At 36.4% G+C, this 72089-nt stretch overlaps 2 protein-coding genes across 4 annotated transcripts; one reads left to right on the top strand and one right to left on the bottom strand.

Moving 5' to 3' along the window:
* Positions 1-15393: 15393 nt before the first annotated feature.
* On the top strand, positions 15394-65318 carry LOC146001326 (uncharacterized). 3 transcript variants are annotated; one of them, XM_083138639.1, is made up of 3 exons: positions 15394-15484; positions 54038-54443; positions 63746-65318. In XM_083138639.1, the coding sequence occupies exons 2-3, from the start codon at positions 54097-54099 to the stop codon at positions 64839-64841; spliced, it is 1443 nt and encodes a 480-aa protein (XP_082994765.1). In that variant the 5' UTR covers positions 15394-15484; positions 54038-54096; the 3' UTR covers positions 64842-65318. The 3 variants fall into 3 exon arrangements, with proteins under 3 accessions (XP_082994765.1, XP_082994766.1, XP_082994767.1); XM_083138640.1 differs by lacking the exon at positions 15394-15484 and adding an exon at positions 32023-32123; XM_083138641.1 differs by lacking the exon at positions 15394-15484 and adding an exon at positions 34510-34594.
* Positions 26414-31323, bottom strand: LOC146001325 (uncharacterized). Its single transcript, XM_083138638.1, has 3 exons — positions 31023-31323; positions 30072-30210; positions 26414-27475 (listed from the first exon to the last, which is right to left on the bottom strand). The coding sequence occupies exons 1-3, from the start codon at positions 31023-31025 to the stop codon at positions 26754-26756; spliced, it is 864 nt and encodes a 287-aa protein (XP_082994764.1). The 5' UTR covers positions 31026-31323; the 3' UTR covers positions 26414-26753.
* Positions 65319-72089: the final 6771 nt, after the last annotated feature.

The following is a 72089-nucleotide window of genomic DNA, read 5'->3' as shown; positions in this document are numbered from 1 at the left end:
GGAGTGATGACAATTTTTTCATCCCCTACTGCAATTGTGTTGTTGTGGTGTGTAATATTAGGGATCAGGTACATGCCGTAAAATGCTCTGAGAGCTATTGTTTTGGGATACACTATATCATCATGTAATTTGAGTTTCAATATTGAATTTTGGCTGGTGAGATGGAATACCCCCATGATGTTTCACATACCACAAGGCTTTTTGAAAATCTTCAATTGATAGTTTATTTATTTGAGACATGTATCTAAGAACAGATAAACACAAATGTCCGCAATTAACATCTTTGAAGTTTTGAACACGGGCATTATTGTAATAAAGATTAGCTGAATTTAGATATTTTATTAAATTTTCAGGTGGAACACCTCCAAATGAATCAAATACAAATGCCTCATCTTTTAAATATTTAAGATAACAAATCCAGTGAGTGCCCTGATTTTTGTACTCATCCAAATTAACAATGCCACACTCTTTGTTGAGTGGTTGTTCCGGTAAAGAATCAGACATGTACACACCTCTAAAATGTTTGATGCCCAGTGGCCTGATTAAAGCTTCAATATCTTGGTTTGTAAGCGGCTCTTGTTTTTTTTAAACTTATTCATGGCTCTCTTAACACCTTTGCCTTGTTTCTCCATTGCCAGGTTATGGCGCTTCTGCTCATCTAATTCTGCCCTATTCTTCTTGGCATCTATTACTGTTTTTGCTATGGCGGCTGATCCCCCGGCCAAGCTCCCCACAGCCCCGAGAGCAGCTAAGATGGCAGGGATGGTAAATATAAATCCCCCCACATGTGATTTTTTTCTTGATTGCTGTAATTTTTTTAATTGGGGGTTACTAAGCAACAATTTCATACCATGCCCCTTTGCAATACAAGAATTTTTTTTCTTGCGCTGCTTTTTGGTCAAAAGGCTATCAATAGTTTTAAGAGATTTGAGACCTGCATAAGGTACTTGATACATAACACCCTTAGCCTTCATTGTAGGTTTATTATATACATATTTACAACCCCCACCCCAGTTTTTGTTTGGTGCTCATAGCTATGGTGGTCCCCAATGCTGCTATTTTTTCACTCAAAGATGCATCTTTGCTTACAAATCTACCAAATGCAGCCTCTTCTAATTTCTTATCTGCAACATGTCTCTTGTCAAGATCAGAATGTGTGTTGTATGCAATATCATGGTCTCTACAAGCAGCATCTAAAGGATTAACACCAGGATCCCCTCTGTTTAATCTATGATCCAGTTTTGTGCCTGGACCACAATACTGATAGCCTGGAATATGTAGTTCAAATGGCAACTTGTTTATAATGTCATTAACAAGGCCCCGACCCTCAGAAATATTCCAAAATTTAGGTGGTAGAGTATTAATAATTTTTATGAGATATCCAATCCCCTTAGTGTCATTCACTATAAAATTAGACAATTTTGTGCTTATCATGTCCATAATTCCAACCTTTTCATTGTAAAAATTGTTGTTCCCAGCATTTTCCTCCCCAGCTATCACCAACAGCCTATCTACAAGTTTCCTGACATCATCAACCCACACAAATTCTTTAGGCAGGGTGTTGTATTGTCTGATTCCACTGCCAGTCTTAATTTGTGACCATATGGGCTTGATTAAATTGTTGTATTTTGCCCCACTGCTAGACTTGACTCTTTTTTGTGTGGGATCATTGTTCTGGTATAGAGCATCTGATTTTATTAATATTTCTTTGTAATCCTCATAATCTTGATCTGTATAGCTGCCAGGTCTCTTCCTAGTCATCAGTTCCCACAATCCAGGTGTTCCGGAGTACTTAACAAAAGCACCTTTTTCTCCAAGTCGAGATTCTGAATATACAATTATATCATCTCCCATAAATGTTACTCTGAAATTGCCAATTCTATGTATGATGCTGCCATCAAGCTCTGTGTCAGCATATAAGCCAAAAACCTCATCTTTATTGTCTTTGGGTGTGGTTAAATATTTTTGAGCAAGAAGACCCAATTCAATAGGATCCTGACTAGCCTCAATTCTTCTAGGAGCAATAGGACTAGGTGTATGAATACTTGAAAGTGGGGTGAATGGATAATCTAATATGTTCCTTGCAGCTACAGGTACAAGCTCTGTGAGCAAATTTTGATTTTGCTCTGTAACAGTTTTGATATTCCTACCTAAATTATTAATAGCATCAATTACAGGCTGTTCTGTTTTTTGTGTTTTTCATAAATTCCACGGTTCTCTGATTTCCATCCCTTAAATCTTTTTACAAGATAATCTCTTAACTTAAGATCATCAATAATTGGCCTTTTCATGTTTATTTATATACGTCTCTACGTCTAGAAAATTGTTGATTTTATTTCTGTATTTGCCACTATTGGGTGTTCTTGTCATATCAATTGTGACAAACCCATAACTGTCCTGGTTCCAGCACTTGCTGCAAATCTTGGAAAAATCATTGTAGCTCAGGTCCCCACCTACATATTCATCATGTATGTGTTTGAGTTTGGTATGGTCTTGATGAAACACACATATAAAATTGCTATTGTCCCGGATCAGTTGCTTCGGAATTTTTGAAAAAGTCTGTGCCAGGTAGAAGCAATCAATGTTTTTGTGTCTGCCCTGTGTAAAGAAGTTTCTAACCTTGTTTTGATTATCCAGTATAATATCATCAAACACAACAACAGAATTATCGAGACATTCATCAAGTGGCTTAACATCTGGTTCAAAAGTGGCAATATCCAATCCATCATATAGCTTCATCAATTGCTGATATTTTAATTGTTCCAAGCTCTTAGAAAAAATATACAAGTGCCTGTTTTTCCAGTCTAACCAGTTGGGTGCCAATAAAAAATTATCAACCAATAGTGTAGTTTTACCACAAGCAGATGGCCCAACAATAAGACACCTAATATTATCAGGTAGCAGCACTCCATTTCTCTTATTCTGTTGTTCAGGTTCTGGCAGCCTTTTTATAACATCCCAGGTGTTCATATTATTATTTTGTTTGCATCGATCCAGCTGTTTTCCGGATGACCCAGCCATTTGACAAGTAACTTGTTGCCTTTTCTGCGGATGATTTTTTCTATGAGATATGTGTCAGGCTGTTTAGTTTTGCTGAGCTCTTGTTCATAGAACCTGCCTTTGAGAATTTCTCCTCGGTGATCCTTTATTATATAAGTGTTAAGGGTCCCGGGTTTAACTTGAACCACTGTAAATAATTCAGTGCTCCAGTTTCTTGTAAAGCCTCTCTTGAATAAGTGCTTATATTTGCTTATTCTTACTTGATCCCCCACCCTGTATTTGGCCTTTCTTGTTGTTGGCTGGTATCTAGGATAATAAACAGTGCTGATCAATTTTTGCTCATCAGATGAAGTTACTTCGGAGGGTTTCATGTTGATTGTGGAATGGACCGAGTTGTTATATTTATGTAAAAGTTCTGGAAGAATATTAATCCATTTATAATTACCTTGGAGGGTAAATTGTTTATACATAAGATTTTTTAAAGTTCTGTTGAATCTCTCTACAATTGAGGCTTTGAGATCACTGTAACTCGAGTAATGTTGTATTGCCTGGCTTTTAATAAATTGTTGAAACACTGAATTATAAAATTCTTTGCCATTATCTGTTTGCAAATAGCGCGGGGATCTTCCACTCTGATTGATGATTGTCCTGAGGGCTTCTATAACACATTTTCCAGTCTTGGATTTGAGTGGCACAGCCCAGGCAAATTTTGAAAATGTGTCTATTACAGTGAGTAGATACTTGTAGCCCTTGTTGATTTTGTCTAAGTTTTTCAACTGCCCACTCGACATTTCAATCAAGTCGCTTTGCCATAAATCATCTATGCCTTTTGTGACTACTGGGAGTCTCTTAAAATTATGTCGGGCTTGTCTGTGTAATTCATCAACAATAATTTTTCTAGACATAATATGTAAACAAGAATATTGCAACTATAGGGTGTTCAGCAGCTGATACTGCAGGATTTTCTAAATATAATTTGTCCCCTATCTGTATTTTAAATTCCAGAGTGCCATCATCTTCAGTATAGGCTGTTTCTAATGTATTGGGGTCTGTAAAATCCTCCAATTCCACACTGCTGATTTTCACTTTGTTATCAGCATTTGTTATTGATAAGGTGGGGTAGTGGTGTGCCTGTGGTTGAAGCCAATATTTGATCTTGATTGGTCTCAATGTGCCCCCAACAAAAAATTGGTAATAAAATTGTGCAGGGGACAGCATATATATTTTGCCGCCTGGTGTAAATGGAGAATCATATTCTTTGTTGGGGATGCTGTACAATTCAAGAATTACTGTATGTTTTGGATTCTCGATTATGCCTGTTATTTCCTTTTCTGCTGTGAGCAATCTGCTTGTTACAGATTCAAGGTGCTCATTGATGGTCCTAACAACATCATCATGGCCCGACTTTATTTTTATGTCCACAGCAAGTCTCTTGTATTGCTGCACAATTTCTTGTAGCTGGGTGGCAAAAACAGACAGGGCATTTGCTTGATTGGATTCCATGGTCCCTAGCTGTTGCTTGATATTAGCTACAATTTGTTGCAAATTTTCAACAACTGCCAATTTTGAATTTTGAGCAGTAAGATCATGGACCTGTCTTCTGATATCCTCAAACAGGGCATGCAGTTCATTAATATGTTGATTGGTTGGAAGAGTGGCTACTGTCTGAGTGAGATGTTTGATCTCTGCTTGGATATTCTTGATATCTTCTGATTTCAATATCCTATTAACTGCCCTCTTAATATTTTTAAGTTCCTGTGATGTAGGAAGATTTGATACTGTATTTTGCAAAAATGCAAGTGCCAATTTTACATTGTTTAATTCAGAAGCATCAGCCACATTTTGCATAGCATTTTGGAGCAGGGCTATATCTGCCTGAGAGGGTGTGGATTGTTGTAAAATTTCAAGTTTTGTTTGGATATCATCGATCAAATGATGAAAATGAGACAGTTCAGATTCAGTGTTGAGGTTTTCAAGCTTTGTGATTTGTTGCTGGACACTGACAAGGGTATCTACAATCCCGGGCAGGCGGGATTCTAGTACATTTGCCAAATCACTTTGCACTGCTGCTATTGTACCTTCAAGATGGGTTATGGAACTTTGAATTTTTCCAAAATCTTCATATGTTTCAAGTTGCAGCTTAATATTTGCTACACTCCGAGTTATTGCATTCAAAGCTTCAGAAGATGGCAAATTGTTCATAAAATTTTCAAGTGTCTCAATTTTTTCTTTAACCTCGGCTATGGCATTGTTCAGAGGATCCAGATTAGGTATCTGGAGTGACTGAATCTGTTCCTTTAGAGTGGAAATCACTAGATCAAAATCTTCTTGTGATTTTATGCTTTTGACAATTGTTTGGAGCTCTGTCTGGGCATTATTTATTTGCTCTTCCAATTGCTGTTTCAATTGCTCAGAGTTGTTGGCCTGGGTCTTAAATTTGGCTTGAAGAGCTGCTACAGCTTCTTCCAAACTTTGAAAATTATCCAATGTCGCCAGATCAGTATATTTCTGAAGCAGCAATTTAAGTTCAGAATCAATTTTAAGAAGAGGGTCCATGCATTGTGATTGCAAATTTGTAATTTCTAATTGAAGACTGGCATTGAGTGTTGTTTGTAAAGCTTGTAAATCACTTCTTAATTTCTTGACTCTGACATCAAGCATCAAAATCTCATCACTGTGATCTTCATGTCTTGTATGGCCAAAAATATCATTAGGCATTTTGATTTAGTAGTTATTTATTATTGAATACCTGATTCTTAATTCTATAAAAAAAGGTATAAGCTTGTCATAAGATCCAGGGACCTCAATATATAAGCAGTCACCAGCAGAAACAGTACAAACAGTGCCAGAAACCATGTTTGAGTGCTTAATTCTGTAAATATTTCTCCCTACTGAAATTTTAACATCACCCTCAGGGGTTGTAATAAATTGTAATTGCCCACCTACAGGTAATTGGTAATGATTTAAATTATTGTTAAATATGTACAATGTTTTGCCTGTCTCATCATCAACATCTGTAAATATGCTGTTCAGATGAATAATTAAGAAACCACTCAGTTTAGATATTATATCAGAAGAGGGTTGTGGTGTTGGCAGGTCCATAACAGTCCGTTTTTTGAACCCAAATAAGTTCATAGGCATGTTTATTTATTTCAAATCATGCTCTGTGTTTGGGCATTGTTTGCCATTTTTCAAATAACAATGACCCCATGGTAGAGTATGTATTCCACATGATAAAATGCATCTCTTATCATCATGTGGGACCAGGGCCACTTTTCTTACAACATTTGAAGTCAATAAGTGATCCACACTCTGAATTCTGGATTCTGATGTTTTGATTAAATTCTGGGATTTGAGGCAATTTTTATAATCTTCAAATTTAAGCTCTTTGTCAACAGTCACTCTGCCAATGCCCTTGGCTTTTTTGACAACAGCACTACATGTTTTAAAACTATACATCTTGGCACTTAACCCAGCAATTTCCACAATAACATCACCAAGTGTCTCATCTTTTAACTTGCCGGGCACTTTTTTGTTGTGGTGGTGTTGAATCTCTTTATGTTCACTGGTATCAAAGTATTGAAACAATTCAGGCTGGGTCATATCTTTATAAACATCTTCTGTTTTAATATCAAGAATAAAACTATCCGTGTCCATGTACATCAGTTTTACATTATCACCATAAAAAGGTTTCAACACATCATAATACAATGTTAACATATGTGATTTGGCCAATTCCAATATTGCAGCCCCTACATAAATAGGTTTATCAAACTTAATCCTTGTTTTTTTCATGTTGAAAAGTGCCATATTTTCATCATAAATTCTTCTGTAATTGAAATTAGGCTTTGCAACCAATTTTTTGCTCCGGCTGGGGTCAGTAATTATTTTAACATCGGTATGTTTTCTGACATTTTCAATTGTTTTGCCATATACTGAATTAACCATCAATTTAAAAAAGGTCTTATCAAATTGGCTCTATGCAGATGTTCGAAGCTCCGTGTTTGTATCAATATATGGCTCCAACCATTTTGAGTGCCTGAACCTCAAAACTTTTCCAAGTTTGGTCACTTGGACACCATGTTTCATCAGGAACTGGAGGTTTTTGTAATATATGACATAGCCTTGTTTTGGATCCAGTGTCATCATGAGCTTCTTCTGTTTAGAGCCAGGTGAGCACTGAACCTCGGGAATTGGGGGCAGATCAGAAAATTTATTGTGCAAATCATCAGGAATTGTCAGATCAACCTCTAAGAAGAGGCCATGTTCACGGTCATCAAAATCCTGAAGATCCTCAATATTGAAATCTTCAACCCATTCAAGCCCTGCATATGGCAGTTTTTGCATCATGGCATGACCATAGAGGCTGTTTGCATCCACATACAATATATAATTTGATGGCCGTGCTGGATCATAACCAGGAATATATTTGTTATTTGCTCTGGCATATCTCTGAGAACATTGCACCATGCCTCCTCTTATACGTTGCTCCATGAACAGATACATATCTTGATCTTGGATCAGATCCAATTGCATGTTAGTGTTTAAAAACATTGCAGACCATGCTAGGCCCGGGGCACTGAAAAAATACACTGGGTCCAGTCTATAATTTTGCATAGAAGATTTTCTGAATGCCTGCAATATATCAGCTAAGAGGGTTACATCAAGTTTTAAATATGCCATGTGATAATCACCAAATGTCCGGCATTTGAAATTGTTCCACATCAATTGGGCATGGTGATAATCTTCATCAGTAATTCCAGATCCTCTGATTTTGCTGTAAAACTCATGTTGTGGAGGCAGGGAACACTCATCAAATTTAGAAAAATCTGTAACATAATCATATGGATATACACCCTTCCGCCTAATTAATTTCAGATCCTGATTTGGAAACAATGCACGTGTGATTTTGAATTGATCATCAGATAATTGAGAGGCCAGTGTATCCAGGCTAGCAGGTAAAAATCTGTAAGAATCAAGAAATCTCATGTGAATAGAAACTCCATTAACTTTAATTGTTTTGCTAATAGATATATATTTCTCATCATTTTCAGCTAAAATATTTAAATTCTGCTTCTCAAACCCCTCGTACCTGATCAGATGATGGAAATCATAATTGGATGCTCCATGGCAAAATATGGGGACAAATCTTGGTACCTTGATCTTAATATTACAGCTATTACACAGGGCTATTAAGAATTTACCATCTGTATGAGAATGGTGTTTCACCTTGATATTTGTATCTGAAAATTCACAATCACATACCGGGCATTTTTCTGCATTGTTGAAATCTTCAATCTGTTTCTCTGTTAAAGGCAACATGCGTTTTGATTTTAATAAGATGTTAGATGCTATGTCTCGGCACTCATTTTCTATTTTATGTGCAAATATTTTGATGGCATCTGGCCCCATGTATGAATATTCTTTACTAGCAACACCATCCTGTACAACCACATAACAAAAACTGGAAGGTTCATGTAGCTGGTATGGTGTAATAGAAGATTCTTCAGGATCTGGGCTACAAAATGCAAGAGATTTGAGGTTTGATTCAAAATCACAGACAATATATGCTGGGTGTTCCAACAAGGCTTCAAACTTTTTGAATTTGCAATTTTCACTTGGATTAGGCATCACCATATGAACAGGTTTATGGCTGCCACAGTATTTCCGATGTTCAATTAACCTGTTTTTTGCAATTTCTGCATTTTTTTCCCGAACCCCCTTCACCATTTTTTGACCATCAAGTACAGTTAAACATCTTCTGCATATTCTGAATATTCTATTAGATTTGTCTAGTTGTGTTCTGACTAAAGCTTCAAAATTGTGTATCAGTGTATAATGATATTTGCCATCCCCTTCAATTAAGAGCAGATTAATCGGAACAGCAGAATCATCATCAAATGCACTGATTCTGAGAGGATCAATCAAGCAATTGCCAGTGGAGCAAATATATACATTAATAGATAATTGTTTGCCGTTCATATCCCTGGCTTCTTTTTCAAATTTATCAATATTCTGAACAGACATTGGATATTCTAAACCCCTCATTGCATCGTCAAAATCATGTTCATGTTGTTTGTAATAACTTATTCTCTGAGGATTCCTTAAAACTGGAAACAAAGCAGCTAAAATACACCACAAAAAGCATTTCTGGTCGGTATTTTCAATATTAACCACGGCTCTTTTGTTTTTAATATTGTCAGGTAATGGCAAATATGTAGAACCTTGTAATGGGCTGTATTCAGAAATATTAACATATAACTTGTGTGGAGATCCGCATAGGCTCCATCCAGACTCTTTTGCAGCAAATTCAGAGTGTTCAATATTCAATTGATCTATCAATCTGCTTATTATTTTGTCTGAATTTGCATTTGAATATACAGGTACAGTTGCTGTTATGTGGGGCTGTGTAAATTTAGTGCCGTTTGGTTTCTTATATTGTGCAAACAATTTGAGGGACAGCTTATAAGAGCCATTTTGTGCATTTAAAATTGCCTGTACATCAGGTTTTACACTGTTCAAAAAATTCTGAATGCCACATCTTGGCTCTGATACAAACCGATAATCCCTAAGTTGGGCATTAAAACTGCTATGGATGGGTTCATAGCGTGGCTGCTTTGCTGCTCTGGCATTAACAGGTGCTTCATGCTTCCTTTTCAGACCAGATGTAGATGGTTGTGGGGGCAATGTTGATGACTGTACATAAGAATTACACTTATGCCTTTTGTAATATGCCTTGCTTAATATTTTATGGCATCTTGGACACATTTTCATGGCCTTTCTGCATTTCCTAGGCTTACAAATACGGCAATGCCTAGCCCAATGAGAACTAGATATATTTTTATTACACTGATTGCAATATTTTCGTTTTGACATTTTTTTTTTGTTGTTTATTATATAAGATTTTCTGGGCTTCAATTCAAAATTTTATACTTAATAAAAATATCAGTTGGGTTCAGCAGTTAATGGCCGAGCTGGTGCTTTTATACCTAAACAACAGCAGTAACTAGGTTTTGGTGATAGTTTTGCTGATGTACAACACACTTCACCAGGTTTAAAACCTCATCTCTATATCAACTAAATACAATTCAAAATTGGATTTTGAATTGTGCAATAAATATTCTGTAAGTCTCACTTGTGTTTATATTAACAGAACAAGACAAAACCAGAATTGTATTCAGGATTGAATGTTTTCATACAAAAAAGCCATATTTTTGACAAGTTTATAAACAACATTCACACAGATATAGCTTTTACACACATGGCCGAATCTGTCTGAGCAAAGGAGGGAGGAGGTTTTCAGATTTGGGGGCTATCAACTAGCAGTAATTATTCTCAAAATCTCACTTGTAGAAATATTATTTTGCCACATGTATTTCAATCTATCAGGACTCGAACCGAGAGCCTTTTGTTTACAAGGCAACAATATTATCATTTTGCCTTCAGAGGAGGCTTCACATTTTATGAGGACTTAAACCCGAACCTCCACACCTGAAAAATTGGGGTATAGGCCCCTTTTGGCATTGTTTCAAGTATGGGTAAAGCTATCTGTTGAGCCCTCGCCTTTCCTACACTAGAAATTCTGAATTTCTTAAAAATCAGAGCATATCACACCTAAAAAATTAGGGCATAGGCCCCTCTTGGCTTTGTTTCAAGTGTAAGCAAATCTGATTGTTCAATCAAATAGCCTCGCCTTTCCTACACTTGTAAGTTGTGCTTGCTATAGCATCAATACCACTACTAAGAATGATCATTACAAAGCATAGCATTCCTTTCTCCTATCGCTCCTTCTTCCTTTATTTAAATCGGTACAGATTTGTAAAACTGCTGCACGTGTTCGCTCACCGTGGGCTACCCATCCGGAACTGGACGCTCGAAGCAGACGACAAACGAGCTCTCCCTAAGGAGTGACGTAGTAACATGGCGGTGGCATGTTTTCAGCGCAACGCTAGCCTCCCAACTTTGGAAGTCTCGTTTCTGCCTTAAACTGGACGCAGAGAAACACGAGAACTTGCAGGGGTCATTTTTCCAGGGTGTAGTTTTTAAAATTGTTGTAAAAAAATTGAGTGGAAATGTCCATGCTCTCCCAAAAATATATCCAGCTTTCAAAGGAAGGAAGAAACGAATATGAGGTAAAGTGTAAGGTGGCTGTTACTTTCCCCTGCTGTTGAAAGACTGCTAGAAATGTTCCTGGCATTAAAATGATATTTCTTGACCCAATCTAAACTACCTAAAAATTAAATTAGGTTTTTGGAAATAAGTTAAAGCGAAGCTTACTTGTTACATTTGCATTCACTTATGAGGGTATTGCATTCTAATATCCAAGAATTGGAAAAATAGTAACATTCTGTGCTACAAATTATAGATATTCTTATTTATGATTGTCATTTGTTAAATAGCAGATTAGGGGTTTGCTTTCGTTGCTTAAAGGTAAGAGGAAATTATTGAGAAAATGATCAGAATTATCTGTGAGCAAAGTGTTGGTATTCTTTTTAATATTGATTAAATTGTAAGTAATGGCAAAATGAGTTGCTATTTTTTGGGGTGTCCTCTTTTCTATGACTTAGTCCTCCTTTTTAACTATGCTCTGTCCTCTTTTTTTAATGTATGTGTCTGGTCACCTTAGGAAGGGTGGCAAATACAGTTACTTTCTCTTGGTAGCTATGGTTTAGCATAGTGCGGGGGCAAAAGTAGCAAAAAATGCCCCCCACCCCCCCACACACGGCAACTAATAGCTGCAACTGGCACTAAATATTGTCATACTCGTTTTTCATTTTCATCATGTGGTGGGGTCAGCTTCACGTGACTCAAAATTCCCGTCTATGAATCTAAATTATTGGTCAAAGTAGAAGGAAATATGACACTGTGTTACATGCAATTCCATTGTTTGAGCTCCGAGGCAAAAAGCAGGTGCAGGTCTATTGTTTTGCTGTCGCATTGAGCGCGGAATGGACATTTTCACTCAATTTGTTTTACAACAATTTTAAAAACTACACCCTGGAAAAATGACCCCTGCAAGTTCTCGCGTTTCTCTGCGTCCAGTTTAAGGCAGAAACGAGACTTCCAAAGTTGCGACGCTAACGTTGCGCTGAAAACACGTCGCCGCCATGTTACTACGTCACTCCTTAGGGAGAGCTCGTTTGTCGTCTGCTTCGAGCGTCCACTTCCGGATGGGTAGCCCACGGTGAGCGAACACGTGCAGCAGTTTTACAAATCTGTACCGATTTAAATAATGGAAGAAGGTGCGATAGGAGAAAGGAAAGCTATGCTTTGTAATGATCATTCTTCTATGAAATATCCGTGCTGCTCACGTGCAAGATAAATGAAAGGGTTCAGCTGCGTGTGTGTTCTCAGGCCATGCGAAAAATATTGCTTATAAAATTGGTTGCTGACAAGACACTCAAATATATTTTTTAAACTTATATTTATCTATATTTACCGTAACCTATGTAGTGCAAAATAGGAATTTTCACATTCTTCACTTTATTTATAACGCCTATTTAACTTTCTTTTCTATAAAGCAATTTCAGTTTGTGTTCCATTTCTGTTGGCCAAATTATGATCAAATATTTTTGTGCAGATAAGAGAAAATACACAGAAGATTACATTAGTTGCACAGTACACATCTATACTTGGTTTATGTATAATTATTACAAGGAAATAATGTGTATAACCATGGGCGTATTTAAGGGGGATTCAACGGGTCCGACCCCCCTCTTTTTTTGGTTCTCTAAAATTACCAGTTTCCTTGTTCTATCCGCTTGTTCATGAAAAATTCCTTCGGACTTATTTAATTCTCTTAAATTAGAGATGTATAGGACGGGATACGGATGGGATACGGATGGGAAGGAAATTTCGTAATTCCACACACCACATGGGACTGCAGACCAATATCTGCAATTTCCTGATAGTTTCGGAATTTCTGCGATAAGAAACTACATTGAGACTGTCAAATCAGTTATTTTTCCCCCTCGAATCATATTAAAGAAATTTAGTTCTTTAAAAAAATACTAATAAGTAGTGTGACTACATACACACAACATTGTCGGGTCCAGCACCCTTCCCCCCCCCCTGCTCACCAACAAGCTTCCGGCCAGCAGTGTCCTGGATTTTCACTTACGAAATAAACCAACCCTAATCATACCAAAGGTTGATTCATCCCTCCCCCCCCCCCCGTGAACTATATATACGCCCATGTGTATAACAATATCCCATACTGAAATGGTACGATATAATTATTTTGAATTTTATACTGCGGGAAAAGCCGCCTCATCTCGTTACCTCTAACGCATTAATTGGTTGGTTCACAACTTCACCACTAAGGATCCTATCGAGACGAGACATGGCAGCCTTGGTCTCGTTCTCATTGAGAGTTGTAAATGTCTGTCTCGCGTTTATTTGTAAATGTCTCATTCACAGTCTCGTCTCAATTTATAAACATTCGTCTCGGTTTGGGAGGGCAATTCTCGTTCTCGTCTCAAGTCTCGAAAAATATAGAATTAACAACGGATGGAAAGGCTTATCATTATAAATACAAAAAAAACTTTCTTAATATTTTTTATTATTATTATTACCTCGTATGTACCTCGTTTCGACGGTACAGCCCTCGAAAACTGAATATTATCCTGCTTATATATGCAAACCAATCTCCAGATTCAGAATTAGCAGGAATGAACTGGCATTGTAATTATTATGCACAAAATTCATGATTTATCTGAGGAAGTCGCATGTTCCAGGTTTGACTCTCGACCTGGGCATGACTGTTTCCTTGTGATTGACATTTCATTGAACTGGAAATTGTTACATGGGAGGATGTTTGCTCGAGACTTTGGGGACAGCTAGGGGGATGCTTCTATTGTTAATGTTAGTGTTGCTCACGAGACGAGGCATCCGTCTCGTCTCATAAAAGGAGATGGGACAAGTGAATGATTTCGAAATGAGATGGGACAGAAGAAAACGTTCGTCTCTTATCGTGACAGGTTGGGTGATACTTAGATTGTGCAGTTGGTGGTAGTGTGTGTGTGTGTGTGTTGGGGGGGGGGGTGTACTCCTGCACTCCGACTTCGAATACTGCTTGTAGTTATTCATCTTCATTGTAGCGATTAGCCAAAAGTGGGAAGAAATGTGATGTTAGAGATGATACATAATAAATTAACCATGCGTTCTCATCGTTGCGGTTAAACAAAGTGAACGGAAAAGCGACGTAAAAGTAGGCTAAATACAAAAATTTGCAATATATATTAACTGAAGAAAACTGTCATTTACTGCACGAAATTTAAAAACTCACCGTACCTTTTTATAATTTATCACCTCTTATATTGCAGAAATTGGCGTGTAAACCAGTGTGTTCTAAAAGTATTATCTTAAAATTTGTGAAGAAAATATTATGACGAAAATAATTGTAATTCCAGAAAAGGCATTCCTATAACATTAAGTTCTTGCCAGTCAGAACTAACCTATGTATTCGCAATGAACAAGACTGTGTTCATCCATTGACTGTTACAAGGTTTGCTTTGTCACCCTAATGGAAAAACCCTCTACCGAGTGGCTGAATTATAGTAAATACTACTATACTGCTAGGGCATAATTCATCTCCAAGAAATGGAGCACAGATTTTTGCACTGGAAGTTGTAAGATACTTGTTTTACACAGTAACAAGTGAATTTTCTGTCGCTTCCGAAGCTCGTGCTAGGTTGACGGGACGAGCAGAAGCCCCGCCTCCACGCATTTCTAAGCGATGACGTCAGAGGACCTCCTGTCTGTGGAGAGAACGTTTTCAAATCTGTGACGTAGGAGGTGAATTTCAGCTGTTTTTGAAGGCGTGTTTCTCGAGAACCGAAACAAATATCGCCGAGATATTTTGCACATCTCATGTTTGTGTCATTATCTGTAAATTGAATGGATTTAAAACGTTTTTCATGTCAAAGTGGAAATGTCCATTGTCGAATCAATGAAAATACCGCCCTTGTGCAACAACTATGGCTGATAAGAAATCTGGAAACAACATCTAACAATGTGGGCAAGTTTGGCCGAAACAAAGAACATCTGTAGCTTCATGCTGTTGTGTCAACACTAAATCCCATTGCTTTCGCAGAAGCGAATCAAGATAAATCATTTTTTTTTAGTCGATACAGGTAGATATTGGAATGTGCAATTGCTCATTAATATGTGTGCTGCCACCTACACACCCCTAATGCCAGAGAAGACGCAACAAAGAGAACTGGCAACGTTGCAGATCTTCCGCTTATTTGGTACAAAAATAATAATTATAAATCTCCGCGAGAGAAAATTATAATTTATGATTTTGAGATGTGGTGGAAGAAATTTAGTGAAATCCTTACTCAAGATAGTAGGCGATGATCTGTCTACATTTCCTGTACCGAGAACAAATGTTCGCAGTTCAAAGAAGAAAAAGTCTTTGTTTTGCTTTTCAAATTTAGACACAGCTTAATCTATGCGTGGAAAGCAACTCAAACAAGATAAGGTAAGAGTCTGTATTAGATGATGTTTTTCCTAAGGGATATGTTTCATATATCGTTGGAAAGCTTATTGTACAAGGAATGAAAAAAACATGAATCCTGATGCGAGGAAAAGCAACGATGTACGAGGAAATCTAGAAAATCCGTTGTCCGGATATGCAGAATTGAACGTAAGGAGGGATTTTTTGATGAATAGAGTGCTAATGGAACCTAACCTAACCTTGTAGGCATACCTCGTCCCCATGCATGGTTCGTGGTGCTACCCGTGCATGGTTTTTGAGGCTAGCGTGAATGGTTCGTGGGGCTATCGTAAGCAGAAACCGGAAAGAAGGAAAAAAACAAAAGGGTACTACTTGACTATACGTGAGACACCTATCAATGATTTATTTCGCAATTTTTTACATTGCTAAGGTACTTTTCTGCTTTGTGGAACATTTCTTTAGGTGAAATAATGAATTTCTAACGAAAATAATGTATATTTCTTAGATTAACAAGTACTTACTGTTGTTCCTTATTTCCACACACAATATGGCGATAGCTTACCCGTTCGTCTTGTGTTGTTCCAGTGTTTTGTCGATTTGGAGTGTGCATGCAGTGTTGTAACCTTGTTCACCGAAAAATACCTAAATTTAAAAATAAATAAAAACATTTCATGAAATTTTTTCACCAAAAAAATTGAATTTTTGACATAGAGTAATTATTAAACCATTGACCTTAGCCCCAAAAAAACATTGATGTTAGCCCCACAAACCATCCACGGGTAGCCCCAAAAACCATTGACGTTATCCCCACAAACCATTGACTTTAGCCCAAAAATTCACGATAGCCTGACGAACCATCACGGGGATGAGGTATGCCTACTAGGTTAGGTCTGTTAGGTTACGTTCCATTAGCACTCCTTTTGTTCAATTTAGCATATACGGACAACATCGGTTTTTCTCGATGAAAGAAAATACATGGAGTTCTTTTAATTTTAACCTTCCATGTCCTGCATTCCACTTCTTTCTTCAAGATTCCATGTTGAATTACAAATTCCACGACATCTTCCAAACCTGGCAACAACTTCACGACGCATCTTTGACACGTCATCTTGTTGCGATAACACAGTGTGGTTTGAAACGCTTGACTACGTGGTTTACGCATTGTGCTCTCATGCAGAAAGCAAATGGCAGCAGCAGCAATAGCACGAGGGAAATAGATTTTCATAGAAAACCACATGCATTCGCATTAAAATGGATAAAAACTACATTCCCAAACATCAACAACGCTACAGAAAATGATTTGTGTAAGTACTTTCTCCTGTAAATTTGAAGAAATCCATCTCCGGTAAAATAAAGTGTTACCAAAAAAAGTACTTACCAAAAGAAATGTCGCAGTCTGGAAACAAGTGGAACAATAATGGTTTTCAACGATGCACCAAATTGTTACTTGGGATAAATGTATTTTACACTATCTATAAGTTTTTGGAACTTCTTTTTTTTTTTTTTTTTCCAAATCCATACTCCTTTTCCATTAGAACTCTACTAAGTGGTCCGCAAGAGAATCTGAAGGAACTTTTTTGTTTTGGAAGAAAACCTTAGCCACTCGCCAAATGGAATCAATCCGTTGTGTATTTATTCTCTGCACAACATATCCTGTACCATGCCCCGATTTTTGACATTGAAACCTTCCTACAACTCCATAATTTACTTCCAGAATCATCTTGCACAGTGGCGCAGTAACGGGGGGTTACAAGGGTACATTGTACCCCCTCAAATTTTTGAAGGGGGTACTGTACCCCCTAAATCTGAAAATCCCGTTGTACCCCCTGTACTCCTCTAGATAATTTGACAGACGCAAGGTGCTACTGTTGAAGGAACATATTTTCAATTCGCTCAATAAAAAAGGTTCAAGTACCTAGGTATATTGTTTATAACTTACAAGCATTATTTAATTTATCTTACTTAGCTACCACAGAAATTCAAGCCATTGTAAACTTATTCTACTACATTGTGCTTGCTACTATGTAGTTAGTTCATTGACCTGTGTGGAATCCTCCTCACCCCCTTTAATCTCACCCTGCATTAAAAATCAATAGCTGTATCTTTGTTCACAATTTTCACATTTCAAACTCCTGATATTCAGTTTCGTTAAATTCAAAATGAGCCCATGAAAAAGGTCCAGAGCTTTATATTTTTCAGAATTGTTATCTGGTTAAAATCTGTTTTTAAAATGACCATAAATACTAAAAAAAACAAAGAAAAAAATATTTAAGCCAATTTTTAATTTAAAAAAACAATAGGAAATTCGTGTGCTGTTCTAAAATGGAATATTTTCGATGCCTTCACATTATACCTATAGGTACTACCTTTGAAGTAGTATAAGCGTAGTATATACATGCGCACACGCGTTAGTGTGTGTGTGTGTGTATATATATATATATATATATATATATATATAAATAAATCCCGGTATCATTACGGCAACCACTATACTCTGCAGGAGTGTGGCAACCACTGGAAATCTTTGAGTATACTCGTTTTTTAACGTGTATATTTATATATCATATCGTACTGAGAAGCCTGTTTAACTTTATTTGTAAAATTTGGATAAATCTCTAGTAAATTCACTCCGATATCATTGTGAAGGCCATTCGCACCACTATCATTGTAACACCCAATGTATATATTTGTTATTTTGCTATCATTGTGGAACCATTGCAGCAACACTGCTACCAACTGTTGAATATCATACTTTTTGTCCCCGGCTTTGGTTATCAGTTGACATCACGTCTGTTCGTAATGAAAGACAAAGCAGCTTGACAAATATATTGTAATGATGGCCACGAAGAAGGAGAAAAAGAAGAAGAAGAAATTAGCTGAAAGATGCTCGTATGATTTAATGTGGTGTACTGTTGTGTCAATGAAACCTTTTGAGCTTGCCTTTTGAGCATAGCTGGAGTGAGTTGAAGGATGATTTGCGAAATTATTTCCCTCGCACTCGAGCATTGGAATTTTACATAGCATTAAATCGGAACAGTTCCGCATTGTGTATTTCAGGCTTGTATAAATACTGAACTTGTGTTGCAATTTGCAGGAATAAGTACCAATCGTCATGAAATGGCATATCTTATGGTGTATGGTACCTCAACGAAATCAATATCAAACATATTCAATACTTAAAAGGTCATTGTGTGGTATGTAGAGACTGTAATGTTCCTACAAATTACTTATGTTTGCAACCCACGAAACTGAAAAAGTGCCATATATTTGCAGAAAATAAATATTCCGAGTGAAAAATACGGTGAAGTGCACCACGAAAGTGAAAAAGTGCAATATAATTGGAAAAATAAATATTCCGAGTGAAAAATAGTGAAGTGCACCATTTACATTTATTATAGAATTGAGAAGGTATGTAGTAATTTGCACAAGATAAGCATGTTAATTGCAAACAATTATGCGCAGCAATTATAATTCTACTGTACAGTTTTCGTTATCATGGTTGATTCATTCTTGTGGTTTTCATGAACGGTATTTGTACTCGGTGTTATTGAAGATCTCTTGTTCACGAAGTTTTATTAAATTATGTGCTAGTTATTTCAGAAGAAAAGGAAAATTTGTAAACATCCAAACTAACTTTTTTTAAAAAATACATATGGAGGATACTCACTGCTAAAAATCTGTAGTTTCCAATCTGTAATTATATTTATCTTGAGACTTTATCTTCCTTAAAATCCTAAATAAACTTAGTGAATTTTTTCATCCACAGTTGCATTATTTTCTCTTGTAATTAGTTCTTCTTCATGCAAAAAGTATGACAATAATACACTAAAAAAGTGGGAATCAAGTGGGAAAATGTAACATTATATTTCATGTCATGTATGTAGCTGAACGTTTAAGGGAAACGTGCCCTTTCAAGGATGTTTTAATTTTGAAATCATGGTAAAATTCTGTCCCATAGGAGACGCCTGGAAATCATCGAATTTCGCATATGTTACATTTGTACTTACTTATTATGCATTGCTAAACGTCGTCTGCATGTTTTTTTTGCTGTATTCACTTCAAAAACTTCGATTTCTGACAGTATTCTTCGATGCGTTTTCACTTACGTTACGCAGAACATAGCGACCAAATTTTGACGACCGTTGTCTGTGATGGACCACAAACCATTGGCGCTAGCTCCACACACCATTGGCACTAGCCCCACACAGCATTGGCATTAGCCCACAAATCATCTACAGGTAGCCCCACGCACCATTCGCAGGAATGAGGTATGCCTATGAGGTTAGGTTAGGTTCTATTAGCATAAATACAAAACAAAAAAATTCCCGTAACCCCCCCCCAAAAAAAATTGGCACTAGCCCCACAAACCATTGGCGTTAGCCCCACACACTATTGACATTAGCCCCACAGACGATCCACGGGTAGCCCCACGCACCATTCACTGGATCGAGGTATGCCTACGAGGTTAGGTTAGGTTCCATTAGCATAAATACAAAACAAATTTACAGATTTTCGTGTTAATCAGAAAAAAACACACAGACTATGTTCAGCAATGCATAATAAGTAAGTACAAATGTAACATACATGAAATTCGATGATTTCCAGGCATCTCCTATGGAGCAGAATTTTACCGAAATCATTTGTGAAAAACTGGAAGATTTTTTTTTAAAATGGAATTAGATGGAATGAAGGTGTTTTGATATTTTATACCGTTGACCTGTTTTGTTGTGTGTTTATTTTAGAAGGGCACATGTCACAACACCCTTTTATTTTAAAATATTCCTTTGGTAAACAATTTCAAAGTTTTACATTCTGTAAATACTAGAAGAATGCTCAACACTACTCAGCTGGCTTATGTAAATAGTATGTGTGAACACAAATGCCCAAAAAGATGAGATACGTCCTTTTTACCAGTAACTGCACACTGGACCAGCATTGGAATTAACTTTTTATCTGTATTAGCACTTTCAAGCAAGGCTTTGAACTCAATTTAGCCAACACTGGACTTATACCACTTTCCCTTCTCTTCTCTCCCCCAACATGATAAATTTTTTACCAATTCTCTTAGCAGGAAGACTAATTTTTGTAGAATTTTGGCAATCATTGTTACACAAAATTTGAACCTTCATCAAAGTAGTGAGCACTGTTTGGATTTCTAAAAATGGGTAAAATTATCGCAAAGTTAAAACACTTTTCAAAGACATTCCTGTACAGTTTTTAATGGTCATTGATATTTCTTCTTGTGAAAGAAACACATTCCCAGTTAATTACGATGTGTTTCTAACGCCAGAAACCATCTACGGATAGCCCCACACACCATTCACAGAGACGAGGTATGCCTACGAGATTAGGTTAGGCCTGTTGGGTTAGGTTCCATCAGCATAAAAATACATTACGATGTGTTTCTAACGCCACAAACCATCCACGAATAGCCCCAAGCACCATTCACGGAGACGAGGCATGCCTACGAGGTTAGGTTAGGTTCCATTAGCATTAAAATACATGATTTTCCTCTTAAATTAAGTTATTTTGCTTCTGAAAGTTTGCGTTCGAAAAGAATACACTTCCATAAACATAGGAGAGTCCACAGAAATGTGTTAAGGTAAGTAGTTTCTTGTGTAAAACGTAAGAAAACTGTTTTAACTCTGCGATAATTTTACCGAAAAATGTTATTGGTAAAATTCTTGATGACGGCGAACACTATTTCTACAGAAGAAATTACTTAGCAAGTTTCTGTACCATTTGTGATGTTTCTTGATGTTATTCCTGTAGAGTGTATTGTGTTTAACATGAAAATCGGTATATTTGCTTTCTATTTATGCTAATGAAACCTAACAGGCCTAACCTAACCTCGTAAGCATACCTCGTCTCCGTGAATGGTGCATGGGGCTACCCGTGGGTGGTTTGTGGGGCTACAAAATCGATTCTTGTTTCGCGATTAAACGTGATTCCCATGTTAAAGAATGTTTCGCAATGCATAATAGGCGAATTCCGATGGAAAAAAATAGAAAACTAACGTGGGAAACGTGCTCACCGTCATCAACAGTTTTAATATGTTATTTATGTTTTAAAAACTTATAAATTACCGTATTCAAGTATGCACGCTTCCCATGGAAAATGTATTTTCCGTTGACAAGTGACTAAGTAATTTTTACACATAAAATGTTTCTGAAATTGAAACGTGTGTTTATTTTTAACTTCAGGCAAGCAACCTAACCACACTAAATGAGCATTGTAAGTGTTAGATAGGGATGCATTCTGACTTTAGCGCTACAGAAAAATCTTCAAACACTAAGGGTGCCGTGAAACCATGCTCTACAGCTTGTTAGTCTATGCCTAACGATTTATTATGTGTATATTTTTTTATCAATATAATGTTCCACACTTTTGCGAGTATTGGTAAATGCATAATTATTAGATTTATCATCATATGCAAACAATTTTAGGCAAAAATGTTGCCCCACCTGTAAAGTTAGTGTTATTTGATGCTACGTGCATGTTGTGCTGTACTTTACAAATGCTTTCTTTTGTTTCATAAAGTGGCACACATTTCCACTGCTGAACTATATAAAATGTGCGACATTATGTGAACAGGAGTGTACCAAACACATATGCTTTGAATTTGAGATTTAAGTCCACTTTTATGTTCAGTTAAACTAATTGGGACTTGACCAACAGTTTAAATTGGGAGTGGGATCTGAACCATTTAAGACTCAAACGGATATCAAGCCCTTGATTACAAAGTGACGGTGTTACCAGTATGCCACTGACGAAACCCTTACATATGCTTTGATCAATGAAAATGTTCAGTGAATGAAACAAAAGAAACCTAACCTTTTCATTTGTACATCCAGTACTGTTTTGCATTTAAAATATAATTTTCTATAGTTTGACGAGTGTTGACTTTTTCCCCTCTGCGACCTTTCAATTACTAATTTAGTCAGCAATACAGGGTTATTAGAACAATGGTTGCAAATTTGACTTCATGCTGCGACACCTTTAAGGGTCAGAGTATGCCTGCCAAGCAGATTCTTGTTGGTGACACATGCATCAATTTCTATACAGGTTGGCATGTTTAAAACTACTTGTTCTAAACATTTAAAACACAAAACTTTGTTTTCTTTTAAAATACTTTAAACATTTCAAGCACACTGCTGTAAGCATGTTTTTTCAACTTTGTCTTGTTTAAAACATATTTTGAAACTTGATATTTGAAATTTTGTTGTTTTACTTATCCTTAATCTCTGTTATTTAATTTACTGTGCACAGACATTGGCCAAATATGTATCCATTTCACAAAGAAACATGCCATTATGACTACCTGTAGGTTACATTTAAACACGTGAATAGTGTTGTTCCGCACTCATTGTTTATTGTTGTTAATGCGATTTGTTTGCATCCACAATAAAATGTGATATTTGGGAAAACAGTAAAACAACTACAGAGATTGATTTGCTTTATTTTAATTGCTTTCATGCCACTTCTGGCTAATTTGAGAAGATGAGGGTGAGTGACGATATGATGAAGGGACACTCACAAACATCCATGCCTAAGCTGGGATTCTAACCCGGGACCCCTGGTGTCGTAGCACGATGTGCTAATCACTTCAACACACGTGTCGGCCACTAGAGTTAGAGTGGGGACTGACAACCGTGGATTAACTAAACCTTGAGCCTACATGTAAGATTTAAAAGTAATGTAAATAGATATTTTAAGAAGTTCTTCAAATGTTTTCCGTGTAACTAGAAATGCAGTCCTTCCTTGCATGATAAACATATTACTTATCAGAAATGTATTCTTGGCACTCTGTTTAAAACACATAGCTATTTTTTCTTTTACCAAAGTTTAAAACACATTTGTGGGACTGATACATGGATGAACAGTTTTGTTCTGCACTCAATGTACATTCCCCTTCCTGTAAAATGACACAAACTTTGTAGGGTTGTACAGTTAATGAATGTGTCACTTTATCTGAACTGGAATGTACATTATTGTTAATGTTTTTTGTTTTTTTTGCATTCACAATAAAATGTGTGGTATTTCCGGCAACAGAGTGGCTAGTACAGGGATAGAGTGGATCCTGGTAACTGTGGATTAGTTGAACATTCTCAACAGCCAACATGGAAGACTTAAAAGTATAACGTAAGTATTTTAAGAAGATACTCGGGTGTTTACATTATAACTAGAAACACAGTCTTTCCTTGGATGATTAACCCTAAACAGCTAAAGTGGAAAATCAGTAACAGTAACGCTAAAGCTAAGGCATTCTCATTTTGACGACCTTATTCTTTGGCTTTATTGGCTACCAACATAATTTATTTCCGATAGTAACAAACAAAAAAGTTTTGACATGATTTAACGTTCATAGTTGCATTAAAAACAGCAATTTGTTTGGTATTTTCCACATATTGCTTTGGAACAAAGACTGCAATACATTTTTGTTGTACCCTCTTTTCCTTTGATGGTTATCACAGGTTATTTGGAAGATTGATACATTGATGCTGTGGTGTGAGTTGTCTAAAGCAACAAAACACATATTTTTAGTTTTGTTCTGAAAAACAATTTTTTTTTTACCTTGTTGAAACAAAAAATAGATATGGCAAATTTGGTTACATTAAAGCCAATGCCTCGTCACAATGACTACCCACATAAAATAATATCAAATAATTTGTCAACTAGACAGAAATTGAACCCAGACAGTATCACTCCCTCTTTCAGAGTTTAAGGTCAGTTGAAAGTATCGAGGGTGCCAAGTATATCATGTGGTAAGAAAAGGTGGAAGGGGGGATACCTTTTTGTATTTACTAGTCTTCATTTTGATAAAGCTTTATCTTTTTGGGTTAACAGATAATTATCTGAATATGTTTTCTTGGCATTATGTTTTAAACATTATTTTCTTCATGGTCAAACGGCCTCCCCGATGGCACAGTGGTAGCGTCATTGCCTTGTAATCAAGGGGTACCGGGTTCGATACCCATTGCAAGCACATAGTGGTTCAGATCCCACTTTAAACTGTAGGTCCAGTCCCGATTAGCCTTACTGTGCATAAAGTGGACTTAGAGCACCAAATCAACCAACCAACCAATCTTCGTGGTTTAAAATAATTTAAGAAAACAAGGAAAGTTGTTTCTTCATTAAAAAATGCGAACCCTGCTTTTATAGCTGCAATTATCTGGTATTCTTGACTTAAAAATGACAATTTTTGTTAACTTTTCCACTTGGAGTTTTTAAGTCTAGTCTATGTATAGTACAGCTAATTGGGACTGGACCTACAGTTCAAAGTGGGATCCAAACCACTTGTGCCTCCGCCAGGTATCAAACAACTTTAGCACTTATTGAAAACATTGAGTTACATAAAAATATGTCACTCTGTCCTACCTGTAATTATTAAATTGCTGATGGGCAATTGTTACTTCTTGTGTATTTCACAAATAGTGATTATATCGCTAATATTTGAAAAAATCTTAAAAGCTGTGCCTTGATTTAAAAACTACTTTCTCCTGCTAAGACAAATTTCATAAGAATGATGTAAATTATAAATGTACATTGTTTCAGAAAATTTCAGCCACAGCACATGCTGAAAACATAATATTTTGTTAATGAAAGTAGAAGCTATTCATAACTTGCAGTCACTCAACACTTCTTTGTCAGCCACCATGGATGAGAGATATTTCAGCATTGGGGATTCCTTATGGTTGTCTGTTAACCTGTATCAGAACAAGAACATTTTTGCAAGTATTCTTGTGAAAGTGATTCATTAACTATATACATAATAAACAACTATATGTACAGACTAAATTCCCTGCAATGTGTAAAACTTAGTAAACTCTACAAAGTGTGTTGTTCTACCACCTTGAGCTACCTTGAAAACAACGATACCATATGAGTGAAAAAGTGTTGTGAACATTTTCATTTTACACAAATAATTTGTATTGAAGTTTATATTTTGACTCACAATAAAGTTTATGTATCACAACACAAACCTATCTATACTTAAGTTTACACTACGACACCACAACGTGAAAAAAACAAAACAAAAAAAATGTTGGCCAAACCTTGGAAACGGCCAAAATTACCAGTGCTTTATGTTCGTATATTTGGTAAACCATTTTTAGTATGGTTGGTCGAATGTCGAGCCAACTACTTTTCGCTAGTTGGGATACCACAATATTTTGTGAATTTCTTATGATGAACACAAGAAGAAAACAACTTCAAAAGTTCCAGAACCTTTATTCCCAGAAACAAGTCGGATTAGAAGCAACCCCCTTTTTTAGCACAGCTAGCACAATTTCAGTGTAACATAAAATTGCATTTTATTCTTAAACAAACACTGCATCCGAAGCATAAAATTTGCAATGTTTAACGTTTTTTTGTAAGTATAATATTTTCTCTTAGATATATTAACGATTTTCAATAGGCCGTAATAATTTTCAGTTACATTATTGTTGTTGAAACATTGCTTACAGAGAAAATAAGGAACTGTTGTGTGTACATAAATTATCAATTCTTGACTTGAGAAATGTTGCGAGAATGCATATCCAGTGTTTGTTTCAGAACATTCTTAATTTTGTTACAAGTGGAAAACATCAATCATTATGCAAAATTAACAGAAAATATTTAAATTGGAACAGGTGACATTACAAGTGTCGACAACATACATAATGGCTTACACAGTAGAAATTTTAATCATAGTTTCTGCAAGAAAATCACATTCTTCAATACAATATGTACTATGAAAATGATATAATGCATATTTGCACAGATATTTTCTATAATTTGTCCCTTACTTGCTACAGTTCTAATTAGAACTGATCTACAAAATTTTTATTTCAATGATATTCCAGGATATCATGTTTACAACATTCCGTACAAAGAATTATATAAAGGATAACTTACACCACATAACTGAATTCCAGTTTTGCCATGTACTTTTTTTACACAAGTGTTTACCATACCACATGCCTTTTTCAGGGGTAAGACAAGAATGGTCAAATAATAAAACTTGGGAACGTAAGTACATTTAAAAGATTAAAGTTGATGGTGAAGAACAGCAGTGACAGGGCACTCTGCTAAGGCAATCTGCCATCTAATAACTTCAATGTTGACCTTTTAAACCAACGTGCCTTCCCATATTTTAAACTTTGGCTAATATCAATGAAGTCTTACATCTTTAGATAAGTGATAATTGAGTAATTTGTTAATCGAAGTGAGAGAGGCTGTGTGCACTGTACATGATTATTTTGCTGGTATTGTAGTTTACTTTATAAGTGTTTGAAGTTTCTTGGATAACTTTTTAGTGTAACAGTTCAAAATTCAAAGATTCAAAATCATCATCAGTTTGAGTTTTCAAACAACCTAAACTCTGTGGTTGAAAATTTGTGAAATGATCCCCTGCGACATTATTTATGCATGAATCTGCTGTGTTACACACATCACCCAAATCATATTGCTGCACTGTCATCATGTTATCACTCAAATTAAGTCCTTTCACGTAGTCTGGATCTTTTACACTATCATGAACAGTTGAACAAGATGAAGATTCAAAATTATCATTAGTTTGAGTTTTCAAACAACCTAAACTCTGTGGTTGAAAATTTGTGAAATGATCCCCTGCGACATTATTTATGCATGAATCTGCTGTGTTACACACATCGCCCAAATCATATTGCTGCACTGTCATCATGTTATCACTCAAATTAAGTCCTTTCACACACATGAGGAAATTGCTTTGCATGGAATGGGAATCTGTGAATGGATCATGAAGCAAATATTGCTTGCATTCCTCACCACAGTACACTGTCGAGGAAGGTGAAGGTGGAACAACTTCTTCAATTTTCACTTTTGGATCACTGTGTAATAATAGTCCATAACCTCCAGCATCTTCTAAAACTTGGCATATTGTCTCTGAACATGTTACGTTACTATTTACACTCCATGACATGGGTTCGGAAACCGTATGAGGTTTATTTTCACAGGACCTTGTTTCACTGTTGCTCACATCCAGCATTTGGTAAACTAAAAATAAATACATGAGAAAAAAATAGTAAATACTATCTTAAATATCTTTAAGTGAACTACAGTGAATGACCATTACAGTTATCATAAAACTGTATTCATGAAATTTAAGCAGATTTATTAATAGGCACTATTTTGGGTGCATTCCGAAAGTCTTAACGAAACAAACGCATCCAATGAAAATAACTGGGCTTGTGAATCTGTTGAAACCTGTTATTTTACAGACTTATGGGACACTAGGCAAAAGCGCAGGTGCAGCGTTTTGTTTAGAAAAAGTTTCCACATGGCGTCTAGCGGAAGGAATAACCTTATTGCAAAAATAAACTCTACTGTGGGCACTGTTACTCACTTTACTCACATTCTAAGAACTGTTATAGTCATACTCATTTTGTGCATGTTGCTTCATATCGCTATCTGTTAAAATTATAATACATTTTCCGAACTAGTGCAATTTGAATCCAACAGCACGTACGTTGTCTGGAAGCAGCAACTATTCTCACCGAACAAACGAGCCTCCTGATCCATGCGTTTGGTGAATCTCATTCTTGCATGAAACACACGGAATGAGACTTTTGGAACAGCATAATGAAACTCACGGAAACACTTATGTGACAGCCAGTTACCATAACTCATTTAATGTGTTAAACTCGTGTGACTTTCGGAACAGACCCTTTGTTATTTTGTTTATGAATAAAAACATATAATTCATATCTCATGTTTTGTACATGTTTATATTCACTGTTTGTTTTTCAAAGGCAATCAGATTGCAATCACTTTGTCATATACATTAATTAACGATGTGAATGAACTATTCACATTTTGCTATGAATTGAGGAAAGGAATCTAAATTTCAGTTTGTGATGTACAAATTGCCATAAATAATAATAATTTTAAGTCCAGTGCATTTCAGGCAGGGCTGAAGCACAATAGCTTCCCTTAAATGAATAATTGGTCTGACATACATAATAGCTGATTTGGGGGGAGTTCATCTGTGCTTAAAATATCTGATGGTAAAATCTTGTAATTTTTTTAACTCCACAGAAATTGTACACATGCTTGAATACTTCTATTGCCATTATTATATGTATGTTTGAGAGCAAATGCATATAACCTACATCTCACAATGTTTGCAAGATGATGGTCGGGTGGAGCATTAACAACCAAGCAAAATGCATTACAAAAAGTATTGCTAATGCAAGAGAGAAACATTGCTCAGTGGTTCTCACAATTTAGAATATTAATATTGTCGAACATTAGAAATTCCTCAGAATTAATGAAATGGTACAAATAATTTAACTGATATTGTGTCAATTTATAATATAAAGTTTTGGAGTCAGAAATAGTTTTGTTGCAATATCCAGAACTGTGGACGTACAGTATTTCAAAACCACATAATTCATTTTATTTTTTATTCAAATGTGTATCTTAATAAATATATTTTGACACTACTACGTAAGTACAGTGTTGGCAATAACTATTGAATTTGCATTATATTACGTACTGAGACATTGTACCATTATGAAGACCTAAAGACTCAATCCCATCCCTCCCTCTCTCCCAGTTGGCTTGTACAAGTGTAGTTAAAGTAGCAATCGAATAATACATAACAATTTGTTTGAGGTAGTACATATCATCTTATCTGGATTTTTTTTTAAAGAGGACATTATAATATTTTTTCATAGCAACATTCGAATATTATCCACAAAATGTTGTTTTCGGCTCCTCACTCTCCTTTCCTCAAGGTTCTCATTTGAAAATAATAGTAATGGCAGCAGTAATGAAACTTCTGAGAGTGCCATGAAGATTTGTACTGGTGTTCTTTTTTTCAAAACACACAAATTACACATGAACTCTCAATGAATTACAATTTCTAGGAACAACCATCTGATTTGTCTGCATTGATTACTTCATGAAATACCAAATGCAAGTATACAGAAAGAGAGCTGTTTTTTTTTAAAAAAAATAAATAAATAAATGTTCATGTTTTGAACTACATCATAACGTTTATTGTATGTACACACATTCAAGCGCCTGTTCACTAGGCAAGAATGTAATTCAACATCAACAGCATATTTTCGTGAGTAGTTTGGGTTTCATATATACAAGAAAATGAATTAGTCTGATCACTTAAATTTTAGTCTGCCATACAGAAGTAATTTTGGACTGAACCTACAGTTTAACACAGAATCCAAATCTCAGGACCATTTCGCACATAGGAGCAGCTTAGTTTAAGTTTCAGCCTGACAGGCAATGTGCTAACAATTATAGCAATGTGATCCTCAAAAGTGCATATCATATAGTAGCATGTAATCAAAATATTATGCAAATCCAAAATTTTCAGACTTGGTAAAAATTAAGTTCTTTAGCCTTCTTGGACCTGGATAGCAAAGTAATACAGAGTCCTTATTGTGATTTCACAAATGTCAGTTATTTAGCAAATAATCGTGAACTCTATATTTATGGGATGGCATTTTTTTTCGATTCTGGCCCCCAAAGTTAAGCTTAAAGTAAGATTCTGCCCCTTTAAAATTAGGCCCCAAGTTACGTCCATGTAAACAATCGTATAAACAAAGCCTACAGAAACAAAGAAACTTACAATTTTGCAAAACGCAGCTACTTTCCTCTTCTGACAGTCCTTTTGTGCTTTCATATTTTGGTTTCCATCCAGTTAGGGTGTCTTTTCCACCACCTCTACTCTTCCGAACCATTTGTAAGATCTTTTTCGCTCTCGACGCCTGGAAATAATAATAAAGTTTTTAATGGTATGTTGTTCAAGGTGTGCATGCTTCTACTGTAACACGCTATTCAATAATTTATTAGGGATCCCTGGTTCGAATTCTGGCCTGGGCATGAGTGTTCTCTGTGAATGTCCCTTCATAAATGTCATCACTCCGTCACTCATTCTCATCGTCGCGATTAGTCAAAAGTTTTGAAATGGTACAAAAACTCATTTACATTGATTGGAAATATATTGTAACGGCATGGGAGAGATTCATATCGCAAATATAACATGTTACAAGATAATAAAAAATTGAATTAAAAACATTTATGACAAATTTAATGTAAATCATTGCCACATCTATTTTTACAGTGCTTCGCCATCCTAATACTATGTATCTCAAACTCTGGTCTTAGAGATTACTTCGTACACAGATCATGAAATAAATTAATTTCATGAGCATTCAGGCTACTAATGGACGGCTCTTCTATTTCTTATTTTTTATGCAGAAATAAAGCTTTCCAGCCGCTGACAAAATAGGACAAGAAAAAGCAGCCCTAAAACAATCTGCGCATGAAATCATTGATTTGATTCAATTTTAAACGTGGAACATACAAAAGTCCGATCTCACTGCAGTAGATTTAAATTAAAATCTCCACAATCTTACGCTAATAATTTCGGCCTCCCCCTCCTCCCCACACACACACACAAAGTAACACCGATTTTAGCTTGATAACCTCATATTTTGTCTGAATTGAGAATATTCTAGTTACTTACGTACGTGCAATAGTATGCTATTTAAATAAAGTTACTGAAACTTCAACTTACCATAGTTTTATTTGAGTTTGTACTTCTTCGTTTTCCTTTTGCAGCTAGCGCATGTCGGAACGCTGCAAGCAAGACAAAGCATTCACATTAAATATCACTCCTGCTTCTTCGCGTTGGTGGACCGTGTGCTCGGTAGTCTGAAAGAAATGTATACGAACGCTCACGTGGTTTATCCAATGCTACCAACTTCGTTTTCGGTTGCCACTTTAATGAAACTATGAACAAAGTGTATAAAATCAACATATACAGCGACCGACTGTCGCGCTCCAAGCGGAGGAACCGTGAACTAAAAAAATATACAATCCAGACATTCTGCTACCAATGTGGCAACATGGTTGAATTTTCGATGACAGTTTATTGTACTATTACTTCAAAATTTCACAATTTTGACATTCTACTATCATTGTGGCATCAATGACGTATTTCCAACGACAGTTCATTACACTCTCTCGAGTATCAGGAAAACGATAAGCAGGGTTGCCTTCATGGCAACCGTATACGGTCGTCCTAAACACCCGGTCGTCACTTTAAATGGAATTTTCAAATTGATGGTAGTCACATTGGTTGTCAGATAAATATATATATATATATATATATATATATATATATATATATATATATATATATATATATATATATATATATATATATATATATATATATATACAGGGCATGAAATTTCAAGTTTGAAATCAGTCGCCGGACTAAAATCTTTGGTCGCCACTATTTTATATGGATAAATGATAAAAATATGAGCAATTATTAAAAAGTTAGGAATTAATGTTTGTGTAGCGCTGCTGTTCTGCACTGAAGTACCACTTATCAATCACAGCTGCTGGGTCAAACTCTGACAGGGAGGATGGGGCGGGGGTCCGTTTACGAAAACTCTGAGCAAATCATCCAGTGTCTCAGTCTTCAGAGAGTTCCTGTAAGTAGTCTTGAGTCTGTTGTAACAGCTGAAACCTCCCTCTCATGAGGCTGTGCTCATTGGTAGAACAGCACAAAATGTCAAAATCTGGAGCAAATTGGGGAATCTTGCTGAACACTCCGCACTGTGGATCTTCTCCAGCGTCTGATTCAAAGCTGGAGAAGGAAACAAAAGTTTGTATTCTGTCCACTCTGCTGACAGAACAACCATTTTCTCATTATAAAGGCTCGGGTTCAAGTATATGTAGAGCTTCTTTATTTCTTCTTTCCCAAACTGAAGAATATTTTCTTTGGGAGGCCAACCCAAGGTGTCGAAAACATGCAGAGATGCAATCGCATCTGTTGACATAGACGGCAATGTTTCTGTGATGTACACCTTCGCATTGTTAATTAAGTTTCATCTAACAGTCTGAAACTCTTGCACATCCCTGATCTTCCCTGAAATGGATACATGGTCCAAGAAATAAATCTTGTTCGCTTGGTCCAACATTAGATTCCAGGTCAGCCAAAACTGAAATACAGTGTTCATTTCTTATTTTCAGAGATGAAATCAAAAGATTCTTATTTTGTAGTGCCACGCTTAAAGGGTTCAATTTCCCGTAGAAATCCAAAAGGAAGTACAGAAGCTTAACAAATTTAAATTGCTTCAAACTTTTCAGCAAATTCTTAGCTTTAGCACCATCATTGTCTTTTCTATGGGCCACCTGTTCAAGATGGGTCACAACAGCTTTCCATGATTGCAAGAGAGCTCTTATTGCACGTTCTTTGCTGGCTAACCACATAATAGTGTGGATATCACTCAGTTTTAGAATTTCTTCTATAACGTCTGCCATTTCTCTCAAGAGGTGAAGTCTTGAGGTGTGTTTGACACACATTTGAAACAACGAAATTTTAGTCGCCAGCCCAAACCTTTTGGTCGCCAGTGGCGACCTGGCGACCGGAAATTTCGCATCCTGATATATTTATATATATATATATATATATATATATATATATATATATATATATATATATATATATACAGGGTGTATCAAAAAGAATCATCCAATTTCGAAAGGCTATATTTAGGAAACCAATGAACATAGAATCGCGCAGCAAGTTGTACAATACATGTTGTAACATCAAGTTTTACTTACAGTAGGTTTTGATTTGTTGCAGGTAAGTGCTTTACTGGTACAGCTCAACCTTTAGTCCGCATCAATAAGGCAACCCAGCAACAGAAAGCATTCTGCATGATCTGCTTCAAGAAATGTGAGTTCGTTACAACTGTGCAACGTCGAATACTGTGAGCAATAGGTGGTGACGACGAATCTCACGCTGCACAGCTGTAACGGACTCACATTTGTTGAAGTGGAGAACGCAGAATGCTTCCTGTTGCTGGGTTGCCTTATTGATGCGGACTAAAGGTTGAGCTGTACCAGTAAAGCACTTACCTGCAACAAATCAAAACCTAGTGTAAGTAAAACTTGATGTTACAACATGTATTGTACAACTTACTGCGAGATTCTATGTTCATTGGTTTCCTAAATATAGCCTTTCGAAATCGGATGATTCTTTTTGATACACCCTGTATATATGGGGACTGAATTTTGTACCCCCCCAAATGAAAAACGTTCCTGCGCCACTGATCTCGCACCTATCTATCCTGCAAATCTTGTTCTTCTTCAACAATGCGTTTTCCTCGCACCATGTCAGACACTTGTCTCTGGTCCCGAAAGTATTTGCCAAGCGCTTCCTGTTCCAGAAGCGATTGTGAGTGGGGGTGATGTGATCAGCACCTTTACCCCCCCCCCCCCAGGGTTTCCCCCAGGTACCCATGTTATTCGACGCTGGGTGGGCGCCGGGGCCGCTTCCAACGTTAGAAAAGTTCCCAGATTTGAACCGGCCAGGGATCGAACTCGAAACCTTTAGCATGGTAGTCAGACACGTTACCGACTGTGCCATTGCTCGTTAACCCCCATCGTTTACCACCGAAAGGAAAAAAGGATGGCAAATTGATTCTAGCCCAAGATAACCCCAATAATTACAAAACATTATGTAGATGCTAAGGATGTGAAATCTAGAAATTGAAACCTATGAATAGCAAGAACTACGAAGGACATTTCATGAAAAATACTCAACTGTAAGTTATATTTTCGTGCATTCCAGTATAGAGTAATAATCATTTGAATAGTGAGAATAAAGTGGTCTTGCTTGTGTATAATTTTTCTTGTGTACATACTGCTTGCATTGTAGAATTATTCCTCTTGCTGTTTACTGTTTTTAGAAGCACATAAACACAATTTTGGTGTTATATTTCGGAAGAACACACGCTCCTTTGATACAAAATATTGATTTCGGTATCCCTCTGGGGTGGCTTTATCAAAATGTTTCACAAAATGTCTCCTACTGTAAATAAAAGAAAAATAAATAATAATTATGAATCTCCACGAGAGAGAAAATTATAATTTATGATTTTGAGATGTGGTGGAAGACATTTAGTGAAATCCTGACTCAAGATAGCAAGCGATGATCTGTCTACATTTCCTGTACCGAGAACAAATGTAAACAACAAATCATTTCCAAAGAGGGAAAAATCTTTGTTTTGCTATTCAAATTTAGACACAGCTTAATCTATGTGTGGAAAGCAACTCAAACAAGATAAGGTAAGAGTCTATATTAGATGCTTTTCCTAAGGGATACATGTCATATGTCATATATCGTTGATTGATTTGTTGTTTTAAGTTCACTTTATGCACAGCAAGGTAAATCGGAACTAGACCTACAGTTTAAAGTGAGATCTGAACCACTATGTGCCTCCACCAGGAATCGAACCCGGGTCACCTTGCTTACAATGGGACGACGCTACCATTACACCATCGGGGAGGCACGTCATATATCGTTGGAAAGCTTATTGTATAAGGAATGAAAAAATGTCATTCCTGATGCGAGGAAAAATAACGATGTAGGAGGAAATTGAGAAAAACCGTTGTCCGGATATGCAGAATTGAATGTACGGATGAAATTTTTTGATGAATAGAGTGCTAATAAAACCTAACCTAACTTTGTAGGCATACCTCGTCCCCATGCATGGTTTGTGGGGCTACCCGTGTATGGTTTTTGGGGCTAGCGAGAATGGTTCATATATGTGGCTATCGTAAACAGAAACCGGAAAGAAGGAAAAAACAGTACTTACAAAAGAAATGCCGCAGTCTGGAAACAAGTGAACAATAATGGTTTTCAACGATGCACTAAATTGTTACTGGGGATAAACGTATGTTACACTATCTAGAAGTTTTTGTAACTTCCCCCCCCCCCCCCCCGAATCTGTACTCCATTTCCATTAGAACTCCACTAAGTGGTCCGCAAGAGAATCCGAAGGATCTTTTTTGTTTTGGAAGAAAACCTTAGCCACTCACCAAATGGATTAAGTCCATTGTGTATTCTCTGCACAACATATCCTGTACCATGTCCCAGTTTTTGACATCGAAACCTTCCTACAGCTCCATAATTTACTTCCAGAATCATTTCGCACCTATCTATCCTGCAAATTTTGTACTTCTTCATCAATGCGTTTTTCTAGCACCATGTCAGACACTTGTCTCTGGTCCCGAAAGGAATAGCCAAGCGCTTCCTGTTCCAGAAGCCATCCAACCAGACGTATGCCATTCGGATAATACACACGCACAATGAACGCAAAAAAAAACAATCACCACCCCAAACACAAACGAGCGAAGCACACGCATTCACAACGCGGATGCAAACATGAGTCTGCAAAAAAAAAAAGTAAAGTGTTCCCCTGTGCTTAGCACCATGCCACGAAGGCATATAGGGGGTGTGGGGGTAACGCCCCACACTTTCTTCATCCGGTCGTGAGTGGGGTTGATGTGATCAGCACCACGCCCCTGACTGCCTTTACCCCCCAGGGTTTCCCCCAGGTACCCATGTTATTCGATGCTGGGTGGGCGCCGGGGCCGCTTCCAATGTTAGAAAAGTTCCCGGATTTGAACCGGCCGGGGATCGAACCCGGGACCTTTAGCATGGTAGTCAGACGCGTTACCGACTGTGCCATTGCTCGTTAACCCCCATCGTTTACCACCGAAAGGAAAAAAGGATGGCAAATTGATTCTGGCCCAAGATAACCCCAACAGTTACAAAACATTATGTAGATGCTAAGGATGTGAAATCTAGAAATTGAAACCTATGAATAGCAAGAACTACGAAGGACATTTCATGAAAAATACTCAACTGTAAGTTATATTTTCATGCATTCCAGTATAGAGTAATAATCATTTGAATAGTGAGAATGAAGTGGTCTTCTTGTGTATAATTTTTCTTGTGTACATACTGCTTGCATTGCAGAATTATTCCTCTTGCTGCTTACTGTTTTTAGAAGCACATAAACACAATTTTGGTGTCATATTTCGGAAGAACACATGCTCCTTTGATCAGGCATTTGTTTTTAGTTTGAATAATGTTATAGTTATATCACGTATTCACGTTAAAAGTGAATGCAATGAATGTTACTACTATTAAGTTACCCTGATACAAACCAGCCTGAATGCTTTGCTAAACATAACATTAAAATATATATTTTTGTGCTTGTAAAAGTTCAGCATTTACTGAACCACGCCAAAGAATAAAGATAATTGAAATTGAAACAGCAAGAGAAATAATTTTAGTTGCGAGTGTTGGTTGCTATTTACTACATGTATAGAGAGGCGAGAGAAAGTGTTACAAAATATGCAAAATAAACTTCTGTTTAAAGTTAATACACCTTAATGAAACTGTAGGAAGCAATAATTCTGGCGAAATTTGACATGAGAAAAGTGAGTTGTAGCACCTGTAAATTTTGCTACCGAGAAAAACTCTTATGACATTCTAACCAAACCTAACCAATGCACTTTTAAAGCAGTAATACTCACTTTATGACCGCAGTACATTTTTCATTTTCTAGTACCAATAATTATATATCTCTTGTGTTTCTTCTTTGGATGAATCATAAACATGACATTTGAGGTGTATTCGTTTTCCAATTGTATATACAGTCCATCACAAGAAACTAGCACTACTGCATTTGTGCTCCGCTATGAATTATTATGTGATCTTCCGGCAACTGTACGATATAGAAAACAATTAATTTTGTTGCAAGCCTGTGAACCAGACAAGAACTAAGGCGGAGCCATGGTCACATACAGGGTGAATGAAAATCATGATTTTTTTATTAAATCAAGCTAAACATGCAATTTTTAAGAGTGGTGCTATTTCTTTGTGATGGACTGTATCTGCATACTGGGAGATAATATGTGTACCTTCCTAACCCAACCTTAACTGGTTCTTCAGTATTAGAAATGGTAGACATCTTAATCATTTGATTTTGATCTTAACAGTTTATCAAGAATCCCAGTTTAAACATAAGAAATCAGTGTTTGTTTATGTCCTCCATGCAGAATTACATTTGGAATTAAAATTCTCTCCGTGGGACACCATTGTACGTACACAGGGTAGAAGTAGTTATAGGCAAAAGCCATTTTGCTCCTTTCTATGTAGTTATAAAAAGTTATTCAGTGGCAGGTGTACTTTCTTTCAATATCTATTGTTAACCTCCATTGCAAACATGTAACAGAGCAACACTTGGTGATGTGTATTCATACCTTTTAACAGAGAGTACACCATCTAGATGAAATGAATTTCTTTAAGTGAAGACTGGTTCAACAGCAAAATGCTTTACCTGATGGGAAAATATTTACCAGCAGTTTATGACACAGGAAAAATATTGTGGACATATTGAGAAATAAGTAATGGAGTGTATGTTTCATTACTTCTCTAGTTTCTCCAATTAATTAATATGCAAAAGGGTTATATCTTATCCTTTTAAGTCAGTGGAAGAAATTGTATTGTATTAAACAAAACATGACTAGTTCAATGCTCACAATTTATTAAAAATTCTTCAGATTTAAATCAGTAGTTAAGTACAACAATCTTCTAGCTACATTTTTAAAAAATCATATTTTTTTTTGTAAAAACCCAAGGAACAACTCATATTAATATTCACATGCATATGGCAATAACCCTTAACCTACACAATTCTCCTGTCAATCTTCAGTGGATGGAAGAAGTCCTGTACATATGTCCAACCTCTCTCAACTGTAACTTTACAAGTGTGCAATTTTCAAAGTTGCTGTGATGAACTAAGAAAAGGAAGAATATAAAAAGTAGCTCGAGAACTCCTTGTCATAGAGAAATGATTTTCTTTTGTTTTTTTGCAACCAGTCACATGGTGTCCATCCTTTCCAGTTGTCCCCTAAATTTTAAATTGTCTGTCCTTACCACAGTCTGAAGTTATTTGGGCATTTCTGCGAAAAGTGAAACCAGGATGTGAAATAATTGAGGTTACAATATTAATGTTTTACTCAGTCGGTAATGCATCTGACTACCATTTTAAAGGTCCCTGGTTTGATCCCAGGCCGGTTCAAATCCGGGAACTTTTCTAACATTGGAAGCTGCACTGGTGCCCACCCAGCGTTGAATAACATGGGTACCTGGGGGAAACCCTGGGGAGTAAAGGTGGTCAGGGGCATGATGCTGATCAAATCACCCTCACTCACAACCGGATCAAGAAAGTGTGGGGCATTACCCCCTATACGCCCTCATCGCATGGTGCTATGAACAGGGGAGTACTTTACTTTTTTATGATATTTATGAGTACAATCCAAACCATCATGAAGAGAAAGAACAGGTAAATACGTAAAAAAAAAAAAAAATTAAATCTGTACATTTGAATGTCATTTCATAAGTAAAAAACTCGTTTATTTATCAAGTATAGCGTTACTTAGCTGCATATTGAATTTGAAAATAAAGGTAAAATATACTTTCAATATATAGCACAAAGACTTGGAGATATAAGTGATGCAATTTCATAGAAGCCACTGAAACACAAGTTCAAATAGTTTTGTGTCACGTGTCCCTTGCAATTGTTGATATTGCATGATACACGAAACACTCCGTGGTGATGTAGTTAGCACAGCTCACTACGGTGCCAGGTGTCTCTGGATTAAATCCTGGCCTAGACATTGGTATCATTTGTTATTTCATCATATCATCCTCATCTTCGCGATTAGCCAAAGGTGGCAGAAATGTGAATTAAAATAAACCAAATCAATCAATTATGGAGATATTTTAGAATGAGTAATGTTGAATTTCAGTCTGCCCATTATTTGTCTTGGTCAGTTTATAAATACTGTCAATGCTTCTTACAACATCGTAAGTATCATTAATGTTTTGCATCTTGCTCAGGCAAGACTCCCATGTTGTTGTTTTGAAGTTGTCTTTCTTAATGAGGAACAGTAGTGGCAACCTTGATATGCGCCCCTGGTAGGTATGTCAGTGAAAGAATTTGCTGTGTTGGGTTGCATATGTACAGGATAGATTTTAAGCCCATATAGCACAGAAATTAAGCACTTTCGAGGTAAACTTTATAGGGAAAAGTTACTTGTTTTTATGATATCTACCAGCACCCAAGCATTGTTGAAAGAGTTTTGTGGCAACCTGTATAATGTATGTAATTTATTGTGATTCACACAACACTTTCTCATTCATATGCTATCATTCAGGGTGGCGACAGACCTGGAAACCTGAAAAACCGGGAAGAGTCAGGAAAGTTGAGGTGTCAAAAAAAATCAGAAAAATGTCAGGGAATTTTGTCTTGATTGTTGTTTTTTTTGTTTTTTTTTTAAAGGTATCATTATGGAACTCTGCAAGGGAACAAGAAATCTTGTTGCTCAGTTTTAGGCCCCTTTTATGCACAACACAACCACGACCCCAGAAACCAGTGAATGGAATTATCATTTTTTCTTGTCCATATGGGAGTAGTAAGGGGACATAACTGTCAACAGATGGGAGCAGGTGGCGCCATCCGATAGTTGTCAGACGTCGTAGTAAGGCATTTTGTTGGGACAAACTGAAGGAACATGGAAACAAATAGGCTCCATTGATACATACGATTTTGTCGAATATCGCCACCCGACAAAGTATCTCACTACAACATGCGACAGAAATTGCATGCATGGCCCTTGTATGGAATTGATTTTTGTTGGATGTCTTCGGACTGCAACATCCAACAATAATCACATGCATAAACAAGAAGAGCTGTAGACTGCAAATATGCTGCTGGAATTTTATACTCTTCTGGCTCACTTCACCTTATTTAATGTAGCAGTGCTTATGAAGGTTTTCTTTCACCATTCTGACATATTACTGGTTTTGCACAAGTTAACATACGTTTGCAATTACATTGCACTATTCTTAGATATCAAGAAGAATCCAACAAAATAGGGGTATATATTGAATACTATCATAAAAAAGTGAAACATAAATTTGCATTGGTGAACGTCATAAAAATTGGCAAGTGCATGCTCCCAACTTCAAATTTACTGCAACAATAGTATTGCAATGAAATTAACGCCACTCTCTGTCCTGTCTGTTTAAACTCATGAGAGGTCATTAATCTCTCAATGTCCAGAATTATGAAATAAAATACTAATAATAAATAATATATTAATATATTTACTCGAATCATTCAATCATAAAAGCAAATCTTTTTCTTCAATAATTGACTTTTCTCTGCCAGCCCTGTTAAATTTTCACTTTCCATCTACTGATTTATAAGAGGGGTGGCCAGAAAGTAATTTCCAATTAGTAGGGACATTGCTTTTGGCAAACGCGAAAACCGTGAAAAATAGTAATTGCTGCGAAGTTGTGTTTATGAATGTGCAGTGATGTCTTGACACATTTTTCGTCCCTTCAAAATATCGAAATAATGCGAATTTGGCATAAAATGCGAATTGTTGGCGTTTTTAGCAATTTTTTTTTTAAAGAAATGTCCTAAAACAATGAAAAATTGCATGAAATCGAACATTCTTGTCTTTTCTAAGCCATATTTGTGTACATAGAACGTGCAGTATTTGTCGTGCGAGATGTGTTTTGAATTACCAAGCTAAGTGCACACCATTGGCATTTGTCGAGCAAGAATTAATGGAGCTCAGTCAATGGGGTGTCTGACTACCATGCAAGAGACCCAGGGTTGATCCCTTGCGGGGAGAACCAGGATCTTTTCCACCTATTCAAATTGCTCTGGTGCCTACCCAGCATCATATCAAGTGGGTACCTGGAGGAAACTTTGAGGGATAAAGGTAGCCAGGAGCATGGTGCTGAGCACATCACCCCCGCCTTCAGCCGTGATCAATAAAGTGAAGGGACCTAACTCCACACCCCCTATACATCTTGATGGCAAAGTGCAGGGGAGCATTTTATATTTACTTTCTCAAAAATCTGTTCCAACATATCAAACTGCCATGAAAATACGTAGAACATGTGACCTACAATTTAAAATAATAGTTTAAAAGCACAATGGAGCATTAAGTTTTGGTATATTTCGCAGAAAAATGTTCGAAAACAAAAATGCGTATTTTGGGAATTGTAACACTAACAAGTCAAAAAATATAATGCCAATTTTTGGTGCCATAATAGGAGGGCTATTTTTTTTCAACCTCCAATGGGACATGAAATCATAACCACAGTGAATAGCAAAATGGGTTTATTGACAAAAGTTACGTACACGTATAATATACTTTTCAACATAATCACCAAGATTATTCAGACATTTTTCATACCAATGCACCAGCTTTACAATACCCTCTGCAAAGAAAAGTACCACCTGTCTGTTGAGCCAGGTCTGCCAAAGCTCCGCATTGGTTTGGAAGCACCATCCTCCCAATCACTTCTTCATCGCCTGGAGAAGGTGGGAAGTCACGTTGCCAGGTCTGGGTTGTAGAGAGGGTGATGAGACACTTCCCAGTTGATTCGATAAAGAAGGTCTTGTGTTGATGCAGCAACATGTGGTCTGGCATTGTCATAATGCAAGACAATGCCCGAAGACAGCATGCCTCTCCTGTACAGCTCATTCGACGGTGAATTTCCGCTGCATTGTGCTCTTCTGCCTGTAGAAATTGTATCACACGACGCTCCTCGGACTTGGCGGGATAGTTGATTGTAGCGGACATCTCTACGTGCCCGTCGCTCAGCTTCAACTGAAGCATTGGACTTTGCAGTGGTGGTGGTAGTGGCATTTGGGATGTCAATGCTTTCTAGTGCTTCATGGGCCTCCTGGCGTCACCATCGGAGGCTGAAATAAAAATGCCCTAGTATATCGGTATCTGTCACATGAAATTGATTGATTTAAATTTTTTGGGTGTGTCGCCATTTATGGTCATTATGCACCCTTCCGTATATATGGGGAAAATTCCATTATTTAAAACCCTTACCTTAAAATTAAAAAGGGGGTATGGAAAATAACTTTCCCAGAATAACTTTCAAGATATCAAACTCCCATGAAGAGGCGTAGGACATGTGACTTACAATTTGAAACCGTAGTTTAAAAACACCATGAAGGTATAATTTCAGATATTTGCCAGAAAATGCGCTAAAATGAAAATGTGAATTTTGGAAAAAATAACACCCAATAGTAAAAAATAAAAAATACACCAATCTGAAAAGAAATAACAAAAATGAAGGTCCCTAGGTATAAATAGACATCAATAAAACAAGAATATCAGTTGTAATTTATTGCAATAGTAACAGTGAGTCCTAACCTAATTTTCGGCATAATCACCACCGTTGTTCTGGCATTTGTCGTAGGATTGCACTAAATTTTGTATGTCCATGGCATATGTGTCTGACAGCAAGGACTGGAACTCTCTCTACCGCAGTGTAGCTGTGAAATCCTTGTCCCACCAGAAACCTCTTCAGTTAAACAAAGAGATCAAACTAGGTACATGCAGGGCCAGGGCTGTACAGGGAGTGGTCCAAGATCTTTCACCTGAAGTGATGCAAAGGGCCCACGTGTAGTCCGCTGTATGAGGATGTGCACATTCGATTGGCCTGCCGTGAATTGTCTGCACCATCGTCTGACCATACAATCACTCACGACATCCGGTCTGCACACCTCGCACGATTGCTGGTGGCTCTTCAGTTAAATTCTGAGCAGACAAAAATCTGATTACTACACGTAGGCTTCATCGCAGTCGTGGGAGACTGTTTGAGAGCTGCAATCTTTAACCTAGAACTGTCCTAAAACTACTGCATTGAAATACAGTGTGTCCGAGAAAAAATATACCAATAAAAAATTCAAATAACTCAACAATCGTTAACGACAGAAATGTAAAATAATGTTTATTTGGAAGAGAAAATCATAGAATTTTTTTTTAACCAAAGAACAAGAAAAAAATTTCACCTTAGTAGATCTCATTGTGTGCTCCTTTGGTGGCGCGACAAACATCAAGGCAGTACTCAACCTCCATCCAAGTGTTCTTCAACATTTGATGAATGACGGAGCCACATGCATCAATAATTCTTTCAAGGAGATCATTGAGGTCTTGCACAGGTGTTTGGTAAACCATAGTCTTCACATAATCCCAAAGGAAAAAATCCAAAGGAGACAAGTCTGGTGACCATGGTGGCCATTTAATGGGTCCACCCCTCCCAATCCAATTACCAGCGAAATTGTTATTAAGGACGTTAGTAACACAACGGCCATAATGTGGGGGGGGGGGCATCCTGCTGAAACATGTACCCATGGGGTATACGAGGTACAGCATACTGTTGCAACATTTGCAGGTAACTTGCACCTGTAACTGTAGCTTCCTCAAAGAAAAAGGGCCCCATTACGGAATCTCGTGTCAAACCAAACCACACATTCAACTTGGGGCTGTCGCGTTCATGTTCAACAACTGCATGGGGATTCTGCTCACCCCATATTCTACAGTTATGCCTATGCACTTTTCTGGAAATGTTAAAGGCAGTCTCATCTGAAAATGTTACGCGTGTCAGGAATTCATTGTCATCATCAATGCGTGATAGCACTTCACTAGCATAATCAAACCTAGCGGGTTTATCAGTGCACTTTAGTTTCTGAACAAGCTGTAACTTGTAGGCTCTAAGCCTTAACCTTTTATGTGGGGTGTAAGGGGTACCTTCCACAGAGGCACCCAAAAGTCAACCTCACTTCCACGTAGTGCACCCTGGACAAGAGACTAACGAGGCTCTGGCGACTGGCACTATGGCCAGTATAATTTTGTGTGTGTTGTCCTGTTTTATGTCCTTGTGTGTGCTGAGTGCGCGTTTACAGCCTCAGCTTTTAACAGAAGTCAGAACATTTTAAGGTTTTAAAATTTTTAGTTATGCAACGTTAGAGTTGTTATTTGTAATGGTAAGGGGCTGGACCCCGTATAATGTGACGGGAGCAAATTAGCCTAAGTGCTGACGCTCCCAAAATTTTAAATTCAAATTCAAAAAAAAAAATTAACCTTTTATGTATGATATCATGCACAGTAGAACGTTGAATTTGAAGTTGAGAACTAGCACGTCTCACAGATTTACGCGGGCTTCTCTGGAAAGCTTCCTGAACTGCAACCACTTTATCCTCACTCTCACGCTTCTGACCACTACCTTTCTTCCTCAACAAAGACCCTGTTTCCAGCAATTGTTTATGCCATTTAACAATGTAATGACGTTCTGGTGCTTCCTGTCCAAATTGTTCCTGGAATCATCTTAGTACCGTTACAGGAGACTTCAGTTCTGCAAACCAAAAGCAGCACTCAACTTTCTGAGGAACAGTAAACAGCGCCATTGTACAGACTACTCACAAACAAAGCATGTGCTTAGTTGTGTTACGATTTTTTCCCTTCTGGTGGTAAAAAAAATCCTTTTTTCCCTCTTCCAAATAAACGTTATTTGACATTTCTATCGTTAACAATTGTTGAGTTATTTAAATTCTTTATAGGTATATTTTTTCTCGGACGCACTGTATACCAGATTACAGCTACATGGCATGTCTTCCTGCCTGCATGTGTGTGTGTCGCTCTCCGACCACTAGTGCTGCATATAGGTGCCATTGGAGCTTTTTTCAGGATGCCCCTCGTATATGAACTTTTAGAAGCTGTTATTAACAGAGTTAATAATGTTTGGTTACTTAATCAGGTACATATACAATGCAATTCTATAAATTCCTTGCGTTAATTTTCTAACACCTACATACCCTTTTTGTCAGCAATAATGGTATAACTGCATGTTGTCAGTTTCACAGTTCTTCACTTGGATATACTGTACTGAAGCAGAAATCCCATTGATAATGTAAGATAATATGACACTTTCTTTTGTTCAATTCAGTTTTTTCACTTATATGTTTGCTTTACAGCGAAGAGAGAGGTAGCTTTATGCATCGAAAAATGAGTCCGCACTCATGGTTCTTGCAAGCAGAGGGTTCCAAACCTCAGTGGAAATATCAACATATAATACTGAGAATGTATAAGGAGACTGATAAATAACAAATTGTATTTCTTAATCACTCTTCACTCTTGTCTCATTTAGTCGTAAGTTTAAAAATAATCAAGTATTTTATTTTAAGTTTACTGCGTATGATAAAATTCCATAATACTTCCCTAGCTTGTGAATTGTAATAATTTTCCAAATTCACTATGTTGATGTTTGAATTTAAATCATAGAGAATAGAGAAAATATGTCAATTTCATAGAAGATAATATTGGTACTTAACAAATTCATACCTGGATCCATATCAGTTCATTATTTTCATTTGCAAAATCATCGATTTAGTTTAGTTTGTAATTGTCAGGGAAAAATGTAAATTTTGTCCTGGAAAACCTGGAAAAGTCAGGGAATTTCATTTCAGCTTGTTTGTAGCCACCCTTTCATTGTTTTCAAGGTACCTTGAAGTGCTACATTGTTATTATTATTTTTAATTTTTTTAGAGTTCACTCAGTTTTACACATTTAGTCTGCACTAGAGTGCTGCAATGAGTGCTTTTCGTTCATGCAGCAAATATTTCGCACAAGCAAATGCTAGATGGCACATTGAATTGATAGTTTTTCTGTTGAAAAGAAACACATTCAAACTCTTGAACCCTATTACTAGGCGTATTTCCATAATTTTCTATGTCAGTGGGCCCTCAAATATGGATCGTGAAGTGAAATTAAAAAATAAGTGAACATAATCATCATCTCCATGTTAAAATGAAGTTTTGTGTCTTACCGAGATATGGGAAAATAAAATTGATGATTATAGGCTGAAATTTCTTAGGCTGACATTTTATGTTTCTATGATTATCGTCACATTAAAGTGATGTTCGATTAAATGTTTTAACTGCATTTTATTATTTCACAGAATATGATTATCCTTTTCGGTAAGTGAACAGTGATGTACACGTACTTCTTGCACTGTGATAAGATATTCGTAATTGCTTAGGCAGGTCTCCGAACATGGCTATCCATTTTACGATTCAGTCTGTAGATCTTGCATACTTTCATATGTGCTGTATTTGAGTCTTACATAATAATATACTGCATTATGATTTAGAATTGTAATTGCATAGAGTTAGTTCCTTCCATGTATGGGTTTTAGGTTGACAATGCTGCTCATTAGGTTCTGAAATATTACAATCCAATCATTCCACTATGAGTGTGGTACGATTGAGATGCACGCTCAAGTGTGGTAGATTCAAAAGCAAATGCGGTTCGATGCAGAACTCTAGTCTGCACATAGCATTGTTTTTTTTTTTTTTTCATGTAGGTAATGAATCACTTTCAAAAGAAGACCTGTAAGAATGTTCTTCTGGTACAGCTAAACAGGCAAACCATAAGCAATTCTCAACACAGAAATAACCTTCATTCATGGTGGCTGACAAAGGTGATTGACAAGTTACTCCATTAACAAAATATATTTACAAAATATATTAACAAAATATATATGTGCTGTGACTGAAATATTCCGGATGAAAGAATATTACATGCAATTTATTTTACACTCTAGAAATCACAGCAGACCCTAGAAAGTTGCCTTGACAGGAGAAAGTTTGTTTTATAACTGATTTTGATTCACTTTTCCATGGTTGGTGAAGCATTGGCAACAACTGTTGTCTTAAGACCAACTTTAATTTGCCAACCTTCCCCACGTAAAATCTATTCTGGTTACTTGGGTGTTATCAGTTTCCACTAAATGCTTTTCATGCATAGATGGAATTCATGCTAGCCACTAGAGTACTGCATACATACTTGATCGGGTGTCCCGCACATTTCAATGTGACAATAATAATAGATATATATATGTGTAAAAATCTGCATAGTAGTTTCAGCCCATAATTGTGTATTGATTTTCACGTTTCATTTTCATCATGTATTTGTAAGATAGACTAAACTGTATTTTAACATGTAGATGATGACTGTGCTCATTTAAACTTCACTGTATCTTTCACCTCACTTTCCATATTTGAGGCCTACTATCACAGACACGTTATGGTTATATGTTTACTACTGGGCTTCAAATGTATACCAATTGTTTTGCCATGGAGCATTATTCGCCCGAGCGAAGAAACTCTCAATTCCATATGCTATCTAGCATCGTACATTTGAACTGTTTGGCACTAAGCAAAAAAACGCTCATTCGAGTACTCTTCTTCCTACTGTATCATCATATAACAGCAGTCACTTGGGCCACCTTCAGTACATTATGCTGATTAGCTTTTGTTAACTAGAGAAAATTATTTCCCCCTTAAAACGTATGGTAGACTCTGGCAAAACTATGAATATTAAACTCCCACCTACACGTTACTTCAACATTTTTGCTATATTTTTTTTTTCTCTCACCACTGTCTGGGGAATGAAGGGAATGCACTTTCAACCACTTTTGTTTGTGCTTCTTAGATTAGGCAGATAGGCTAATTAATTAGTGTCATAAAAGTGAATGCAGTTATGATGTCGTGACAAGTGGTGAAATTATGCAAGAATTATATTAAATAGATTGATTCTTATGGTCCCATTGTAATAAAAAGAATAGCATCTCTGAATTCATTCTAATGTCTGCTACTGTGCAAATGTCTTTTCCATACCCAGAAATGTCTGATATTATTTTATATTCAGTTAATCTTCTGTTGGAACTTTTTCCTTGAAATTCGAGGGAGTCGTTTGATATCCTTATCTTTAAACTACAACAACTTAGAGGTAGTCTCTGATTTGCCTTTAAAATCTTTCCATTACAAATCATGCCATGTGCAATATTTTATTTCACGGTGAACCTACTTTACATATGGAAGTGGAGCCTAATTGAAGAAATATAAACTGTCATAATTTCATGAATTTTTCACAGCAGGACAATATCTTGCAGAAAATAAACTCACTTTTGTGCAGCATCGTTATTTTACATTTTTATAAAAAAAAAATAGGAAAAAGTTACTCAAATTATTATTGTAGTTCCATTAACACACTGAATAAACATTTTCATGGTAGATTTATAAACAAGCTGCCAAAAGTTAAGCATGCGATGGTAAAATCAACAAAAACGTAATAGTAAAGCTTTGATTAACACAAAATTGCACATGAAGGTACCAAATGTTTTTGTGCATTAAAGAAAACAAGAATTGTGTACAAAATATATTTAAAAAAATATTTACTCTTCGAAAGTTATATGATGTCACATTTGGGTCATTAACATAATGATGTTTAAAGGCAAACAAACCAAACAAAACTTACAGTAATATGGTATGTGACGAAAAGAAAACTTACATTAATATGGTATGTGACCACCCCGGACCTTCACACAAACTTTACAATGATTTTCCATGCTTTCGATGAGGTGATAACCATCATAGATGCAAGCAATGGCCATTCCATGATGTTCTTTGCCTGATTGCCCGTGCCTCGTTCTCTCCAGATGCTTACATGTTTATCATCTGATTCCAGGGCAAATTTAGACTCGTCCGTGAACAGAACATTGCACCAATCCGAGACAGTCCAATTGACATGTTGACAGCACGACTTTAATCTTGCCTCTCTGGCTTGGATGGTGAGTGCAACACAAACACGAGCCACTCTGGCATTCAATCCCTTGATGTGGAGCCTTTGGCGAACAGTACCGACAGATATTGTCTTACCAAGTGCCACTGCAACCATGAATGTAACTGTTGTGGAGGTCGCTCGTTGATTCCGCTTGGCTACTATAGCAATATATCGATCATCAGAGGGGGGTGGTAAACCTTGGACCACGGGGCATAGGTCTCCGGACAACTGTTTGACTTGTTCGGAATTGTTTCGATAATCGAGAATTTTCCGAATGATCAACGCCAAAGAAACAGCGACATCTTTGATTGACTGTCCTGCTTCAATGCATCCGAGAGCATGCCAGCGCTCACAGTCTCGCATTCGTTTTCTTTCAGCCATAGAAACAAGAATATTATCAAAAATAATCCTACAAACGTTATAAACAATATAAAAAATTTATAAACACTTCATATCAGCTTTTAAATGCACCTCAAGTCCTTCAGAATGCTGGTGTCTTCAACGAAAGTGTGATGATTCTTGCACGAAATCCTCGCATTTATGCTATTTCAAGAGCACAGATGAAGCACCTAAACCTCACGTCAGGTTAAGTTTGCATATGTAGATCCAAACGTGCATGCAGAATATAGTTCCGCCGAGACGGGTTCCATTCCCTACGCAATTGCACAAAACAGTAATTTAATGTGTAGGGCCAGCCGCACACCGGATCCGACGTGATGACTCATTTTGTTGCAAACAGACTCGATGGCCTGAAATGTCAGATGTCATAGATCTTGTGTTTATACATTTACTTTAGATGCAATAATAATAAAAAGCAATGCTTTTTTCAGGCGGTACGCAACAGCATGCCATACCGGTAACCTTTATATGTGAGAATGAAACTAATAGAATCTTATTTTAATGAAAGAAGTGTGTGTGTGTGTGTGTGTGTGTGTGTGTGTGTGTGTGAGTACATGCATGCATGATCATTAGACTTGGATTTTTAGGTTCTAAAAATGTACATTTAGGTTCCAAATATCCTGAAATAGGTTCTAAAAATTTTAAAATAGCTTCTAAAAATCCTAAAATAGGTTTTAAAAATCCTAAAATAGGTTTTAAAAATATTAAATTAGACTAAAAGAATCCTGAAGTAGGTTTCAAAAAACTTAAAATTGTTCATAGTTCCTGAAAAATAATAATTAGATACAATTGTTAAAATCAAAATTTCAAATGGACCGTGAGAAATTGTAATAGATATATAACCATCAAAATATTAATTTTCTAACCAAATGTTTATTTCTATGCATCATTTTCAAAATGATACATTAATTGTTGTAAAACTAATACTTGTATCATTAGCAATTTTGCTCTCTAGAGTATGTGTCAAACAAGTTAGTCATTGAATTTTTTTCATTACGAAACGGAGCAAATACCTCTGTGTGATGTAACAATAATATAAAACCTTAAATATATACAAAAACCTAAGAAAATGTTTGATTTGGGCACAAAAACCTAAAATAGGTTCTAACAAGCAAATTAGTTTATTTTATCCACTATAAAACTTCATCAGTTGTTGCATTTTTTAATTAAACACTGATGTAACTTTTTATTTCTCATTTACCTGCAAAGGAAAAAATAAGTTAAATACCTAAAATCCGAGGTCTAATGATCATTTAATATACCACAATATTTAGAGCAGTTCTTATGATAAACACAATAACATATAATAACAACAAACTAACTTGTACCGAATACTTTCTTTACAGAAAAAAACACTAATAAGAATAATTAATATTTGTTTCGTTTTGTCGGAAGCAAAGTGACTCGTCGTGTTGCATTGCATCGTTTCAGATCCGGTGTGTGGTTAGCCTAATACACAGACAAAATGATACACCCATTAGCAGGTATGGACTTGATTGGTTGCAATCACTGTGCAGATGAACTTGAATCTGCAGATTCGTCAACTGGCCTGTCCGGTAGCACTGAAGGAATACAAAAGCTCAAGAGTGAGTCGAGTGAGACTGAATATGTTGCAAAGCACGTGGAATCAGTGATATCAGTGTTGCACATCCCACTATTTTAACCCTATTTTTATCGTGATTCATTGCTATTCGTACTGTACAGCGGCAAGAATGACTGAATCGAGGTCTCCTGTTCAGTGTCCAACTTTGCCTGAGTGTTATCTTGAGCATCATCTGAAGGAGAATGTTCTTCAAAGTTAAACAAGTTGTTTTAAATACATATTCCTCCTTACAGCAACAAGAGCAAAATAAAACAGGCCATGAGGTGATTTGTTGTCAATGGGCGCACAAACTGTCTCAGATGTTGAATGATTTGCGGTTGAGTTTAGGAGTAGAAAATGATTGTTTGTTGTTTGAAGACAAAAAAAGCTGCAAAAAAAAAAAGGACGAGGCATGCGTCAACCTGGGTCGTACATTGATTCAACTGTGGGAGCATGCAAACCCACCACCAGGGCTGAAGCAACCAACGACGTCGGGGGGGGGGGGGGGGGGCTTATTGTTTCATGCACTGGCGGCAATGAAGGCTTTGTTGAAGACATGTTTACTATTCCGTGCAAAGAAAGGGAAGGGTGTTTATCACCAAGAAATGGACAGACCAACGTTTGGCTACTAATTTAGTGAGGTGATTCATAAATTGAAACCAAACAGAGAAATAGTAGCAGACAATTCACTACATTGTATATATCACCAATAACAAATCATGCTTTTTTGGTAGTATAAACTTGAAAGGCGTGTATCTTATAGTAACATATGTATTGCGTACGAAGCAACCAAGATTTTCATAAATTTCTTTCTTTCGAAACGAACAATAACTCATTAAATTCATTAGGGGCCTGTCGTTTACTTTTACCTTTGTTTTTTTTTTCTTTTCCGTGTGCTCGACACATACACAGATGCCCTCGAAGATATTTCGCGCAGTGTATATACAGTATCAGAAACAGATAAATGTATATTTAAACATATTTTTTTTATTTGTTTTTATCAAACTGTTCAAATATGTTACAGGGCCAGAAGATGCTTTTCTATAAAAAAAAACATATATTTATGTGTATGGTGCCATATATCATACAAGCAATTTTAAGTTGTTTTTTTAAGTAGATATAAGAAATAATCAAAAATTATTTTTTTAAATAAAATTTATGATTTTTATCCACCCTGATTTTATCTAGGATGCATTTCATACCTGTATCAAATTACTACATATTTTGCAGTACTATTTTATTTAGCAATGAAATAATGCTGCAAAGATGTCAACACTGTGTACATTTAATTCTTACAAGTACATGAACAATGTAATCATCATTAAAGAGGAAAATAGCACCAAGTCTTCAATTTATTAGGTATCTCATGCAAACGATTCACAATACACTGTGTACATAATTCCCATACACAATTATCCCAATTGTCCTTGCTACTGTGTTCAAACACAGTAATATTAACATCTACTAACATAATGTATTTATGGAGCTTTTATCTTGTCAGTACATCCTGCTTTTAATGAACTTGGTAGGTGCCCCTCCTGTAACTGGTTTCCAGTCATTTTCTTTTGCACCTCCATTACCTTACACATTAATGAAAGAATGAAGACTACATTTAGTGGTATTCATTGACCTTTATTGAGAAGTTTGTAAGAAGTTAAAGATTGCACTGATCAAAACTTAGGTCCCAGCTACAACTCACCATCCAAAGAAAGTTCAGTATTTGTGGATTTCCATATCCAGCCTCTTGCGAATGATCTGCCTCCTATCTTTATGACACCTACCATTTACTCCAGAAAAATCAACATCCTTACACCATTACCCCCCTCAAAACAATCCTTGCTACCATCGATGTAACTTCCCTTTACACCAACATAACTATTTCCCTCGTACTCTGGCTGCCCTCCATGGTGGAGTAGTTAGCACATTGTGTTATGACACCAAGTGTCCTGGGTTTGAATCCAGGCCTGGGCATGGATGTGGTTTGTGATTGTCTCTTCATCAATTTCAACATATCAACATTCATTGTCAGGATTAGCCAAAAGTGACAGAAAATGAATTAAAATAAACCAAATGAATCAAAGCCCTCAACCTCCTTAGGAGCAGACGAAAACCCCCACAACCCCAACACTAACTTCTTCATCCATCTAGCCACCTTGCCTTCATGTGCAACAGCTCCACCTTTGAAGACCAACATGACCTATAAATCCGAGACACAGCCATGGCCATTACAATGGCTCCATCCTGTGCCAACCTCTTCATAGTCAAACTCGAAGAAGAGTTCCTAAACCCAACCACTAAAACCCACTCATATGGTTCCATTTTATAGAGAACATCTTCATGCTCTGGACACATGCAGAACCATCCCTATCCACTTTTCTGGACCAACTCAACCACTTCTGCTCCATCAAGTTCACCTCGGCCCACTGCAGCATCCAAATTGCCTTCCTGCATATGCACATTGAGGAAGGTCATTTGAAAACACCCATACATGCCAAACCCACCAAGCATCTGTAACACCTACACTTCTCCAGCTCCCACCCATTCCACACCAAGAAAGCCATCCCATTCTATCTGTCCCTCAGGAGACAACACTTGAACACATAACAAATCTCCTGACAGAACTACAACTTCTGCCTTCATGAAACCTGGTCAACATTGGATATCCTTTACCTTCCACCCCAAAGGGACCTACCATACCTCAAACCTTCTCTATGTCCTCACCTGGAACATGTGTGGTGTCTTTTTCCTGGGGGAATCATTCACAACACTCAAACATCAGGATCAACAACTGTCACTCCACCCACAACCTGGACTTAACCTTTGCCTTCCATACCAACCATCACAATATGCCTTTCAATTATTGCTTCCGGGTAGCGATCATCCTCTCCTTATCCGAATCTGCCAACACGTCAGTATGAAAAGGATGAGAGGGACTACACATCAGCCATGAGTGCAACCACACCCAGTTGCCTGCGGAAAAAAAGAAAGTCTGTCCCAACCCTTCCTAACCATCACGTTAACAAAACTTCAATTTTTTTTTCTACCACTAAAGATGTCACTCGCAGCTGTGAAAATTTGCATTTTTCCAGTTTCTGGTGCGTGTTTCCACTTTCCTTTTTTACTTGTTGCACACACACACACATCCATGCATACATATTTATGTATGTATTGTATATTGCCTTCAATTAGAACACCATCTGATGTTTGTGTGTAAAATGTATTTTCAGATAGCAGGTGGAGTTTCACAATCTCTTTTTCCAACCTACTGAAGGTAGAACCTGACGTCATGAGTTGTTCAGTCAAGAGTGAACCAAATGAAGAATCACCTGAAAACACTTGGCAGCCAGCATCATCATCATCAGTTATTCAATCTGAACCAGAGAAGGGACAAATGAAAGTCGAAGAGCCAAATGATTTTGCTCGCAGCTCCTTTCACATTTACTTGAACTCTTGTGCTGGGATGAATGCATTTTTGCAGGAGGATAGTAAAGATTTGGATACGAGTGATGACATTGCAAAGTTTGTTGCTGTTAGATGCAAAAGTGATGAGAGTGACAATGTTAATGTAGACCCTGAAGATGTGAAGAGTGAACTCACAATTGAACATGAAGGTCCGTCTGCAGAGACAGAAAGGTGAGTTCATGAAGTATTTTCAAATTAATGAAAGGGAGTACCACAATACTTGAATCATGATAATAAAATAATGTAACATGTGACTCCACTGCCCTGGAAGGGCCTTGGCATTTATCCTGACTGCCAGTCTCCCTCCCACAATCATACCTACAGGTGTTGTGATCTTTAACTGGTAATCGGGTGACGTGTGGTCGGCACATTGAAACCTCAGCCGTTAAAGGAGATATTTTGGACTTGGTTATGCTACTCACTCATAACTCCCCAATTTCGTCACGATGGTGGCTTGCCACTGGTCCCTGTACACAAACCGAGAACCCAGGTAGACTCCAACCCATGCTGTCCCACAGTTGGAGTCCAAAGCACAGAAACTTACACTGAATTGCCACGGAGGCCATAATTCCTCCTCAAATTTCCTCAACTTAAATATTTTGTAAATTTCAGAATTGCTTCTTGTATATGGACAGAGTTATGAATACTTACTTGTAGGACTTAAACAATGAAGCATGGATTCCAAGTCCCCCGGTTTCCGTTTTTCAAGATCAAAATATGGTTGGTTTATGAATATTTTGTTGCATATGAACTCTTTCTGTTGTTTTTCATAGATTGATTTGGTATATTACATCACTTTTTTTCCACATTGGCTAATTGTGAAGATGAATGATGAAGTCACACTCACAATGAACACCCATTCCCAGTCAGGAATTTGAACCCGGGACCTAACTGACCACTTCGGCATGGAGGTCTGCCTCTGTTGTTTTAGTTCACGGAGGTGTGTTGTAGCAAAGCAATGAGTGTTTTTATTTTATGTTATACTATTTATCATGTCATGACATAATTGCCAACTCCTTGTGATATGTTCTGCGTGTGAACTATTACTTTTTATACACTGTTGTTTCAAAATTATTTGAATGATTTCAGCTCATTATATTTTGTTCATAAATTTTCAAAATAAGATGGCATTTCACACATGTGTTATGTAACTGTCCAAGTTAAGTACCAATGGTTATTGCGAAGTTACCTTACAAATACTCAATGTGTGCATTACTCTGCACATGTCAATATGGTAATCTAACTCCATCCAGACAGGTTTCAGGATGTTCTCTTCAATGGTTTGCACCTCAGCAACAATAGAGTTCTTAGATTTTGGATCTTAATGAAAGTGTGTATGGAACTGATGTTGCACACTCACGACTAACCTACTCTCGCAAGATGCTTTTTCCACACCACGGGCAATCATTTTACAACTGATCAGCCTGTAACTTGTAGGCAGAATTCAGAATTTAGAACTGCTGGGGCCTTTAAAAAAATACTTAAGGATGTGCTTCAAGTATTTCTCAGGATATTCAAATGGTTATTATGTTGCATTGCTCATGTTTTTATAATTTGGATTATTGTTCTTGCATCAGTAAGCTTGATTTCAAAGGAATTTATTTGTGCAGTCAAGTTCCTTGTATTAGAGTGACTGCAGTGCTGATAATACTTTCATGTTATTTACAAATGTTAGTATAATTCTGTTAGGAGTTCCGCATGCACATGCAATGATATTTTATTCAGAAGAAATGTGAAAGTGCTTCAGATAAACTTAATTTGTCAAATTCTTCTCACATGGACACTGGCACATATTCTTAAATATTCTTCAGCATGTCACTGAAAGATACCCTTCTAACATATAATTGTTTTTCTCTTCTTAGGGAGTGTTAGATTAAAAAGTGCTAACACATTCATGTTGTTATGTTCAATGCCAATCATTATTTTACTTTATATTTGGTTAGGTGTGTTAGGTTTGATTAATTTTATAAATTTTTTTAGGATTCTAATATTTGGTTTTGTGCCATTTGCATTTATACTACTTTTCACTTTTGAGTGTGTATAGAACCAGGTTTTGAGATTTAAAAAAATGGTGAAAATATTCTGGAATACATTTTTCCTATGTGGATCACATTTTGGACAAAATGACTGCTAATTGTGTTTTGTGTTCCTTGAAGTGAATATTAGGTTAAAAAACACATCTAAGTTCACTGATTTCAAAGTATTCATCACTATATTCTACGACACGTGTTCCCAAACTTTTTCATTTCATGGCACCCTTACGGTTTGAAGATTTTCCCATGGTACCCATATCAGAATGTATGCCTATCTAATACTTGCAACGCTCAGTTACTGTGGCTAGGTTCCTTTCCTTAAGTTCAGAAATAGACATATTTACAATTCAGAAACATTTTATGTCTAAAAAGTTCTAAATGAGCACATATTTGAAAACATCACATTATTGATTGATTATATTAGAACATTTTGCGGTGCCCCTGCAAGCCAGCCAAGGTGCCCCATGGCGCCGAGGTGCACACTTTGGAAACCACTGTTCTAGGAGAAACAATCGATCACTGGCCCCTAAGTTGTATCTCAATATTGTAAGATTAAACTGCTACTAAAATATAGCAAATAGAAAAAAAATTGTGCAGATGCATCACAAGATTCAGCATTCCATTTTAGCTTCTGCTCCAAACATCTCAATTTTGCCAACAACAACAACAACCTTGGAAATGCTACTTTTATTAGCTTGTAAGCTAATGTTCTGTAGCTACAACTCAAGGTTAGTGTTGGCTAAACTTTACTTTTGTTCCAAAGAAAGAGCAATGTTATTTATATGGTAAACATGTTAAACAATTTTTTAATCAACAGCAAACGTATTTTGAATTAATACAACACAAGAAACCTTATTTCATGAACAGATTGTTTCAAGAGGAATGTTGTTGTATGTCACCAATTTCTTTAAACTTGTGAGTTGATTTTTTTCCCATACTTAGTGCAATATCATTTGATATATATATATATATATATATAGTATATAGTTGGTGTAGAATTGTGGAAACACATTGTGGATGTTTGGATGTTATCAAATAAATCAAAACCAGTCTGTCAGTCCCTTTGCTGTGTGTTACCTATTTCACAAATATAAAATAAGTGGCACAAAAATTTGTGCAGTTTGAAACACTGAACAGGTTTTCTTCCACCTGGAAATAATTGTCGTTACATTTGAATGCAATGAGACAAATTTCGTACAATTTTAGGTGAGATATCAGTAATGACATCTTGCACAGTACTGCACAATTCTGTAAATTGTGACTTTTTCTTGATCTGTGGTGATAAATGGTTCAGAAGTCTGGCACAAGTTTTTTCCACTGACATGAATATGTTTTACACAGTTTCTCCTTAGTAATCTCATGGAGCAGTTTTGTTAGTCCCCCTGTTATAGTTTTTCATCAAGAATGAAACATCATAGATTCAAATCCTGCCCTCTCCTGTTTCTTTTTTTCTTGTTATTTACCGAGTGCAAAGTGTTGTAATAATGTAATGTAAGGTTATGTTATATCTGTAAGTATTTACGCATTCCCCAAGAAATGCTTCTGCTCAGCTTGCCTGATTTTTCTCTGGTGCAGTACTCATCGCAAGTTCAATGATTATTCAGTGATTTGAAGGATTTTAGGCTAGACCCTTTCTCTAATACAGCTGTCATAAATTACGTTAATATACATTAAGAATTTATGACATAGATATCTGTTGTTAGTGTCGTTGACTTGTAATCAAAGGGTCCCAGTTCAATGCCTGGTGGAGGCACAAGTGGTTTGAATCCCACTTTGAACTGTTGGTCCAGTCCCGATTAGCCTTTCAGTGCATAAAGTGGACTTAATACAACAAATCAATCAATCAATATATGTTGTTAGGAGCCATTATTTTGAAATTCGAACTAAGTGAGATAGTTGTATTTTTTTGTTTAGCTTCATTTCCTTACATGTTGAAGAAGTAGGTAATGATAAATTAATATTGTGCAAATTTGAACCCCTGAAATAATTTTCCCTCCTCTGTAGAAAATGTTGAAGTTCAATGTCACACGCTCCATTTTTCATGAAAAGTGAAACATGAGTAAGATTGGAGTGCTGTATCTTTGCAAAGCAACACCATTCCAAACTTTTATTTTGCTATACTGTTAATATAAGACTGTTTGCTTATATACATTCAATTGTTTTGATGGGACATTGTGGCTTTCCATTGTTATGCAGCAACAAAGAGGGTCCAAAATGCAATGTTTTCCTGTTTTTGGTTCTTAGTATCTTAAGCAACAGTACCCCAAAGAATTGTTTATTGGTCATTGAAGCTCACTATTAGAACAGGCTATTTGGTATAGCACATTACTTGGATATTGATGCTGTTAGCAGATATAATCCTTTAAATACTAAAAAATTGGGAAATCCTCAAGTCCAGAATTAGGCATATCTCAAAACAGCATCAAGCAAAAATTAAACTAAGTATGCCATCTTGTAGCTGAATAATTGTACTGATACATGGAAATGGAAAATATATATATATATATATATATATATATATATATATATATTTTAAATATTGAGGCCTCTTCCCATTCCCGAGAAAAAAAAAATATTAAGAAATATCAATGTAAATTATCACACTTTTCCTTCCCCTATCAGAATGTGGGACAGCCCGTTCTCCTCCCTTTCTTTGTTGCCAGTGGAGCAGTCCATGCCTTGAGAAGTTGTGGAACATTTTTTTTTCTTCCTTTGATGGATAGTGTAGTGGTAATGTTGCCTCCTTATAATCAAGGTGTCCTGGGTTTGACGCAAGGTTGAGGTACGAAATGTTCAGATCCCACTTTAAACTGCAAGTCCCCAGTCGCAATTAGTCTTAATGTGCATAAAGTGGGCTTAGAAAAAAGCTCTACCAAGCTCTATATAGAGTGGCATACCAAAGACTTTCGAAGGGGGGGAGGGAGACTATACATTTTTTTTAGTAGCCAGCCATTTCTTTGCAGTTTTTTTCCTGCCTTTTAAATTCTTTTTTCTGGGCAAAAGGGGGTTTATGATCCCCACCAGCCACCCCTCTTTGGACACGCCTATATCTGTATTGCAATAAGAGTATGTTTGTAAAAGATTTTGTATTATTCTACCAAAGAAAACATAACTTTATTGTAAAAAAGTCTGTACTTGGCACTATGCTGTGTGTACGAGATTCCCAAAATATACCAATTTCAATTCAGGTAGGCCTAATTGCGAACCTTCCTGGTGCACTGGTTACCACAGCATGCCACAATGGCAGGGGTCCCGAGTTTTTTAATCCTGGGCTGGAGATGATTGTTCTTCGTGAGTGTTGCTTGAGCAATTTCATAATATCATCACTCATTCTCATTGTTGTGATTTGCCAAAATTGGCAGAAAGGCAACATAGAATAACTTAGTATTAAGCAATCAGTTTCAAATAGACCTATGGAAAGCAGGCTTAGAATATTTCCATCATCTTTAATATTGTTACTGCAAAGAACCAACGTGCTTTTATTATCATCATGGCAATTGTTTTAAGACATTTTAAAACATCAAACGCAAATTTATATTTTAGGGTGCTTCACCTTGCAAGCATAATGGGGTACTCCAGATATGGAATGCCTTATACAATGTGTTTAAATAGTTGCACAACCCAAATTTTGACCGACTCTACAATGAAAATCATAAGAGAGATATATACTGTACTTGAAGGTATTGTTAGTGTTATACAAACAGTATTTTTTTTTTCAAAAAATATTTCATTCTTCATCATTTGTATCATTTTCAAATGTCGAATAATTGTGTTATACTTAGTAATTGGTAATTTTCATTGTGGAATTGGCATAAGAAAGTTTAAAACCATGTGAAGTAGTAGCACACTTTTTCTCAAATATCCTGTCATAAATTGTCTTGAACCCTTAACCAGGTGCATCTCTTTCATCTTTTGAGAGTAAATTTGACCCCCAAACATAAAATATTATGTGTAATAAAGTAAAATTCATGTGGATAATAGAGAATCTTTATGTGATTAAATTTACCATTTTTAACAACTTAAAGTAGTTTTCAAATGTAAATAAGGGTGGCAATTAGTTGCATAATATAATATAAACAGACATTGTGTTTACACCAGTACATAATCTTTCATTGCAATAGTGAAATCAAACTCTATTAATGAGGCAAGTATATAATAGTGAATGCAAAAAAAAAAAAAATGATCATACACATAAAATATTTGTGTAAATTTCAATGTTCAAATTTCAAGAAGAAAATGCACGTCTTTAATTAGAACATTTTTCATTGAAAAAACTGAGGTTCTAATGCATATCAATTTTCACAATCATTTTTTTAAAATACATCTAACTAAATGTGACAATTGTATTATTTTCCTACATCATACAGGGTGGCACATGTAATGATTCCCCATTTTGTTCTTAGATAGCACCTATATTAGAAAGAAGCTTTCAATGAAACATACACTATCTGGCCATTCGTCACCGGACACCTGGAACGAGTACTTTAATCCGGTTTCAGGCGTCCGTCAGTATCGTGTGGGGCCACCTTTCGCAGCAAGTACAGCCGCAACCCTCTGAGGAAGACTGTCCACCAAATTGCGATAGGTTTCGACGGGAATGCTTCTCCATTCCTCTTGCAAAGCGGCGAACAACTCTTTAGTGTTTTTTGGGCAGTGTGGCCTGGCACTCAACCGGCGCTCCAACTCGTCCCAAAGATGGTCAATCGGGTTGAGATCAAGACTTTGGGTGGGCCAATCAAGTTTTTGCACACCCATATCCTCGAACCACGTGTTGATCACACCTGCCGTATGACATGGGGCATTGTCGTGCTGAAACAGATAAGGACCACTACCGAATTGTGCCCACAATGTCGGTAGCGCAGAATTGTCCAGGATCGTTAGGTATGCATCTGCATTCATGTTTCCACGCACTAACACAAGGCGACCAAGACCATACCAGGAGAAGCACGACCACATCATGCTGCTTCCACATGCCTTTGGTTGGGTGTCCGGTGACGAATGGCCAGATAGTGTACATCACAAGAAGGTTACATTTTGGAAAAATATACTACTGCAATACATGTTCAATATGACCACCTTTGTTATTGGTAACCTCAGTCAAGGAAACACCAATGTTACCAATTACCTTACGACACATGAGTTCCATAATTCCACTGCAAGCTTGAACCATAAGTCTTCTCAGTTCCATTAAATATTATTTTCCTGTAGTTTACGGTTATTACAAGAATAAGAAAACAGTTTTTCGTTGTGACATTTCAGGAGAACACACGTTCCTTTCATCAGACATTTATTTTCATTTTGACTAAAGATACAGTTATAAAAATGGTTAGCAATTTTTGAAACAAAAATAATCCTTTATGTAATGGATTTTGTCAATGTTACATTGTAAAAAAAAACATATGTCTGAAATAAAAATAAAACAGACTGCTTCTTTTCACAGTTAGGTTGCTATATTACAACAATGTAACATTGACAACATCCATTATATAACGGATTATTTTTTGTTTGAAAAATTGCTAACCGTTGGTATAACTGTATCTTTAGTCAAAATGAAAATAAATGTCTGATGAAGAAAGTGTGTGTTCTCCTGAAATGTCACAATGAAAAACTGTTTTCTTATGCTTGTAATAACCGTAAACTACATGAGAATAATCCTACAATGCAAGCAATGCGTACATACAAGAAAAACTACCATTAAATATTGCTGCTTTTTTCGGAAAATCTTTTCCCCCACCATCCAAATAAAAGTGTGCCTATTCAGAAAACAAAAAGATGTTCAGTGTTGCATTGTTATCCTCAGCCCAACCATTCTCTGCTGTTTCTTTTCATTTGTTTATTTTTATAACATGGAAATGTTTTACGGATATATATGGAGATTATTTTTAAAAATCCGTTGAACGAAGCATCTTGATATTGTTTGCTGTTTTTCTAGCCGATTTGCTGTGACTCCTCTGCATAGTGACTCAAACAGCTTCAATATTCTCAGGCAAAGACTAACATGTTTTGAACGATCACGCTTCGATTTGAGTACTGGTCCTTTCATTTGAAACTTTTCATGAAGTTTGTGAATCGTTTTTCTAGAGGGTGCCCACCGAATATGGAAATGTGCATGAATATGCGTCTTAGTTAAAACAATGCTTTTTGTTTCAGAAAAAAATAGCACAGTTGCAGATCGCTGTTTTTTTTTTTTTTTTTTTTTGCAAGTCTTCCTTAGTGTGCCATGTTGTATACCCTAGATCCCTAGTGGCAGCACCTTGAATTATGCTTCATATTTCATGATCCAACATTTCCAATGGCTATTGCAACTGCTGTTGACACACATGATGCCATTCTTTATCTCAGATGTGAAAAAAGTCAAATAGGGATCATTTTTTGTGCCACCCTGTATAATACGTCACATAAACTTGATTTTTTTACTTCTGCTGCTTTGGTCTATTTGGCATCCTTTTCCTTAAATTCTCTCTCTGTATCATTTCTAGGTACAAATTTGCATTTTCTACAATGATTCATACAGTAGTGCCATTTATGAAAAGCGATAAAGTCTTGATAGCAGACTTTGTAATTTTGGCAGCTGCACATGGTCCAGGAAGCCAAAAAAATGTTAATACTTTGTGCACAAACATGCGAACATGGGCAGGAAACTTTTCCCAGCGAGTTATCTTGTTGTTTCCCAGTAAATAATGTCCATCTTCTTTCAGGATATTTTTCTCTTCATCACCACTTGTCTCATAATTACTATCATGTTCTGACTCTCTTACATGATGTCTTGCATCACGATCTGATTCTTGAGTCAATTTCTCATCTTGAAACACTTCAGATGAAGTATGTTCATCCTCGTTTGAAATATCCACCAACTGCCGCCGTGTACAATCCACCCATCTCTTATACGCGGTTGTTTTGATGGATTTCTTAAAAAATGAAACATCAAGTTTAAAATGTGGTCACCAAACACAGCAAGAAAAAAAAACTGCTAAATAATTCACTCATAAAGCACTGTAAGCAAAAGTTTTAAAAGTATTAGCAACAAAAAAAATCACAAACGTTAGCAGGCACACAGGGGTAAATTTGACCCCCAGCAACTTTGGAACAGTTTCACCTTGCTTCAGTTACTCACATATTGAAGGAAGTGATCTTGACATGTGAATTAGACTAATTTGGGAAGGTACTAGTAGGCTAGCAGTGTCACCAGCCCACAAATGTCTGGGCATAAAAGGATCTACCTGGAAGTCAAATTTACCCCCACATGCCTACTTAAGGGTTAATAACATATATCTCCTTCCAGGTTATCACTGGTATATATGTATATATATCAATTAGAAATTAGATGTGCTCTTCAAAAAAAATTCTTAGATAATGCTACACATTTATATCTTACACTCATTATGTTTCAAATCAAAATTTCAGACCCAAATCGCTTCAAATAGGATTTCTTTCTTCCAGCTCGACACTAGCAACAACATTCAGCTCTACATCAAAGACCAGTGAAACTAATCTAGAATCTACAAGGGAAGGAGAATCTACAAAATCTTCAAACACTGAAGGTTCGACATGTAACAAATTATTTATGTGGAAGGAAGATCTTGAAAAACATTTACGAATTCATACTGGAGAGAGGCCCTACATGTGTTCAACATGTAACAAATCATTTACACAGAAGGAAGATCTTGCAAGACATTTAAGAATTCATACTGAAGAGGGACCCTTTGAGTGTTCAACATGTAACAAATCATTTATACTAAAGAAAAAACTTGCAAGACATTTGAAAATTCATACTGGAGAGAGGCCCTACATGTGTTCAATGTGTAGCAAGTTATTTACACAGAAGGAAGATCTTGCAAAACATTTAAGAATTCATACTGGAGAGAGGCCCTACATGTGTTCAACATGTAACAAATTATTTACACAGAATGCAGATCTTGCAAAACATTTACAAATTCATACTGGAGAGAGACCCTACATGTGTTCAACATGTAACAAATCATTTACATATAAGGAAAATCTTGCAAAACATTTAAGAATTCATACTGGAGAGAGACCCTTTAAGTGTTCAACATGTAACAAATCATTTATACAGAAGAATTATCTTGCAAGACATATAAGAATTCATACTGGGGAGAGGCCCTACATGTGTTCAACGTGTAGCAAGTCATTTACATGGAAGGAAAGTCTTGCAAAACATTTAAGAATTCATACTGGAGAGAGGCCCTACATGTGTTCAACATGTAGCAAGTCATTTACGCAAAAGGAAGATCTTGCAAAACATTTAAGAATTCATACTGGGAAGAGGTCCTTCATGTGTTCAACATGTAACAAATCATTTATACTAAAGAAATATCTTGCAAGCCATTTAGGAATTCATACTGGAGAGAGACCCTTTGAGTGTTCAACATGTAACAAATCATTTATACGGAAGGAAAATCTTGCAATACATTTAAGAATTCATACTGGAGAGAGGCCTTACATGTGTTCAACATGTAACAAATCATTTGTACAGAAGGGAGATCTTAGACGACATTCAGAAATTCATACATCTTAAAAGTCCCATTTTTATTCAACATTTAATATATTTTTCAACAGAATCCAATTATTTCAAGATATCCAAGGTTCCGTACTAGGTGCAAACCTTTTATGTTCTGGCATGTATTTCATGTGCAATAAATAATTTGAAGAATGAAATATTTAAAAAGATTTTGTAATGTGAAAATTGTGTGTCACAATCCATTAGTTCTTTCACTTTACTAAGTGGTTCTTTCATCAGACTGCAATTAATCTTCTTTGGCTGGGACCACTCGAGGATCAACAGCCACTATGCCACCTTAAGCATGGAACCCCTAGTTCTCAGGCTGTCCTCATTGATACTTCCAGCATGTAGATACCAACTTCCTAGAGAGAGGAATTTTAACTTAGTTTTCAGGGCACCCAACATCTAGCATGACAGATAAAATCTAATTACAACTATGTGACTTTGTTTTAGAATTGTATATCTTCAGATTAGGAAACATAGTAAAAATGGACTCTTAATCAAATTTAACAACTCTTATAATTTTAGATTATTAATACATTTTGTGAATGATACATAAGTTGAGTAACTAGCAGGCTTCCATGAATCAGCTCTCTTTATATGTACATTATACTTCCAATATCCAATTGATTAAACATTGGTTTACATCTCTTTTATTTTACACACCGCTAACGACTTATATATGTGGAACTTTAAAATAATATGTAAGTGAAAATACATACTATACCTTCCTATTTCTGATGAGATGCAGTTCCTTTGTACTAAACACTATGCATTTCATAGACTAATAAAAACTATAACTTCACTAGTCATTAGGCCAATCTTTGCTATGTTCGTAAATGCATAAAACTGTGTTATACGTATATATGCATAATTGAAAATAGCTTATCTTGTGCATTACTCCTGAGACACGGATTGCAAAACTGAAGTAAACATATTGAGAACATATTAATGGGGCTCAAAACTGACTGAAAATGTACAAATTTAAAAACAAATTAAATTCGACTCACTGTTCAAGTAGTAAATGAGCCATTTTATGGAAATGTTTGTTTTCTCTAGCCAAGTGATGTAGAAGTTTTCAGCTTACATAGGATTCTATTAGTTCCAAATTACATCAAAATCCAAGAAAATGTAGTATTATACTAAAGCACAAGATTCTAAGAAGTCATAGAAGGTTATTTAGGTTAATTTTCACTTCCAGTCTTCATTTTTCAAAGGAAAACAAATCTTGTGAAGTCATTTCTTTGTTGTCCTCTATTTATGACATAGCATCTGCAGAAACTGTCAATGATCTTAATTTCCATCCTGTTGTCAAATAGTTTTCACTGCCTGGTTTTTTGTAACAAGACATATTTCGAAAGAGAAAACTCGAAATCTTGTTGTCAACAAGCTTTGGGATTACGACTACATATAGTGTTATGTGATTATGCATATTCACTTCACGATTGCTGCGATGCTGCTAAATAAGCATTTTTGCAACAAGAAAGGCTGCCTAAAACTCTTCATGAAATAACATTGTGAATATTTGGGAGGGTCTCACCCACTTATAGAACCTGGAAATCTCAGGTAATTTAAAAAATGTAATAAATTCTCAGTGAAAATCATCAGTTTACATTAAATTTACATCACTAATTAGTTGATATTACACTTCTGTTTGCCAAAAGTGTTCTGTTCACATACACAGACAGTCTTACCACAGATACTGTCAAAAGGTTTTAAATGAAATAACAGAAGATTATTTTAAGATATTGTAATAATTCATGCATTGTGAACTTAAAGCACATATCATTTTCCCTTGACCTTTACACAAGCCGTAGTAAGTCTTTGTGTGGCCACTCATCACTTGTATTACGCCAGTGGTGTATTCTTCATGTTACCATATTTACCATTGGTAAACCAACTTTTTTCTTACATATTTAAAAATTTGTTTTTTACAAATTAGTAATTGCTCATTATTGATTATGCAAACTATTGAAACAGGCTTCTAAATCAGAATTTAAGTAACTTACTTAAAGAACTTGATTTGTGTGCGTCACTGATTGTCACTCTTCTGGTCACCTGGTTTCTACCCCAATTATACACAAGGATGGTGAGGTAGCCAAATCATGTGGGTGTGTAATGAGATATGATCTGTGTTGTCAATTCCACTGCTCAAAACAGCATTGGCAGGAGAAACAGCTTGTTCCTTCCTGCTTTCTGTGTTCCACTTGTGTGGGGAAAGTGAAAAATGTTCCTTGGTGCAGGAAAACGTTAAGTCCAATTTAAGGTAAGAAAGGAGATTTTATGAAAAATTTAGAATTTGCAGGAAAATTTAAAGTTGTCGAACTTCTGTTTTCTTTTTACTAGCATGCCTGCATTGGTGTTTTATTTCTGTTACATGTGATAAATCGCCACCCCCTGTGCTGCAGTGGTTAGCACATTGCACTACAATGCCAGGAGTCCCAGATTCAAATACTGGCCTGGGCATGGATGTTTGTGATTGTCCATTCACAAATATCGTCACTTACGCCCCACTTCGCAAATTAGCTAGAAGTGGCACAAGAAGCTAAGTAAAATAAAGCAAATCAATCAATCAAATATCTGATGATCTTGGTGGGATGTACAATAAAGATACTGTATACAATATACAAGAATCATTATTATTCTTAGAAAACAAGTCTTCTTGGCACAATGTTTTAAATGTTTGATTTGTTTAAAACCTATTTTTTTTTTGTTCTTGATTAAAACCCTGTTTATAACATTTAAAACTTGTTTACAACAAAAAAAAACTGTTTTTTTTTCTTTAAGGAAGATAATTTGCCAACCCTGAACGTTATCCCATGGGTATTCATGAAGATAGGCTTCTTTGTTAACTGAATATACATATTTATCCACGATCAGATTTGTGTGAATATTGTACAAAATAACACAGATTGAATAAAAGGGCAAAGTTACAAAATATGCAAATAACAACAGACTATCGAATATCTAGTATTAAAATGTTTTTGAAACTAACATAAAAACGTTTAAAATGCTGTTCCGCTTTTGTTTAAAAGCGAAGTAGTGTGTTTTAATAATTCACACAAGCTGTTTCAAATGCTTTTGTTTCAAACATGCCAACCTTGTGGCACATTGGATGTTTCGGGATCCACTTTTAAGCAGAATAAGGAACATCACAATCAGTATAAGTGTACGTATGTTGTTAGCTGTAGACGGACCACAAGAAAAAGAACGTTTGGCCAAAAGTTTTCACGCACCTTCCCCACTATTCTCATGACAGTGTTGCTAGATCAGACTTGAATAAATTGGGAGATTGTTCCGTGGGGAACCATAAGATCTGCAAGTAGTGGATGAACAACTTTCTCTGGGGGTGGATGTGGACAGGGATACACACTGGGGGGCAAGGAGGTCAATTGCCTCCTAATCGAGGGGCGCCTCCAGGATCACTCAGTAACCCAACAGTGTTGAGTAGCAAGAATCCTGGAGGTGCTTGCTACCTGGTTGTTGAGACGGAGCTACCGCGTCTTCACTCAACATAAAATTCTCTCACTACTTGTGGTCAACATATTCGTCTGATGTCTGCTAGTTGCAAGTAAGATGGCGGAAATTAGGTGCGTTGAATAAGAATTCGATGGATTAAGGTATTCAGTAATGGAGCCAGAAGATATTCACAACCGATTGCAAAAAGGTAAGTAAAGTATATAGCTCTAAGTTTAATAATTTTTAAATAATTTGGCCCAAGTGCACCTTCAGGCTGTGCATACCGTATACTTAAATAGTAGCATCTTTCCCTCCACTTTATTCTCGGAGTTATCACCAACCAAATACTGCAGTTAAACAATTTATGAACCCAGCACTGTTCAGAACATTAAGTTTTTGTGAAACGGTTAAGCATGCTCATGCAAATACGTGTCCATATTGTGGCCGAGCGTATTAAGTGGTCGACTTTAGATCTCGCTACCCAAGTTCCTAGGCCCGAGTCCCAGTATGGGCATGGATATCATTTGTGAATGTCCCTTCATGTATGTGTCCAGCTTCTTTTACAAGGAAGATTGACATCACGTATCGAGACTGTTTCCTGTGTGAAATACATTATATTATTTTTACTGGTGCGCCATATCAAGCAATGCACTGTTTAAGAAGAGAGTTTTTTTGATAATCAGAAGGGGAGGGATATTCCGATCATTTAGATGATTATTGTGAAAAAGTTAATAATAAATACTAGTAAAATATTGTCGTATATACCTGTTTAAACGCGCGCTCGTGCAACCTTATTTCATTTTTTTCTCAGCTCAAAACAAACACAAGAGAATACTTGCTTGGAAAGGATCATATTTTTTCTTAGCAAGTTTTCAGTTTTTTCTGTAGAAAAGACTGCTTATGCATGTATACATCCCATACATATGTGCATGAATTTTTTTTGACACAAACAACCATGTAGTGTGTATAGGCAATAGAGGCTTCATACACTCACATGCAAATACGTGCCAATGAGATGAATGGATGGTTTGAGCCTGGATACTATTGTGTGAATTATTTATCTTTCAACACAATTGAAAATTGTGTGCATATTGTGTCAGTTTCCAAATGCTTGGTGCTAATAAATATGGTATGTCACGCAAAAAATAGTGTGGTAACATTTTGTTCATGTTGAAATACGAAATTCACCCTGAACAAATTACATATTACAATGCATTCCTATATTTATAAAAGTTGTTTGTATCACTTCTGCATGTTAACGTATGCCCCTTGTAACCCAGTGATAACAATTATTAAATTTGCATTTCAAATTTTGACTTTGCAACTGCATTCTTCAAGAGATATGCTAGAGCTGCTGAATTGACAGGAGTGACTGACAGTTCCCTACAAGGTAGGTTAAATAAAGTGTGGACACTGGATAGAAATTTATGTGACTTTGTTAGTAGGTTCCATAACTTATATGACATTATGTATGAGTAACCTGAAGCTTGCATAAATTGCTTGGGTTAAGTGTGGTATCAAATGTATTTCAAAGGAACATCATGTATGTTTGTACGATGTGCAAATATAAAAGACCATAAGTGCTCACCATCTTGTAACAAAAGTGAATGAAAACAATAATACACTGTGCAGGATTATATGTTCTGGGCCCAAGTGATTTTGGAAACAGTAAATTTGAAGAACCTGTGTGGGCCCAAGTTCCTTTTGTTTTATTGCGATTTCATCATGCTATGAATGCAATTTTTACATGGTTCGATTTCGATGTACGTCTGTAAACACATGCTGCAGAGTTTTAGTGATTACTAAAGCCCGGATTTTTATGTAATATCAACCCCTAAAATATGTACATAAATATGTAATAAAAATGTCTGAAATATGTAAAAAATATGTAAATTCATAATGAAATATGTACTATAAATATTTATGCCAAACGTTACTTCCTATTTTTGTTACATTTTTCCTCACAAAGGGATATGTTTATTTCAAAAAGACTTAAAAAAATTGAAGTTACAATATTACAATGCTTACATTAAGTATTTTTTATGTTCTTATAGAGCAAAAATATTATCCACAATTTGAATATATTCAATATTTAATATACAATGTCACCAGGTACCATTCAAAATGTTCAGAAGTAAATTTTCGTTGCCTAAATTTTTCACTCAAAAAGCACTTACAAAAATTCAGGTTACCTTTGATCTTGGGGCAGGCACTGTATTTAATTATTTAACTTATAATATGTTACCAGGTACATTTCCAAATGTTCAGAAGTAAATGTTTGTCGCCGATCAGATAATATGTTCTTGTACGCAGAGAAACTTCTCTCCACGTCACAAGAAGTAACCGGAGCGTACTTCAGGAGGTGAATGTGGTCGGGAGAAATATCATTGGGAGGGTTAACTGTTTCACCATTGAGAATGCGGCTCACTGTAAATAAGCTGACGTAACCTGGGTTTCCTTCAGTCACTGTGTCAAATTTTCTTCGAGCTTTCTCTCCCACATCTCCTCCAACAGCAGACAGTTTCTTTCTTGCATCCTCATATATATCCATGGCTTCCAGGAGAGGAAGCCCAACAGTTTCAAGTTTTTTTATGCTTGTATCAATCCAACCAAAATTGCTGTTTATGTATGCCATATCGCAAGCAAGTTTGGTGTCCTTGAAGAGATTTTGAGCAGTGCGTACCGATACAGCTGAGTCCGCCGAAAATGAGTCAAGCACAGATTTCACTTCTTCAAAATGTTCGTTGTAAAACTTACTTGCCCGGATCCAAGTGCCCCATCTAGTAAGAATAGGTTCCGGAGGAAGTGGTACACCTGGCAATTGTTCCTTGTAAACTTGCACACGTTGTGGTGCCTTCAGAAACACCTTTTTCGTGGAAGAAATAAGTTGGTTGACTTCCGGGAAATTGCCTCTCACCCCCTCAGCAATGCGTTGGAGAGCATGTGCCAAGCAAGTAAAGTGGATCAAGTTAGGATAAAACACTTTAAGTGCCGTAGCAGCTTTTAACATGTATGACGCACTGTCTGTGAACATGAGAAGAACCCTCTCTTCTTGTACGCCATCCGGATACAACAATTTAAGACTGTCATTCACAAATCGTGCTATGGTGGAATGATTAGTACGCTCTAGAACTTTGCATGCAATGAGATGTGGTGTAGATGGAGAATCAGCAATTAGCGTTCCAACAATGAAATTACATACATACCATCCCAAAGCATCAGTTGTTTCGTCGATGGAAATCCACACTGCCTACTTCTGACCTAATTGATTCTAAAGTTTCTTTGTAGGAATGTGGAAGATATCGCTTTCGAAGGGTTGACTCGTCAGGAAGTTTACGGCCACAATATTTTTCCAGAAAATCCCGGAACTTCGGTACTTGAATTTTATACCAAGGTATGTTTGCTGCAATCATTGCTTCGCACATTTCCTTGTAAAACACACTGAATGAAGAATCCTCTTGCATCTGGGTTAGTAAAACTTGCTTCTTTTCACTCCGTAGTTGTTTGTTTTTCACATGAAGTGCGAACATGTTGATCTAATTGAGACTTCATAGTGCACCCAACTTTTTTATCGCACACTCGACAAAAAATAACTTTACCATCCGTAGTAAATGCATTATCGACTGCTATCCAAGATCGCAACTTTTGAGATAACGAGGAGGTAGGCGGAGCCATTCCAGCTTTCTACAGCTAAAACACTGTTTAAATTCTGAGGCAAGCTCTTCTTAAAACTCCAATGGTTAAAATGAAAAGGCGACGAAATATATATACGAAATTCTACGGTTGAGTTAACAATACTTCATT

The sequence above is a fragment of the Lepisma saccharinum genome, chromosome 17 (assembly GCF_977018435.1).
Source record: "Lepisma saccharinum chromosome 17, izLepSacc3.1, whole genome shotgun sequence".
Taxonomy (NCBI): domain Eukaryota; kingdom Metazoa; phylum Arthropoda; class Insecta; order Zygentoma; family Lepismatidae; genus Lepisma; species Lepisma saccharinum.
Note: the sequence above shows the minus strand (reverse complement) of the source record. Positions and strands in the feature narration are given on the sequence as shown.

Coding starts and splice junctions, on each gene's coding strand:
- LOC146001325 (XM_083138638.1), bottom strand. Junction 27,476..30,071: donor TAGCTGCGTTTTGCAAAATT/GTAAGTTTCTTT, acceptor ATTTATTTTTAG/TTTACCAAATGCTGGATGTG.
- LOC146001326 (XM_083138639.1), top strand. CDS start 54,097: ATGAGTTGTTCAGTCAAGAGTGAACCAAATGAAGAATCACCTGAAAAC. Junction 54,444..63,745: donor CCGTCTGCAGAGACAGAAAG/GTGAGTTCATGA, acceptor TCTTTCTTCCAG/CTCGACACTAGCAACAACAT.